General features: G+C 41.8%; 2 protein-coding genes across 3 annotated transcripts; one reads left to right on the forward strand and one right to left on the reverse strand.

The window, feature by feature from the left end:
* Positions 1 to 9674: 9674 nt before the first annotated feature.
* Positions 9675 to 23843, reverse strand: RAP2C (RAP2C, member of RAS oncogene family). Of its 2 annotated transcripts, XM_047844192.1 has the most exons (4): positions 23549 to 23843; positions 23267 to 23427; positions 20541 to 20851; positions 9675 to 12159 (listed from the first exon to the last, which is right to left on the reverse strand). In XM_047844192.1, the coding sequence occupies exons 2-3, from the start codon at positions 23339 to 23341 to the stop codon at positions 20573 to 20575; spliced, it is 354 nt and encodes a 117-aa protein (XP_047700148.1). In that variant the 5' UTR covers positions 23342 to 23427; positions 23549 to 23843; the 3' UTR covers positions 9675 to 12159; positions 20541 to 20572. The 2 variants fall into 2 exon arrangements, with proteins under 2 accessions (XP_047700148.1, XP_047700147.1); XM_047844191.1 differs by having other exon boundaries at positions 23267 to 23843.
* LOC125157068 (atherin-like) lies at positions 23538 to 41377 on the forward strand. The gene is made up of 3 exons (XM_047843297.1): positions 23538 to 23618; positions 23764 to 25058; positions 40464 to 41377. Exons 1-2 carry the CDS (start codon positions 23538 to 23540, stop codon positions 24529 to 24531), a joined length of 849 nt encoding a protein of 282 aa, XP_047699253.1. The 3' UTR covers positions 24532 to 25058; positions 40464 to 41377.
* The last annotated feature ends 30712 nt before the right edge of the window (positions 41378 to 72089 follow it).

Genomic DNA, 72089 nt, shown 5'->3' on the forward strand with positions numbered 1-72089 from the left:
ATAAAGTAAATACATATATAAAAAATATATAATTATATTATATTATTATATTATATTATAATTATATTATATCATTATAATATCATTATAATATTTTATATATATATATATATATATATATACACACACACACACACACACACACACATATACATACATCTTCTTAAAAGCATCAAAAAGTTAGTAAGATAGTAAGGAATTATCAGGCCCAAATCTAAGTGAAGGCAGTAACCCAAACAAGTAAGCTGAGCACTGAAGCTAAGTTTTGGTTAATAGCATTTGCCAAACAAGTCCAACTTGAGATTTGCCTTGTGTGTGTGTATGATTTCTCCAGATAGAAGGACAGACTATAAGGCTTAGGGCTCTGCCAAGATAGGGAGTCTAGTTAGGAGTACTTGCCCCCAGAAACCTAGTGTCCCAAAGGGTTACATCCTCAGTGTAATGGTGAACCACAAATGAACACCTATCCTCAGAATATGTATGCAAAGTTGCTTTGCCTATCACACCCAGTTGTTAAGGAAGATGTGGTTTATACATACAATGGAATACTATTTGACAATGAGAAAGAATGAAATCATGCCAGTTGCAACAACATGTATGGAAATGGAAGGTATTATGCTAAGTGAAATAAGTCAGAGAAAGATATCATATGTCTTTCACTCATATGTGGAGCTTGAGAAAACTTAACAGAAGACCATGGGGGAAGGGAAGGAGAAAAGAAATAGTTACAAAGAGGGAGGGAAGCAAACCATAAGAGACTCTTAAATACAAAGAACAATCTGAGGGTTGATGGGCACGTCCATACAGTGTAATATTACTCAGCCTGAACTAAGACAATATGTAAACATTTGTTTCTATTATAGAGTGTATACAAAGCCTAATAAGAAAATCTTTGTATGTTTGTTTCTTTTTTTAAAATTAAGAACACAGGGGTGCCTGGGTGGCCCAGTGGGCAAAGCGTTCAACTTCAGCTCAGGTCATGATCTGGTGGTCTGTCAGTTCAGGCCCCGTGTCAGACTCTGTGCTGACAGCTGACAGCAGGGGCTTCGGATTCTGTGTCTCCCTCTCTGCCCCTACCCCACTCATGTGCTGTCTCTGTCTCTCAAAATTAAATAAGCATAAAAAACTTAAAAAAATAAAATTAAGAATACATTTGGAAAATGCAAGGAAGAATTACAGGAAAGTCACATCCTTCATTAGCAGAATGTTTGTTTTGTCCCTGTCCAAAATAGCACCTTGACTCCATCCATAATACCTGCTATTATGTGCTATCCCAACTCAGTCTAATCGGCAAGCAAGGAAGATAAGCAGCCTAGTATGATTTAGAAGAAATAAATCCATCTTGTTAAAAAAAAAAAGAAATGTATCTTTATCCAAGGCCACAAATAATTTTCAAAGGACCATGAGCAGCTAAGAGCCAAAAATAAGCACACACACAATGAAACAAGATACCATGAGTGAGAAACAGGCAAGAGGAATAGAGTCATGAAAACTTTAGATATTGGGATTATCAGATACAAGTTATAAAATAACTCCATTTAATATGTTTAAAGAAAGAAAATACAAATGTTAAAATATCTTCCTACAACAAGAAACTATTAAAAATAGCTAACAAATATGAAAAAGAACCACACAGAACTTCTAGAAATCAAAATAAGAGTAATGATTAAAATTTTAAAAATCAACTTATGATGTTAACAACAGACTAAAAACATATTAGCTTTGTAGGAGAGACAGAATGATAGTTGACTTTTCAATAGTAATGAGAGAACCCAGAAGACTCTGGAATGGTATGTTTGATTACATTTAGTAGAGTATACAATTCTCAAATCACTATGTTGTACACCTGAAATTAATATAACATTTGTATGTTACCTATACTTCAATTAAAAAAAAAAGATTTTCTGGGGCACCTGGGTGGCTCAGTCAGTTAAGTATCTGACATCTGCCTAGGTCTTTATCTTGTGGTTCATGAGTTCGAGCCCCACGTCGGGCTCTGTGCTGACAGCTCAGAGCCTGGAGCCTGCTTTGGATTCTGCGTCTCCCTCTCTCTCTGCTCCTCTCCACCCCCCTCTCAAAACTAAACATTAAAAAAATTTAAAAAAAAGATTTTCCTTCTCAGGGGAGCTGACGAATAGTCATCTTGGTTTTTTTTCTATTATTGTTATTTAGTTTTATATTTCTTTTTATTTTCTTCTGGGTTTTACATTGGTATATGTTATGAGGTGAAGCTATAAGTGACTGCCCAATCGTTATCTAATTACTCGGCAGCATTTGTTGTATAATTTTTCACTTCCTCTTGTATTTCTACTTATTTTTTATTTAAAAACTTTTTTACTGTTTTTACTTATTTTTGAAGGAGAGAGACAAAGCATGAGCGGGGGAGGGGCAGAGAGAGAGGGAGACACAGAATCCGGAACAGGCTCCAGGCTCTGAGCTGTCAGCACAGGGCCCGACTCGGGGCTTGAACTCACGGACCGCGAGATCATGACCTGAGCCGAAGTCGGACGCTCAACCGACTGAGCCATCCAGGCGCCCCTCCTCATGTATTTTTAAACACTTTCCTATAAATATTAAGTTATATGGACAAGGGATCTTTTTGGGCGGTGGTCCTTGTATTTCACTGATCTGTTTATTCTTATGGTTGTATTGAACTGTTTTAAGTACTATAGCTTTGTAGTATATTTTCACGAATGCTAATGTCAAGGCTTCTGCTTCCCATTACTCTTTTTTTGTTCCAAATAATGTTAAAATAACAAGGAACAGCAAATTGGTTTCCTGAAGTACATTGATTGATTTGACCTTGAGGCCATGTGATTTAACTTTCATAGATCAGCAAGGAGATAGGTTACAAGGTGATTAGCATGTCTTCACAGAGTATGACAGAATCAGAATAAAACATTCTATCCAATCTACCTGTTGTAGAATACCCAGAAGAACATGAGATTTGGGGGAAAGAGACATGGCCTTTCCTTCCTTGTGCTAACTTTTAGGATCTTGTGAAAGTTATGACAGAAACAGACCTGCTGTAGTGAAGGGTGTCCGTGACCCTGAAAGTGGAGAGGCCCGATGCCTGTTCTGTAAGTCAAAGAAGGCCTTTTAGGAGTAGTTGCCTTGTCTTGTCTATGACATATTTCTACAATGTCATTCATTGGGTCTCCTAATTAGACACATTTAGAGAACAGTACACAATAGGATGAAATCCTGAGCTACACAGCACAGATGTGTTCTATAGAATGACTGTCCTCTACAGGGTGAGTAAGCTCTACACTTGATTTGTTAACACTGCTCTGTATTATTTTCGAGTAGCAAATAAACAAACACATCAGAACCCGAATTCTTTGCCAAAGGCATTGGATATATTTGTTTCTAGTGCCTCCATGGAAACCTTAATAGGAAGCCGAAGCCTTTAACTCGGCATACATCAATGAAAGATACATGGCTGCTGATGTGGGCACCCACATAAAAGATGGGAAAGTACCCATCCACTCCATAACAGACTAAGAAGCGTCTTGATTGGGGGGAGTGAGGTGGATGTTTACTCATACAATCTGCAAGGGTTGCAGGGATCACAAAGCTTGAGTCTGGTTAAAACCACACTTCAGGCTGATGGAAGAAAACAAGTCCTTATCCTCCTGTTTCAATCCCCACTTTCAGGCACAGAGCCAGAGGCAGAGAGGACTAGAAATTTGACTTGGCTGACCTTTCTGCATTGGGAGTGGATTTGATATTGATGGAAGTCGGAGGCTGACATCACCCTGCTTAAATAGAAACAGTGGTTGGATCTGCTTTAAGAGTGTCACTCCAGGAATGGGCACAAGACGTAGGCCTGGCCTCAGAGATAATCCTGGACACTGCCCCCTGTACGTCCCCACCTGTATATCCTCCGGCATGTGCCATTCCACAGTCCCCGGCTGAAATCACATCCCCCGTGGCCCGCAATCCCAACTACCCAACAACCTCTTCCTGCCCCTGACACATCTTTACTGATCATCTGCTTTGGGAGAGGTACTGAGGTAACTAGGAAATGAGCCATAATCCTTTCCTTTTTAGAGCTCACCTCCTAGAACAGGAAGACAAGCAAGCAGTTTCAATGCACCAGTAGGAGATCTGCAGTGAAGAAGAGGGAAGGAATTTCAGATGGAAGAAAGAATGAGCAAAAGCGTGGGAGCGTCCGCCAGAAAGCACAAAGCCATTAGATATCCAAGGGAAAGATGGAGGGAAACAAGGATGAACCAGCAGGCAGGGGCCAGGCCAAGCTGCGAAGTCTGGACTAAATGTGATGGTGATTAGGAGCCATTGCAGAGCTTCAGGCTGGGGGCGAATCCGGATTATATGTGCATTTGTTAAAGATGGCTCTGGCTGCTTCATAAAGGAATGGTTAGGTGGGTCCAGAGTGGGGCAGGGGAACCTCCATGCAAACTAGATCATGTAGGACTGTCCAATTGGACAGCTTTTATTTCCCCCTCTTCATCATAACCAATAATCATATTAAGTCCTGCCAGTTCAACCACCAAAACTCAATCACTCAGCGTTTATTGAACCCTTGTATGCATCGAATGCTGTGCTTGGGGAAAAAGAATCCACTTCTATCAGGAGCTGATTGCCTTGGTGGGGAGAGAGATACGTAAATAGATAATTTTGAAATAATTATCTTGATAATTGCGAAGTGTTCACTGGGTGCTATCTGAGAGAGAGAGAGAGAGAGAGAGAGAGAGAGAGACTGAGAGAGAGAGGATGAATCTCTGCCTGAGGGCAATGAGAGAGAAATCAGGGATCCAGGGAGATGACATATGAGTTATATCTTGCAGGACGAGTGAGAATTTCCTGGAGGAAGGAGGCTGGGGAGAGGGTATCACACACGTGATGGAAACAGCTCCTGCAAGGGCATGGAGATGTCACTGAATAGGGCCTGTTCAGGAACCAGCAGGAGTTTTGGGGTCACTGGGACTGGAGCTTATGAAGAGAGGCACAGAAAAAGATGAGGTTGCAGAGGTGGCCCTTGTTTAATGCACTGGGTGCTGGAGCATCAGGAGAGTTTAAACTAAAGAATATGATCCGATCATTTTTACGACTTGGGTCCATGTATTGGACCACTTTATCCCCATCATTTCATTCTCTCAGGCTTTGCCCTATTGAGGTGCTTGCTCTTTCTCATTCCTATAGGATTACAGTGGTCTCCTGACAGGCCTTCTGGCCCCGGGGAAATTCCCTCCAATTTCCCTTCCATTTTGGGATCTTTCTAAAACACCTGTGGGTTCCTGCCATGCTCCTGCTTCATCCTGCCCCGCGGCTGCCTGGAAAAATCCTCACACCCTCAGTGTGACAGTCAAGCAAATTCCTGCTTTCCAGGCCTCATCTCCCAACCCTCCTTCCCGCTCTGATTCCCGCCGGCCCCTTTGGCTATCCTTGCTGTCACAAGGTCCCCGGGCCTGCCAGGCGCTTTCAGGGCTACTCGCCTCTGCTCACTGCCCTCCTTCGGAGTCTACCTGAAACGTCCCTACTGCAAGTTTCTCCTCAGTCTCCAAGAACCAACTCACAAGGCAAGTTCCTCCGACCTTCCCTTGACCCTTACAGGGAAACAAATCCCTTCACTTCTCTGGGCTCCCTGGCATCTTGCCCGTGCTGATACTAGAGCATATATCGCCTCGTGTCATAATTATTGCTTGCGAGGCTGTCTCCCAGGCTAGAATGCAAGCTGCACCGGGAGTTAAGGCCATGGCACATTCCTCTTATAAACTCAGCTCACAGGGAAGTGCCTGGTACATACATAGAAGCTCAGTTACATGAAGTTAAATGAAGGCGCTGCTCTTGTCCCTTTTTTGTCTGTAGTCGTTATCCTCACCAAGCGACTATTTATCGTCAAAGGGAAATCACTGTTTTGGGCCAGATTCCCATTCCTAATGCATTGCAACTATTCTTTTTAGCCACCTGAAGAGCTAAAAGCCTGTCGCTCGGATTCCTCTTAGGTTAGACAGCAAAGGCTGCAATCTCCACACGCCTGCCATACACTCGGCTTGCAGCGAAGCAGTGTGGTAAAGCCTCACGTTGGCCATTGACATGCCCACCGCTCTTGGGGCGCCTGGGTGGCTCAGTCGGTTAAGTGTCCGACTTCGGCTCAGGTCATGACCTCACAGTTCGTGGGTTTCAGCCCTGTGTGAGGGGGCTCAGAGCCTGGAGCCTGTTTTGGTTCTGTGTCTCCCTCTCTCTCTCTCTCTCTCTCTCTCTCTCGGCCCCTCCCCCACTCACACCCTGCTCCCTCCCCCCTCTCTCAAAAATGCATGTTAAAAAAATTTTGAAATGTCCACCGCTCCTATTTTCTTCTGTATATCTTGAGGCCTGAGCAAAAGACCAAAAGTACTTGCAGAGGTATCTTGGAGCATGGCATAATGTGTATTTCAGCTGGGATTCTTCTAAGAACACCCATAGAGGTGTCCCCAAGAAGGGTCACAGGAACCAGAGAAAATTGTGTTCACCGGTATCAGGGCTTCTGGGGGCTCCCTCTCAAACGGGTGAAAAATGGACCTTCAGATTTGGATCACCTGAGAAGGTTCAGAACCCTCAGGGACCCTTATATTTCTCAACTGTAGATTTAAACTCCGTCTACTCTCAAGCCCCAACAAAAGTTCTGCATGGGCTTAAGTCCTTCCCTGCCTCCCATGTATGCCCCCACCAAAACTTTAAAGCCTACAGCAACTGGTAGAAGCTTCAAACTACTAAGTCCAGGGCATTCCCTGGGGCTTACAGCATGAAGTAAAAGTATCCAGAACTTCAGGAGCCAGTTCCTGGAGGGCTTCCTGGGACATCTGGGAGACTCTGGTTACATGGCAGACCGCACAGATCGTTGGTATTCAAGCACATACAGGGAGCTGATATTTTGAAGACAACCTTACATTGGTTTAAGGCCAACCTGAAAATGTCTCCCAACTATTGGTGTCAAAGGATTTGGAGACTGAGTCTGAGAGCTGGGGGAACCATAGTGAAAACATCTTACTTCCATTCGTTTAGCTACTCATAAAACTATCTTAAGAGTCATAGAAGAAAAGGGGAGGGGGCAGGGTAGTTACATGCAGTAGAAGTTAGTCCTTAGGTACAATGAGGGAATCAGGTCAACGGTTAAAGGAAAGGCTGGTGGGGGGTGACTGTACGAGTGTAGGTGGGGGATTACCTGAGGTTTTGCAGTGAGAATAGAAATTATTGCCTCATTGAAGGGGAAACACTGGGGAGGTTTTTGGGGGTCAGTATGAACATTTCTCTGACTTGCCTAAGAAATTGACTGGGACAGGCCTGGGTCAGCTTTGGAATCTGTAGAGGAAATTCAGGCATGGGCAGTAAATACCCATTTTGATTATATTTTTCTCTCTAGAGTCTTGTGGGACTTAGTGTTAGATTCAAGGCCCTTAAGTCCCTACTTACAATATGCCTGTATGGACCATCTCTCCATGGTGTCCATTTCTCTCGGAAGTGGTTTAGAAACAACTACTTCAATTATAAACAAAAACGGAAAGAAAAACAAGCAAATTACCTCAGTTCTGCAGAGAATGAAGGAAAACAGCGAGGAGAAAACCAACAGGAGATGGCAAGGTTAGGGCTTTCTAAGCGAACACCCATCTGCCGTACTGATTCCAAGACTATAATTTCATAAGATAGTTATTGAGCACCTATAATGCACTAGAGATAAGCACTGAGGATGAAGAGGGGACACGGGCAAAGCCATACCTTCAAGGAGCTCTCAGTCTGTAGAAGACTCATGAATTATAATACAATGGCATGACAATTGGGCTTGGGAGTAGAACAGCCTATAGAATAACGCCTATAAGCACAGCCGCGGGTCTCTGCTGATAAAGGATGTGTCTGGGATCAGCTGCACTTCTGGTCCTCCATTCAAACTGTTAAGTTTAGATAGAGAAAGGGTGCAGCTGAGCTCTGCAATGGATTCAGGATACAGCTGCTAAATCTAACGACAGTTCTTTTGGCATTGCTAACCGGGCGGGATTCTGCCTGGTGGCCAAAGGCTGCCAAATCCTGATTGAAGACATTGCCTTTCCAAAGAAAAATAGCCATAATGAAAATAGGTTATGTCTTACATAAACTCTTAGCAGTATAACAAACACATTACGTTTAAATACGACCCATAGTATTTTGTTACATGTGGACTGTCACACTGACTTGAAACAGTTACTTCTTGCTGTGTGTCTTGTTTCCATGAGTTTTATAATTTTAGTAGCACCAATTTGCCTCCACCCAATGATAAAGTGATTAAGGCAAAACTTTCCTGAGCCTTGGCTTCACCGACAACAAGATGGCGACAAGAAAATCCCAAACACCAGCTAGCAGTATGGGCAAATGAGATACATGTGAAATCTACGTGAAAGCAAGAGCTTATCCGAAAAACTGCCCCCACTTTGAACCCGAACAAGAAGTCTTAGAGCTTTGGATCTTGATCCTGAAGGAGTGTAAAGACTAGATGAATCTTGTCTGTAGGTAAGAGTTACATGAAGAGGGTAGAGAGGGGTGAGAGAGAAAAGTGCCCTGACGGTGACAAAGTACCTTTCGGATATCCAGCACTGATTTGGCTCATCAGCCTGGAACCCCCTACCTCTTACCCTAGGCCATCCTCTCACCTTCTCTGTTACTCACTTGGTTAAAAATGTTGACCTTTCTGGATGAAGGGATACTACATCAGTGGAAGAAAAAGGGGAGGGCCTGGAAATCATGAGCACCTTCGTTGTAGAAAAGGGTTTTTGGGACTTCAAGAACAGCATATGTGAGGTGTTTGGAGCCCGACTCCAGACCAATAATCCATGGTAATGAACGGTAAGATACTTTCTATGTATTATGACAAGGGTATATAAACCTGCCCATTTTTACACATTAAAAAAAAATCCAGTCCCTATATGTTTGGACAGAAAGAACTATCCAATTTCAAGGAAAAGATTACGGGCTAAAAAAACATTTACGTTAAAAATCTTAGTTCAACAATTTAAAAATATGGAGTTGGTCAGTGAATTAAAGTGACTGGCAAAACCTTTCACTGGATAAAACAAAGTGATAACTTTAAAAAGTTTATTTGAAAGAGAGAGAGAGAGAGAGAGAGAGCGAGCACACAAGCAGGGGAGGGGCAGAGAGAGGGAGAATCCCAAGCAGGCTCCACGTTTAGCATGGAACCCCATGTGGGGCTTGATCCCATGACCATGAGATCATGACCTGAGCTGAAACCAAGAGTTGGCTGCTTAACCAACTGAGCCACCCAGGCGCCCCCAAAGTGATAACTTGATTGTGTTCAATGTTCTTAATTCATTTGGTAGTTCAAAATTTAATTGTATTGCTTAATACAGTCTGAAATCTACACGTGGATAATTCCCAGCCAACAGATTTATAGTTGGGACACTTTCTCCAAATGGGACAAGATATGTATATTACTTTTTACACATTATTTCTACTTTATTTGTAAGTTATTCAATTGATTAAATGTTACATTTTAGGATATGTGTTGGTTTTCCCACATGTGCCAGAATGGTGACTAAGGACACAAGTGAACGTTTAACTTTTTAAATGTATACAATACACATAATCATTTTGATAAAAAGTAATGGCTTTCAGTTATGCGAAAGAGATTTACAAGTCAGCAAATCTAGAATTAGTAACACACCAAAAAATTCAAGAAACCAACCTCAGTAATACAGATGTCTATTTTATTAAAAAAGTTACAAACAGGTGGACTGCAGGGTCATCTTACAAAATGACAAGAATGAAATCTATTGGAAAAATTTTACTTTTACAAATCTTTATAGGTCATTGTTCAATGCTTGTACTTGTTACTTGAGATTTTTACCTTTCATTGATAAAGTTACAGTACGTTAGATCCATAATAGGTTACATGATTTTATTTGCAGAGCCCTACTGCAGTGATTTGAACAACTCCTAAACGGATGCCATAGTAAAGACGAGACATATATTGCATTTAATATTAATTTATTATCCTAATAAGCAACTTGACATGCAATCTATTGAGGAAGCTAAAATAACTTTTGGTCCCTTTTCTTAAAATGTGCTGAAGAAACCGCCTTTAAATCACTTTCCCCTGATTCCTGTGATCCTAAGTGAATTCAAGATAAATTTGTTGCTGAGGTCAATGCTGTGGGGGGAACTATCCATAGGAAAGAAATACTGGATATATAAAACAAAATCCATCTGCAGAAAATTTTAAATCATCATGAATTATTTGATTCCTTCAGAATTTCACACAGCTAATAACGATGAACCATGATCACTTAACCTACTCTGAACTGTTTGGTTTTAAGTTTGGTATTAAAGTGCAAACTTAAAATAGGTATTCATTTCAAGCAGTTTATAAATAAGGAACAATGTTTCAGTTGCTTCCACCCTTACAATCTCACCATAAAATTCAAAATCTAAGATCAAAAGTTCGCTTTGAGGGAATTTGATTAGGAATCAAATGCAACACGATTTTAAAAAAGGAAATCAAAGTTTAATCAATTTCTACGCAATAATTAATGGTCATGCTGACCAATAAATCACATGAATGTAGATATCACTTTATTGGAACATCACACACAATATAAATTTAAAATTGCCACACCCTTCCATAAACCATCACTGCATATATTAGAGCTTTCCTTGACAAAGTTATTGAGCTAGTATTATAGATCAAAAGTATAGTTTTGGTTTTTTGTTTTGTTTTTATTTAGAAGCATGTTCAAATGACTAAAGCTGGGCTCCTAAACTCGAGAACTTTGGTGCAGTAGGTGAGCTGCAGTTACTAACTTCTGCAAATTAAAAGCACACAACTACAACCAAATAAAAACCCAACAAGAAAATACTGTCAAACTTACAAAATTTTAAAGTCCTTGCTAGAAAAAGCGCTTGTGGTCAAGATGTTAAAACTGAACCAAAAGATTACTCTTAAGAAAGTTTCCTTTCTGTTTCTATACCTGTGTTACTGTTAAAATGTTCAAGTATTCAGACAAAATGTGCTGATTAGGTAAACAACATGGAAGGCAATGGCTATTAGAAGCACATTTGGAAAAAAAAAAAATCCAAAAAACAAACAAAAAGCCCAGAGACTTGGCGCTATCCTCTCCTGTTACACAGATTTTTGTCTCTACTACGAACATGCTTCTTGAGAAAGAACTAAAAAGCAACTGTGATAGTGCAAGAAAACTTTAACAAATATTGCTTTAAACTATTATTCAGAAAGACAAATATTAAGAACTAGAAAGCGTATATGATTTTATTTGAATTCAATTTTACATGTGCAGAAGTCTACTAGATGTCAATTACAAGCCTGACAGGCAAAGCTGAGCGATCTCTGTTTAGGTATACAATTAATTTACCATGGATACAATATCCCTTTTCAAAGGCATTGCTAAGTAGGTCATAACTAAATTTAGAACTTCACAGAAAGGAAAATGTTACTGCTGCAATTCGATGCTGTAAATGAGATTAACACATGTGAAAACCTAATGGAATCAAATGCTTAACTCTTCAGCTAGATGCTCTACAGTCAATTTCAAATATCAATTGTAACTTTCAGAACATGTTAATTACAAAAACACATCACAAACTGCACTTGAAGAAAAGGGATACTCCATCCATATAGGTAAAACGTGATCTTTAGTTTCTTTTTACAACACTGCCACACGTAAACCAAGTCTCAAAGTATTAACCAACCATTTAAAGGAGAAAGATTTTACAAATAGAATGAAGCACTGGTGCGAGGTAATATACAGAAGTAACCATTTGTTTAAGGCTCAATTTTTTTCTCCATTATAACTTTCTTTTAAAAGGCATTGAGTAGGTAATACTGAGTTTGAGTATTTAATAAATACAAGTTGAGAAACTGATTAAAGAAATCAATTAAAATATTAAAAATTAATTCTTGCATATTAGCCATCAATAAGAACTTAGAAAGCTACAAAAGGACTGATTGATAAAGAACAGATTTTAAACATATGGTAAACGTGCTAAGCATTCCTGTTGAAGGTCGATGGATCTTGAAGGCCAAAGACCTTATGCACTTAATTAGATGTATGGCAACATGCTGTAATAGAGACAGGTTTACCAAGGCTCAGTTCTGCAACCCAGGTTGTAAAGTTCTCCAAAGCAGCATCTGTGCAAATTTCCTCTGAGTTTTATCTGCAATTAAGATTAAAACGTTGTAAAAAGATAGAAATATAGATCACAGTTTAAAATGAGAACACTGACAACAGGTCTGTATACACATGGAACCGGTACCAGAATAAGTATCTGAAGGTGGAATTTCACTGTGTTCCCCATCAGTTTCAATTAAAAAGTGATTTTATGTGGTCAAAAAAAGCCACTGAGGGGCGCCTGGGTGGCTCCGTCGGATGAGAGGCCGACTTCAGCTCAGGTCATGATCTCGCGGTCCGTGAGTTTGAGCCCCGCGTCGGGCTCTGTGCTGACAGCTTGGAGCCTGGAGCCTATTTCAGATTCTGTGTCTCCCTCTCTCTGACCCTCCCCCGTTCATGCTCTGTCTCTCTCTGTCTCAAAAATAAATAAACGTTAAAAAAAAAATTTTTTTTTAAAAAGTCACTGAAAATTAGCAACAGACACTAATGACGCACTGGATATAGTCTAGTGTGTGTATGTAACTCTGGCTTATTTTTAAATAGGTTATTATACTTTATACAATATCCACAATGTTCTTACTGGTTTAAAAGATTTTACAGTATAAAAGTGGCAGATAGTACTTCTACTTGGAATCTGATTTCTTCATATTTGTCATGGGAAATGGCACTAGAATTAAATGCATATTAATTATGAGCAAACTTGACAGTATGCACAACTTTTCAAAGTTTAGGGTTTTTTAGAAATTTTAAAATAAGAAAATGCCATTCCATCACGGTCTAGCTATTGAGCACCTCCTAAGTGCCCTGACTTGGGTTAGATGCTAGGTGACAGCAGTTCAGCGGCTGCCATTCCGGCTGCCCTTTTTTCAGACATCCCTCCCCCCCCACCCCAGCCACAGGCATTTCTATGATCGGGGTTTCTCTGTCTCTACTCTTACAGTTGATATACTTCTGCCCTTCTAATTAATACCGAGGGAAAAGAAAATCTATCACTCAGACACCAAGTCCTTTAACTGTGTTGGATCATCAAATGGCTTCAAAGGGAGTAGAATTACATTAGTCTTTTAATGTAAAAAGTAAAAGTTGTTAAATAAAGCCAGAAACAAAGAGCAGAATAGGGACTATGAAAGAATGCTAAGTGAAACCAATTTAAGATCATCTAAAGGCTCTACCAATATTTATACCTGCGTAATTTTAATTTCATATGACACCTACACTTCTAGTAGTGTCCAAAGAGCCTGAGAGAACTCTTTATTAGCAGCTATACCATAAAAATGACTTTTAAAGAATGTCTCTCTGCTTATTGAAATTCTGCCACCTAAACACGTGAGGAAAAATAGAAACATTTGCCTCCTTTGAAATTATAATACATTTTTTTCCAATTAAAATTAAACCTTTTTTGCATCAAAGTAAATTGTTAATTAGGACACTGGTTACTGAACCTTGAGCGAGTCCAGTTTCCTCCTCATCAAAATAACCATAAAAATTCTTTCCTCAAGGACTGTGATAAGTGTCACATAAGGTGATATGTGACAGCACCTTACAAAGTATGCAAATGTCAGGTACCTCTCCTCATTTCTCGACTATGTTATAAATTCTAGAAGACCAGAATTATGTCTTTGATATCCAGACTAAAGACCTCTATATTTTGTAGCCTTGTTTGAATTTTTATACCTATTATGAACACAACAGCATTTCAATATATATACGCATTTCAATGGGAAGACTTTTCAGTAATTCAGACTAGACTTTTCTCAACTGATCTCCATTAATACCATTTGTTGTAATTTTTAATCTACATTTTTCAAAATAAATTATAAAGAGTTTGAGATTTTCAAATATGATTACGTCTCTTAAATAGTGAAAACTTGTAATATATGGTGTTTTAATAGCTCAGGCATTCTCTGAAATCAAATAGAGGACGTAGTAATTATTTGTTTCTAGCCAAAATAAACACTAAGAATACAAACTGGCTTATTAACTGTAATCGACATTAAATAAAAGGGGATACATACATCATTTCCCACCCTCTAAAAGCTTAACATTTGGTCCATCCACATTCTGCAGGATGACAATACTCCAGTGAAATCAAGAGACCTAGATAAATCTCAGGTGAGACTCAACAATATTAATATGAGGCACACCATTAAACAAAGTATTAATACCAGCTATTTTTCAGAAGAGTAATAAACTTTGATTCTTTGCAGTAATAAATCCTGAAGCAAAAGCTTGCATTAAGCAGAAAGGACAGTCTCCCTCAGATTAGAATTTCACAGAATGCGAAATATAAATGTTATTGCTCCACACTGTGACAGGAAAATTTTCAGTGTACTAACAACTCTCATTCATTTAAAAAACATTCCAGAAGCTTTAAAGGCAGCTGGTCAAACTCATACTTTTGAACTCCCAGGATATCACATCCAGACAAGTTGCAGAAGTAGAACTTGCTGCTTGTGAGACAGAACACAAGTGATCCTTGTCCTCAACTCTCGAGTTTCCAGCAAGACACCCAACAAATCTCAACTCTGGAAGTTTCTGCTCAAACTCTTGTTTAACTGGTTTCACTTTTTCACTTTCTTTCTAAATTAGATTTTGTTAAGGAAGAGTGCACGCACGCGCACGCACACACACACACAGTCTGAAACAACAGTCCAAACCTTTTGCTCAAGAAATTATGAAACAGGGTCTACCAAGCAGGGCAAATTGGTACCCGAGAGTACCAAACACAGAACTTAAAGAACAAAGATTGTTATTTCTGTCAGCCTGAAGAAAGGGGAGATTCTTGATTCCAGACCAGCACATCATTTCACGTGGCAGCAGAATGCCTGGGATATTAACAAAGACTCCTGAAACGCATAGCAGTCATAGAATGTCTTTTTAGCTTGGCTAGATTTACCATTTCTAAATACAATGGTATTTCCTAGCATTCTTTTTAGCAACTATCAATGTGCAACCATAATCAATTTTAATTTTTTTCCAGTTTTAGACATGTGATATTCTGGGGATTTAACTGAAGGAATTTTTTTAAGAAATGAATTTCCCATCACATTTTTTACTTGGCATTTCTATATCCAAGTTAAATATCAGTTATGTTAGCAAAACACTAGGTTAGAATTCTGTTGATAGATGTTATGTTTTTGTTAAATATCTTGTTTCTTTCTCTAATTTGCATAATACTCATGAAACTTGTTGGCGGGTAGAGAGGGGGACTAGGTCACTAGAAGTGTTCACCTGTCATCCATTAAACATAAAGAGCACAGGCTGGAACTATGGCATCGCATCTTTGAATGAAAGTGGAACCATGCTTTTAGGAGAATATGCACTCTAAAAGTTTATGGGAAACCAAGAGTAGAAAGGAAGGGATGAAATATTTTTCTTCTGTCCTAGACCTGAAGTCTCCTTAAGTTTAAATTAAAGAATTCAATTCTGAGATCTCAAGTAGTAGGACCTGTCCACTGCTAATAAGCAGAGTGTGAGCCTAATGATCTGATTCCTACTGCCAGCTTCGAATTAAACCAGGTAAGGTACTACTCCCCTCGACTCTAAACAGCTTTTTCTGAACCTGATGCTCTTACAACTGTGGCTAACCAAAAGAATTTGTGAGCATGTTTTTGGTAGGGTAAGTTTTTCCGACAGCTGACAGGACTTAAGTTTTTCTTGGTGATACTATCTTCTGGATTTTAGAATTCCACCCAGAAGTAATCCCACGAGGAGAATCTTTCCTGTAGTATGGCTAGAATACTTCCTTGGTGGCAATTCTCCAACTCTATGATGCAATTTTTGTTAATTCTACTGATGGTTCATTCTAAGCCAGAGAGGTAATGGAGTAAAACTGAATGGCTCATATGCATTTCATTCTGCAATAAAAGCCTAATCTTGAGGTTAAAAGGAAGCAATTAAAGAGGGAACAGATATACAAAGAGTCATTCTAATCACCAGACACCTCCACACCCAGAGCAGGTCTAACTAGGCATCTATTTCACACTGAACAGTCCCAGACCATGAACCTTTTGGCAGGGACAGGGGGTGGGGGGTGGTCTGGGAAAATTAGCAGAGGCAGAAAGGATGCTTTTACCCCAGGTCCACTGACTGCAGTTCCTTAGGGCACATACTACCCCCCAAAGCATGCTCCCTGCTCCATCCAGGGCCGGGCTCTATTTTGGCTCACCATGTGAGCTGGATGACAAATGAGCATTTCAAATAAGCTGTTTTCCTTACTCAAGGTGATATGCAAAATAGGGCAGGGGAAAAAAAAAAAAGGAAGTATCTAAACTGTAACTTCTGCAACAGAATTCCACCCCAGTGTTTTACTGATACGATTAATATTTAACTTGGATATGAAAATGCCAGCATTTGAAAGTACACGATGTAATTTAATTTTCATGATTTTCCCTTTGCCGTTTGCTAAATCCTCGACATATCATATCTAATTAAAAGCTGGGGGAAAAAAAGATTAGAAACAATTCTGATTCCACATATTTATTTTAAAAACCCTGAAAATGCTAATTAATCCCATTGTGTTTAGAAATGGTAAGGCCAGCTAGACTAAAATGACATTCATAGATAGTTCAGCCTTTCAGGAGCCTTTGTTAACATCCCGGGCATTCTGCTGCCACGTGAAATGATGTGCTGGTCTTGAATCAAGAATCTCGCTTTTTCTTCAGGCTGACATATATAATGAACTGAGGGTGACATAAATAATGATCTTTGTTCTCTCAGTTTGATTGCTGGTGTTTGGTACTCTTATGCACCATTTACTCTCTTTGGGAGAACCCATTCCATAATACCCAGAGAAAAATAGGATAAAATCTTGCAGGAGACCTTCAATCTGTAGTGAAGAACACCTTTTTTATTCTGGTTTTCTTTCTCTCTCCCTTTTTTTTTTATACCTTTCATCAATACTGGACTGAGATACAGAAATCCTTGAGAAATAATCTTTAAAAAAATTCTATTTGCCAAAAGGTTATTTACCAAACTGTCACATTTAAAGGATAACTTTATGGCATTTCCCACCTTCCTTTCAGGGAATCAACAGACTACTAATTTACAATATTATTTTGCCCCTTTTTGGCATTCCTTCTGTTTGGAAGTCACCTCTACCCCCACCCCCACCCCCTCCAATCCTACCCATTCTCTAAGACTTGAGTCAAATGCTACTTGTGCCCCAATCCCTCTAAATCGGTGGTTCTTAGCCAGGGGTGACTTTGCCCCCTAGGAGACATTAGGCAAGGTTTGGAGATATCCTTGCTTGTCACAACTAAGGGGCGGGGCGAATGCTACTGGCATCTAGTAGGTAGAGGCCAGGGATGCTGCTAAGCATCCCACAATGCATAGGGCAGTTCCCATAACAAAGAGCTCAGAATACTGAGAAATCTCCTCTAACTGACCATAGTCTCTCCTTTCCCTGAATGCCCACAGCGCTGTGATTTGCTTCTTTTATAGTATTATGGGATGATTAACAAAACACCCATCATTCTCTAGAACAGTAGAGCAAAAGAGCCGATTGTCAATTATTTACAGCAATATACAGAGGAGCTATGATGTAGTTAATAAAGACAAAACAGGGCTTCAACGCTGACGTGGGTTTCTATTACACTGCTCCTGCACAGTAAAGAAGTCTCCCAAGGCCCTTGATGGCAGGCTCCTGGGGTAAGGAAACCCACCACGAAAGCAGCACATAAAGAATCTGGGTATCCAAAGGCACTCTAAGACTCCTGCCAGCAGGAGGGTGAAAGGTGAGGAAACAATCCTGGGAGCCATGCAGATAAACAGGTGTTGGGCAAGAGACCCAAACTGAAGGTGACCCAAATTGAAAGGTGGTTAAGAAATAAACATGAGGAGGGGCGCCTGAGTGGCTCAGTCGGTTGAGCGTCCGACTTCAGCTCAGGTCATGATCTCGCGGCTTGTGAGTTTGAGCCCCGCGTCGGGCTCTGTGCTGACAGCTCAGAGCCTGGAACCTGCTTCGGATTCTGTGTCTCCCTCCCTCTCTACCCCTCCCCCGCTCAGGCTCTGTCTCTGTCTCAAAAATAAACAAACAAAAAAATAAATAAAAGAAAGAAAGAAATGTGAGGAATTCTCAGAAGCAATTTTTAGAGTATTACAATTTTCCCTTTCAATTAAGAGCAGCCAACTTACAACAATCACAGGAGTCCTCCTGACTTATCTGAATATTATCATTCCTCACCTGGACAAAAGGTACTCTTCTAAGTATTAAGGACAAACATTTCTCAAGTCACCTTTACTTGTCAAAGTTTGATCTTCCGTCTAGATCTGGGACTGACAGACGTCAGAGCTCCACAACTCAAGCTGCAGGACTCAGAATCCATCGCCTAGTTTTTAGATACATTAGTGAGCAAGCACAACCACAAAGTTTACAGGCCTCAGGTTACAGATGCCCATACACATCGATTCAACTTTACTTGATTTCAGGAAAGAAAATGCATATAGTGTGCTTTGTTCTAAAAGATCTTGCTCAGGGAACTTCCTCTGATATTTTCAGACACTCAGCTGATGAGATTTTTTTTCAATGCTCACACCTACAACTGTGTATTCTGCTTACAAAAATGAAAACCAAGCAAAAAAATCACACAGACAACTTGCCTATTATTATAAAAAACGAGCAATTTTTGGTGTATTTTCTTGTTTTTAGTACATTAACAAAAAACAAACACAGTTGGCTTGAGATATAAAGCAATTCAATTTAACCATTCCCGTAGGTAACCAAATGGATTCAAAGCCATTTAGATCGCAAGCTGCAAAATGGAATAAACCTAAAGAGAACAGGGAGTAAGAAAGATCTAAAAATCGCTCTGGAAATTATCCATCTGCCAATCGGAATTTTATTCAAAGTTTACTTCCTGTAGCTGTCTACATTAATGATGCAAAGAAAGCTGGGAACATTTTGTGGGAACCGGTTAATATTTTATAATGGTGACAACACTAAAATGTGTACACTTGTGTCATTTGGTCAGTAAAAAGTGTCAGAGGGAGAAACAGAGTGTAATGGTGAAGACGCAGTCACCACACAAAACTTGCTCAAACTTGAAATCGGCTTACAATTTAGGAAAGATTATGGAAACACGAACACAGGACTCAATCCCCTACATACGTCTGTTCCTGCTTCAAAAAACTATACCGCAAGTGTGATGCCACCAACCAAACATGTGCTGCAGGGAGTCTGAACGGCGACGCTGTAACAGAGGTGGCTGGGTAGAAGAAAATATATGTGTTCTCATCATATTCCGGTATGCTAAAAGGCTGGTGTGTGAAAGCATTTGGAATAAAGCACTGCTGTCATCCTTCATTTTCAAAGGTGACACTACCTGACAGAGGATCTTGTCTGAAAAGATAAATTAGGGACCGTTACTCTTTTCTCCAGGGAGCATATATAAGCCAGACCTTTGATTAGGAATCATCACTGCAATCTGCAATGCCTGCTGCCATTCGCAGCACTGCCTCCTAGACTTGAGGTCAGTCTTGGCTCCAAGCAATCAATTCCATTCCTGAGACTGTAAGGCCAGTCTGGCATTTGCTGTGGCTTCCCAGTCATCCAGGCTATTGGTTGTTTTATCTTATTATCTAAGTGTTACTGTCTAAGTGGGACTATCTACACAATGATAATCTAGGTTAAGAGATCGTGATGTGAATACAATAATCCCACTTAAAATGCTCAATAACTTTTACATAACCTTGCTTTTTCAAAAACTCATTTAACAAAACTTTTATGAAGTTATCCATGAAATGTTTGAAGGTTTTGTTATCGTTCCAATCAACTCCATCATTTACTAAACTAAATAAAAATGTTGCCTGGGCTTGGGTGCGTCTCTTCTAACACATTGCAGATGATTTTACCAGACTCTCATTTGGGCCATACGTTCATAATGAAGTCAAGATACATGTGGCACTGTAATTTGTTATTATCAGAGGTCACTTAAGTCCCTCAAGTGCAAGGTACAGATGAACTTGATTAAATAATCATCTTGTTATATCAAGCACTTGGGTGATTAGTAAATTGATGATTTCAATTACAGCAGCTCTCTAGCCTGGGACAGAAAAGTGTAGGAAACCTAAAACTAATCACGTTCTGAAATTATTATTGGATGTAAAATCACCAGAACAGGGGAAAGGTGTAGCATCCTTTAACTCACTCCACCCCAAAGGAATGTTATCAATGAAGCAGAGAACATTCAGTTTTAAAAAATAAATCTTAGTGATAGAAATACATGCAATTTCTTACCTTCATTTTGCTTATCTGTATCTGTTTTATTTTCTTCATTGAATGTTGACTATTTTGTGCTAAGGGAAATGTTATTTTAAAAGCAAAGAGATTGAAGGTAGCACAATGTGTATTAATATTAACCAGCTTTTTGTTACACTTGATCAAAAACAATACACTCTCTGGCTCATAAGCTTCCGTCAACAACTAACCTGCTCGGTATGGCCATGATTGAGGTTCTTTTTTACTGGACAACGCAAGTTGTACAACACTGATCTTGCTTCTCCGGCAGGGATGAATAGTTCATTTGCCTGACGATCTCAGCAAAAAGTTCATCCACCATTGATTTACTTTTTGCCGATGTTTCCATGAAAGGACAGCCCCATTCTTGAGCCAGAGCTCTGCCTTCGGAAGACATAACCTCTCTTTCTGGTTCCAGATCCACTTTGTTTCCTACTAGGATTAGTGGGACTTTTTCATATCTCTTCACTCTGACAATCTGATCTCTCATTGGCTTGATATCCTATTCAAATGATCACAAAAAGAAAAAAAGTCATGCAGTTTGCATAACCATAACAGAAGTTATTACAATATCACAAGATAATAACTCCTCGGGAAGTACAGAAAGTTTAATCCAAAATAAAACCATACACCTAAACCGAGAAAATGTTATTTTCTCCACTGAGGTAGGAACTAGATAATCTCCACAGACCTCAGCTGCTGGGTTGCTGTCTAGAATATAAAATGTAGGCTGCACACTAACTTTAGGACTCATTGAATCCCTTCTTTCCCCCAGTCTATGCAGATTTAAAAAGTTCCCAAATATGAGGAATCCATTTGTACAGAAGGATGTTTGGCTAGCTCCTTAATCCTCCCGGCTTGGCATCATTCCTGAAAACACCTGTTATACCAACACAGGACTGCAGCATCTATGCATTCCTAGCCATTTAGCAAGAGTGTTTGAGAGGAAGTGTTTCAGGTGGGAACAAAAACACTGGTGCCTAGAAGACCAATTCAAAACAGATTCATACACTTAAACATTTTAGGCCTTTATTCCAGTAAAATCAGACACCTTAAAATACACGAGAAACGAATGTAACAGTGAGCAGCAGCTCCTGGGAGAGACAAACGTACTGAGGAGTCTGGGCGGGAAGAAAAGTCATACTTTTATTTGCCTATGTTAGGTTTTACAGCTTGAATTTTCCTCCGACTGTCTCTAATTACAATTAACTAGGAAAGATAAGAGCCTCAGCAATTCGCAGGTAGCATCAATTTTTGGGGGGGTTATTGATTTACGGCAATTTCATAGATTTAATACTAATTGTACACTTTAAAAATTTTTTTCATAACTTAAAAGGATTGACTTAAATATTAAACGTGTTTCATTTGAATAGTTACAGTGAATTGAGTATTCACATGCAAGACGAAGGAAAAACAGACAACTGAAAATTTATGAAAACAATTATTTCATGTTTGCAACAATTTCATTTGCTCATGTTATCAATTCCGTCTTCCAGGTTAAGCTTTTTTCCCTGTGTCCTTATGGAAACCCAAGTTCAAATTAGAAACCGAATGTATGACATTTAGGCTTGCAAGAGTTTAAGTCTCTGCTGAAATAATGACAGTTTTTCACTCCCTATTTATGCCTATAAGAGAAGTAGATATAATGGAAATCATATGAAAAACCCTCCAAAAGGCTTCCAGCCTCAAGAGAGTCAGCTAATAGAATAACGAATCTCTAGAGGATCCTTTAGAAAGAAAATGCCTGTCAAATAGCACCTTTGGTACTTTCTGGGGAAAAATGCTTTTATGATACTATTACTGCTTTGGAATTCAAGCCTACATAAAAAGTACTTTAGTTTGGTCACAATACTTATTATCTGTGAGGAAAAATATCCTGAAGTTGCTATATGTGGTTACTGGAAAACTTCACTATAGTACTGCAATTTAAATACTAAGAAAAGTGGAATTAGCACATTGTATTCGCTAGAGCACTTAACGTCTCTTAAGTAAGCAACATTAAGCACATACCTTTAAATGCAGAAAAAAAATATCCATTTCCTAAATCAATGGAGGTCAATAGAATGGGTCAATATGAGGTTATTTATTTTCAAGGAATAAATAGCAACATTTACTGCATCTCTTAAAATAATGTTAAACTTTCAGTCGGTCTCCCAGTGAAGGACAGGGCAGATATTCGGAAGAAACTGGACCAGCTCCAGCTTGGCCACCCAGCCAGGGTTAGAAATCTGCACTTGTTCAGTGTTCCCAGATCCACATATTTTGTATAAATATAGTTAGTCCGTGTTATCAGAAACAACTCGATCAACTGCAGGAGCGTCACTGCAGATTTTTGTTGGTTATATTCTAGGTACCAGTCTTTTCAATTAGTAACTTTCCTTCACACCCGCAAAGTAAAATGCCTAGAAGGCAGGTCTTCGGTTCTTCATCTTGCACCACTAAGATTTATGAATCTGGTTGAGAAACTTGGGTGAGAACAGAGGAAAAGGTGGGGAAGGCAGCCACAGAGGAGTTACAAATACCGGCTCCAAATAATTTTCCTTCCAAAGTGCCCTATTTACCTGAGACCGTCTCTTAAACGTTGCTGTGTTAAGTACGTTAATCAATACTTGTTGAATTGAACCACCAATTTTGGAAGGTTCTACCCCAGGCTAAACACAAACAGCCCGACCTATTCCTTTCTCACTTTTCCTGCGACTCAGAAATAACTTTAGAATATTTGTTGACGGTTGTTACTTTAGACTCTCTATAGAAACAACCCGATACTTTTCCGTGCCAGAAGTAACCTCAAAAATGCGCCATGTCTAACTTTTCAGAAAGCAAAACATAGTCATTAACGCACTGCTCAAGCACACCAGAAGTAAATGTGGGATCACCACACCCCCTTGTAACAAATTACAAGACTCGGTCTGGTTACCTGGAAAGACTGTTGATTAACCAGGCTATAAACCAGGATGAAACCTTGGCCGTTTTTGATGTAGAGATCTCTCATGGAGGCAAACTGCTCAGTGCCCGCGGTGTCCAGAATTTCCAGCACGGAGGGGGAAGAGTCCACTTCGATCTCTTTGCGGTAGAAATCTTCAATGGTGGGGTCATATTTCTCAATGAAAGTCCCGGTGACAAACTGCACGGTGAGGGCAGATTTGCCAACCCCTCCGCTCCCTAACACCACTACCTTGTATTCCCTCATGAGTCTCACCTTCAGCAACTCCTACCAGAGGGAGGGAAAAGAACACCCCGCTAGCTGCGGCGGCTCGGGGAGGCGGAAGGTGGGCGGAAATCTGCGAACCGGGGAGGAGAGTGCGGAGAGGCAGAGGGCCCGACGGGGGAAGAAGAGGAAGTTAAAGGAGGGGGGGAGGGGAAAGAGCCAAGTGTCGGGTGGGTGGGGATGGGACGGTGATGCCCTTCCTATAGGAACTGCGGCCCAGGCAGGGGGCGTGGGGAGGAGGGCGAGCCCGGAGGGGCGGAGTGGGGAGACGCGCCGCGCCCCCGAGGGAAGCGGTGGGGGCCGCGGATGGGGAGGCCCCCGCGGCCACGGGCGGCCCGGCACCCCTCCCCCGCCCTTCACACAAAGGGGCCCAGGGACCCCGCTTCCTGCTCGCGCCGCCGGGCCGGCCCGGGCCTGTGGGCTCGGCTCCACTCGCTGCCGCCCGGGCGGGTCTCTGGGCCGCGCGGCTCCCGCGGGCGTCGTCCGGCCTGTGGAGGGAGAGGGGGCGCGTTACCCGCCGCCCCCCCGCCCCAGCTCCCGCCCGGACCCGGCCGCCTCCGCCAACGCCGTCGCTTACCCCGCAGTCCGCACCCGCCCGGCCGCCCCCCGGGAGGTTCCGTCACGCCGAGGCCATGGCCAGCGGCCGGCTCCTCCGTCTCACCGCCGCCCCAGCACCGCTGCTCGCGGAGGGGAAAGGGGCGGGGGCCGTCCGGCGGCGGCGGCGGCGGCCACTCCAGGCGAAGCCACCTCTTTTTTTTCCTCACCCACCCCCCACCCCCACCCCCCCAGCACACACCCGGAAGGGTTTCCCTGACACACTGGCTGAGGTGCCCCAGTTCCCCGAGACTGGCCGGGATCACTTCCGGTGGGGAAAGTCCCACCTCTCCGGGGCGAGCCGGGTGGCGCTGGGGCCGCGCCCTGCCGAGCGAGGCGGCCGGGGACGCTCCCGGGTCGGGGCCGCGGCCTTGGCATAGGGCCTCGCTGAGGAGCGCCGGCGGCCTCCCTCTCCCCGCCCGCTGCCGCCGCCGCCGTCCCACCCCGAACCCGCTGCAGCCCCTGCGCGTCTCCGCGGCCTGAGGACTCGAGCGGCTGGTTGGCCGGAGCTGGAGGGCCGGCGATCATCTAGCCGCCGGGAGAGCGCCAAACATCCCTGGACTAGAAGTGACGAGGAAAATAAAGCAGCCAAGAAAGTTTATTCTCTTTGCTGGTATTTCTTCCACTTGACGCTTGTCTGAGAAACGCGTGCGAACTCCCTCTAGACTTCGCTATTGCACGGCTTTCGTCGGTGATGGCTTTTACTTAGCCGTGCCTGACAAATCATTAAACACACACGGTACTTTTAGCATCCGGCAGATCTGCTCAACTCCACCAGCAAATGCCAGACTCACCCCTTTCCTCCGTATCACAAGGCTCAAAAACAACAGGACTAGAAATAGACTTTATCTGACAGTAACTCAGCTTTGCCCCCCTATTTGATTCCAACCGCTACACAGCAGGAAAGGTAAGCAACGCTCAGGGAACCGTTGATTGGAAATGTTTCAGGCCGACTAACTGCTTTGAATCTTTTCTTACACGCATGCACTGCAGTTTGCGTGGCTGGCTCTTCCACGCTGAAGTTTGTTGTAACGGTCATCCTTCATGGTCATTGAAACGCACAAGGGAAGGACTGGTGTTAGACACTAAGTTTCTATTTTTAGATAAAATTGTTACTTCTTTCCTATCTTTCCCTCTGCTGACTTTCTATTTGTAAACTTCGTGTCAGCTCCACAGAGCCCCGGGGCCAGAAGGCTAGGTTATATTACAGGCACGTCACTCCCTCTTTGATTCAAGCATGCACCCAGAAACCTGAGATACTCGGTGGCCAGTCGAGTTAAATTGATTCCAAATTCCCTGACTTGCAAGCCCCCACCAGCCAGACCCTGTACGAAGAGATTTATTACCAAATCCGAACTGGCAGACATTAGAAAGCAGGCAAATCACGGTAGTGTGAAGTTCCCGCTGGGTCTTTCGCGGAGGATTCCCCAATGTCACTTACAGTAGCCAAAGGACGGTTTAGTTCAATTTCTCCTCGGCTCAGGGCTGCTGCAATCTGTCCAGCGAAGTCCCCAGCTCTGGCTCCAGCTGGCCCGAGTCCCGCCTGATATCTGAGGCACTGCCCTCTGCTGGAAGAGGCTGGTTTAGGAGGTAGGAGTCCCCTCATAGGTCACTGCTCCTTCCACACGTGCCGTTGCCCGATTTGGAGCTCTGCTGCCCATCTCCCTGTCTTGCTGTCTCCAGACTGTCTGGTGGGACCCACAGCCCTGCACCAGCCCTGATTGTAACTGAGTCTGCAAATTCCTCTTCTGACCCAGCAATCGCTGTTGAGCAACAGCAGCAAGCCTCTGCTCTGTTACTAAACTGTCACAATAGGGAACTCTTTGAGGTTGTCCCACCTGTTGGCAACTCTCATGGCTCTGATTGTGTTGGCCAAAGTGTTTTGGAGAGAGTTCTTTGTTTTTCCATACAGTGGAACATGCTCCCCCCTTCACTACAGAGTCCCACGGGTCACTCTTATCAGCTACAGGGTTGACAAATGTCCCACTCCGTGTGAAGCTCCCTCCGAACTTTCTTGGGAAGGGGATTCATTACAGCAACACTTAGGAAAGCAAACAGTTGGAAGTAGCTTAAATGTCCTTCAGTAGACAATGCAAAAAGTAATTGTCTAGTGTGTGTGTGTGTGTCTGTGTGTGTGTGTGTATACATTCGCAAAATGGATACTATTCAGCTATTAAAAAGAAAAGATTTGTAAGTGCTGATATGAAAAGATGGTCAGGATATGTGATAAGGCTGAAAGCAAGACACTGAGCAAATATACAATTGCTCGCACCTACGTAAAATATGTGGGAGTGTGTGTGATATATAGTTACATAAACATTAAAACCTAAAGGAAGTCATGAACTATCCATGTGAGGTATTCTAAAAGGACTTCCATTTCTCCATCACATTTTAGCTTTTAAACAATGATCAGATGTTATTGGGGACAGGGGGAATAAATATAATTTTATAATATTTTTAAAGGAGAAAAAAAAGTTATTGATCATTACTTCCCCAAAAAACAAAATCCTGACTATCTAGGGGTCAGTGGACAGGTCGGCCCAAGTTAAACTCCCTCCTGCTGCCTGTTCTTTCCTCCCCAAACATCTCTATACTTAGAAAAGTATTTTCACATACATTATCTCATTAGACTCCAGTTGTTCGCCAGTTTACTTTTATTAGGCAATGAGAGTATAAAAACCAATTCCAAGGGCACAATTGAGTGCCAAGGGCTCTGAACTGAACACACAGGCAGTGAAACCGCAGCTTGCCCACCTCCTTCGCTGAGACACCTCAAGCAAGTGATTTCACCTGCCCAAGGGTCTAACTCCTCATCTGTAAAATGGTGCTAACCATTCAATGTGAGAATACAGTGAAGCAGTATAGGTAAAATGCTTAGCTCAGTTCATTGCTCGTGAGGAACACTGAATGAATGCTAGCTGTTTGGTTTTATTTAAAAGATTTAATAAAGTGTTATTTTTTTTAAGGCACTGAACATAAAGAGGAAAACAAAACTTTAAAAGCCCAAGTATCTCCCAGTGGCACAAAAATAATAAGTGAGTTACTCTTTCCAAAGATATTTGTCGTTAAGAGCTTCTTGAGTTTCAGGGGAAAATGTTATTTAGATGCTGGTATATCTGTCAATCCATCTTCTATATGTATTTTTAAAACATAAAAGTGATCTCAGTATACACACCGTTCCCCACCTTGCTTGTTTTCACTTACTGTATCTCGGTAATTGAAAGAATTGCAACAAAATGGTATTGCACTGAAAATTCTCTGGTGAGTATTGCTAAATTGTCCTTCAGAAAGATCATACCAATTTACATTCCTACCAACACAGTATGACCGTATGTGGTTTTTTATAACCTCATCCTAGGTATTACTAATTTTATAGCTGTTACTTGCTTCAGGGTATGCTCAGGACTAAGCAATGTAGGGTAGTATCATAGAAGGAATTCGGGCTTCAGACTCAAATCTTCCTAACGTCGTTTGCCAGCTAGATCTTCATTCCCTCATTTGTAAAGTTGGACATAATAGCAGTATCTAAGCTCATAAGGCTCCTTTGAAGAATAAATGAGACGATGCAGTCAAAGCACTTAGTCTTCTAAACACTAACTGCTTAATACATGTAAACTGCTCAGATAATAACTTTCCGCTCCCAAGGTTCAAGGATGGGGGAGGGCAATTTCTCCAGAGAGTATGCCCTTGAGATTTAGAACTTTTGCTTTAATTCCGAATCAGCCTCCACTCCAAAGTAACTATTGCTCAGGGAATCATTTGTAAGAACACAGCTGATTTTTAGCATTGTGAAGAAATCATAGGGTATAAACTGTATGCAGAACATGTAAGTTACAGGTACACAATCCTGTTTTATGCAATTAGCTTGGCACAAGTTTAAAGTGTGAACGTTTGCTTCGGGCACCGATTGTTCACTTCTGTTATCCCTCCCTTTCCAGTTTATACCTCTTTCGGTTGCAAACCCTGCAGCCATGAACTGTTCTGGATCGTTTTCCCTCACTTCCACCCTCCCAGTGAGCCCTTTCACCTTCCAGATCCTGGGAAGAAACCCAAGCCCCGTTCTATTCGTGTCCCAGACGCTTCCCTCTCTTTGGCTTGAAGTTGCCTTTGGATTAGCAGAACCCGCGTCAGTAGTGTCCTGGGTCATTGCCTCCGGAATCTTCGGCAGGGCATCGCCTCTTCTTATTTCAGTGCTTTAGGGAGGCCCCTTGATACATCTTGTTCTGGGTTCTTCCCAGCTCCTTCTAGCCTCTGAGATTCCAGTCTTCCTTTTCAAATCCTGCCTCCAGCTACACCAGCTGCTGGTTCTGCATACCAGTCTCCCCAGGTACACAGAAACAATTTTATAACTTTATTATCTCTTTCTCATTATAAAAAAAGTTCTTTGCAAAAAAACTCTTTTTAAAAAGGTGAAATACCACTACCCAAAGAAAATCACCATAAAATTTTAATTCCTTTCACTGTATTTTTCCCTGAGAGTGAAAACATATTTTTTAAACTAAGAATGTGGTCGTGTAATTTTGCATGCTGTATCTTCCACTTACTGAAACTTCACGTCGGCATAAAGAATTAAAAATACTCATGTACCCCTCAAAGTCTGGGTATGCCTTCTTCCCCATAGTGTCACCTCTCTTACAACCCCAACTATGGTTTAATCACATTCCAACCTTGCCCACCTGGAATACTTCACCCAACCAATGGGATTTCATGCGAAGGGCTACTTATGGCAGAAGTCACTTCTCCAGCCTGGCCAGGAAAACACTCCTATAGAGGCACAAAACTCTTCTTTTCCTGATGTGACAGCAGAGAAAGTTCTCTCTCTAGGAACTCAGGGGCCTGCTAAATAAGAGTGTAATACACTGATCTGAACTCCTTAATCCTTCTCCCTCTCTATTCCATCTTTCCTTTCAAATATAGTAGTGAGGAAAGTATTTTGTAATCTGTTAAGAACTAAATACATTTAAGGACTTAGTATTAATAATAAACATAATCTTTTTTGTTGTTTATATATGCATGTTTATTGGCAATTTAAATCTGATGTATAAATATACTTGCAACTTACAGGCACTTGAAGGTAACCTGGAGGATTGTAAAATACAGAAGGTGGGGCCCCACCCCCCAGTTTCTGATGCTGGGGTAGGGCAGATAATTTGCATTTCTAAGTTCCCCAATGCTGCTACTGCCGGTCCAGGGACCCCACCTTAAGCACTGCTGTTGTAAAAAAAGTGGTGGGACTTTATACTTGGGCCTTCCCTCCTCAATATTCAACGGTTTACCTATTCATTCATTCATTCAGTCAGTCAGTCAGTCATTAGATACACATTGATTACATTCCTACTCTGTGGCAAGCACTTTGCCAGATAATGGGAATAAAAAGATGGATAAGACACAGTGTCCTAAGGAGTTCATGGCCTTTCGAAGAACACATACAATGAAATCAATAGTTACTACAATGTGACAAGTGTCATGATACAGATATGGCCAGGGTGCTCTGGGAGACTCAGGAAGGGCATTAGGGAAGGTTGTGTTTTTGTTTTGTTTTTTCAGGAGGTGATTGGGCTGTAGGTGAGGAGGTCAGAAGGGTCGGGGGGGGGGGGGCAGTAGAGCCAGATAAAGCAAAGCCTTGTGTAGTAACCTGAGGGGTGTGACCTTTCCCCTGAAGGCTGTTGGAAGTCATGGAAGGTGATTTTACAAAGGTCAGGGAGTACTACACTGAGCGAAAGTAGGGGATTCGGCACCCAGGCCCAGGTTCAAATATTGGTCGTGATGCTTATATGACCCAGGGAAAGTTACTTAACCTTCTCTGAGCCTCCCTTTTGGCATGTGTAAAGGGGAAAATAATGTCTGCCTCATTTAGGTGTTGCAAAGACTAAGAAAATGTACCTAAACGCCTGGCATATGGTGTTTAATAAACGGTGATTACGGTCAGGTTTGAACTTTAGAAAGCTAAAGACAGGGAAGACGTACTTCTCAGATTATTGCAATTCATTCGAAACTACCAGGCTACTTCAAATATGAAGGCCGTATTTGATGTTGGGGCAAGTTGGATGATTTCATGGTATAATGATAGGGATTTATGGATGACAGACTCTATGACAGGCATTGTGATTTACACCACATCATTTTATTTAATTCTTGCAATAGCCTCAAGAGTTAAGTGCTATTATTATCATTCCCAATTTTATAATGAAGGGAGTAAGGCTCAGAGAAGTTAGGTAACTTCTACAAAGTTGCATAGCTTATTGGTGGCAGAGCTAGAATTCAAACTCAGGCCAGTCTGTCCCCAGAGCCTACAACATATTCACCACCTTGTTTCACAGCAATAAGTTCTGTTTCTCTGGAGTATAAAGTAGCGAATGGGTGGTAAGACAATGTTAAAGAATTCGGGCTTTATTCTCCTGTTTCTCTGACCTTGAGCAAGGCTGGTTGTTCCTACTGATTCCATGTCTTCTCTGAGAACATGCTTGCACGACCTGCCAGGGACCACCTGACCTTGGGTCTGTGGCACCTGCTGCTGATGCTGAGGTTGCCGCAATTACCTTCCCAAATGCCTTGGAGCATTTACAACAGGGAGCCTCTTTCTCTTCCAGGGGGACCATATTTAACTCCATGGGAGGAGGCGAGGGGTAAGCTTAATTATTTTTAATGCTATTATTACAAATAGCAGTTATTATTTATCGGGCACTCACTAGGTGTCAAGAATCTGGTGGAACACTTCAATCCTCGCAGCAAGTACTATTGTCATCATCCCTAGTTTAGAGGTGAGGAAACTAGGCGCAGGGAAGTTAAGTAACTTACATAAGCTCGCACAGCTGGTGGACGCAGAAGATTCAAGCAGAGAACTGGTACATTTATTTTAACAAACCTTATACTTTTCATGTCTTACTTTGCCCTTGTAACTACACCATCTACAAATACAAATGTAATCCTCTCAAATGCTTCTACCACCTACACGATTTATTACCACACAATAGTTCAAACCCTGGTTGTAATGATATGTATGCAAATATGCCAGTTTTCTCAAAATTATCGCATGCCATAGGAAGTCATCCTGTGGCCATTATCAGAGAGACAAGAGATGACAAGTGTCGGAGAGGATATGGAGAGAACAGAACCCTCGTGCACTGTCTGCAGGAATGCAAATTGGTGCAGCCACTATGGAACACAGTGTGGAGGTTCCTCAAGAACTTTAAAATAGAATTAGCAATTGATCCAGCAATCCCACTTCTGGGTTTATCTACAAAGGAAATTGAAGCTAAATAAGTCAGTCAGAGAAAGACAGATATCCTATGATTTCACTCATATGTGGAATTTAAGAAACACAACAGATGAACACAGGGGAAGGGAAGGAAAAATAAGATGAAAATAGACAGGGAGGGAAACCATAAGAGACTCTTAAATACAGAGAACAGACTGAGGGTTGCTGGAGGGGAGGTGGGTGGGGGGATGGGGCAAATGGGTGATGGACATTAAGGAGGGCACTTGTTGGGATGAGCAGTGGGTGTTGTATGTAAGTGATGAATCACTGGTTTCTACTTCTGAAGCCAAGACTACACTGTATGTTAACTAACTTGAATTTAAATAAATAAAAAAAGAAATTAAATCACTCTCTTGAAGACATATCTGCATCCCCGTGTTCACTGCAACATTATTTACAACAGCTGAGACATGGAAATATATATAAAATATTATTCAGCCTTTAAAAAAAGGAAATAGTGCCATTTGTGACAACATGGATGAAACCAGAAGACATTATGCTAAGTGAAATGAGTCAGACAAAGACCAATATGCTACGGTCTCACTTATACGTGGAATCTGAAAGAACAAGAAGAACCCAAACTCATAGAAACAGAGAGTAGGTTAGTGGTTGGCAGGGACAGGTCATTGAGGGAAATGGGTAAAGATAGTCAAAGGGTACAAATTTCCAGTTAGAAGATAAATAAGTTCTGGGGATGGTGACTACAGCTAACAATACTGTATTGTATCTTTGAAAGTTGTTAAGAGAGTAGGTCGTAAAAATCTTCACCACACGCACACACACACACACCCCTACACGTGTGTGCACACATACAAATAAGGGAACTATGCGAGGTGAAGGATGTATTAACTAACCATATTGTGGTAATCATTTCACAAAGTACACACATATGAAATCATCGCATTGTACACTTTAAACTTACACGATGTTATAGGTCAATTATGTCTCAGTAAAGCTAGGAAAAAAGTCATTCTTCCCCTCCTCCACTTACTATTTTATTCTTCTTGAGAAATGGCAATTTATAATAATTACATTGCAGGCTAAATTTCAGCTATATAGTATAAACCCTTAATCTGAAATTGAAGATTCTTTAAAAGTTGCCAAGTATGGGGGCACGTCGGTGGTTCAGTTGGTTGAGCGTTGGACTCTTAATTTCGGCTCAGGTGGTGATCCTAGGGTCTTGGGATGGAGGCCCACCCCAGCATGGAGCCTGCTTAAGATTCTCTCTTTCTCTCTGCACCTCTCCCCTGCACAGTCTCTCTCTCTCTTTCTAACAATAAAATACATCTTTAAAAAAGTTGCAAAGTATGGTTATGAGACCATTATAGACTCCAGTCCCATTTGACTCCCCTTCCAAGGAGAATTTGTGCAAGTGCTTCACAACTAACAGAAAGTGATATTCTGACCTACTTGGGCCTCCAAGTGCTCTCAGGAATCCCCCCAGCAGGTAACCAAAATTGAGGCTTAGAAAGAAATTGCCTGAAAATTGAATTCTCAGTAATTTAGAAGGGCTGGTGCCTGAATGCTTGAAACGGCTGATCTATAAATTTGAGAAATACTGGGGAGCCTGGCTGGCTCAGTTGATGGAGCCTGTGACTCTTGATCTTGGGGTCAAGAGTTCAAGCCCCACCCACTGTGTAGAGATTACTTAAAAATCAAATCTTTAAAAATGTGAGAAACACTGTGAAAAATTAATTTAAAGATAGATACTGTTTGCTAAAATAGCTCATTGTTATTGTCTGTTTCGAATTGGTGGCGATGCATTAAACCTTGTTAATTTTTTTTCTTATCTGGAGCAGCTAGCTGAATATGCTGAGTTCTGGCACTAGGTGGCAGCAAAAGATTAAACTAGAAACATCCCCCTTTTGTTTTCTCTATTTTCGAAATTTTGATAACAATAAAAATAAAGTCCATTTCCTGGATTTAAACAAAGAAGGCACAACACACATCCTTGTTGCTGTGACAGCCTCACTGAGTGAGAGGCTGGGTTGTTGCTGCTAAGTGGGCCCCTTAGAGAAACCACCAAGATTTGAGGAATTATAGGTCTTAGTTTGACCTCCAGCTTTTAATAGTCTGGACTCCGTTTTGTGTCACCTGGAAAGTTGAGGGATTAGAAGTTTGAAGGTGAGGGTACAGGGGTGAACCGACTCCTGTGAACCAGTTACTAAAAGTCTGGATAATAAATCATTTTAAAAAGAGAAATCTAATTTGCCTTTTTAAAAAATGTTTGTTTTTGAGAGCTAGAGAGAGAGAGAGTGAGAGAAAGAGACAGAGAGAGAGGGAGACAGGATCCGAAGCAGGCTCCACACTGACAGTGGAGAGCTTCATGCGTGCTGGAGCTCACAAATCTGTGAGATCATGACGTCAACCGAAGTTGGACGCTTAACTGACTGAGCCATCCAGGCGCCCCAAGAAATCTAATTTTCAAGCTGATGACAGCACTTGGGCTAATTAATTCAGTGAATGCTCTTCCCACGTGGACAAGATGAACAAATTTAACCCAGACGATCATTTTGAGAGCCAAGGGAGTTGGCTGATGGTAAGGGCATCTCAAACTTACTACGTCTGATATTCAGCATATCCGTGTGTGTGTGTGTGTGTGTGTGTGTGTGTGTGTGTGTGTTAAAGCAATCTCTACACCCAAGTGGGGCTCCAACTCATAACCTGGATATCGAGTCACATGCTCTACTGATTGAGCCAGCCAGGTGCCCCTCCTTGTTTTTTCTTTTGATCTCCAGAACTTCCCCCTTTTGTGTTTCCTATCACAGTCAATCACCACCACCAGTTATTAAAAATAGGACTTTGGGTATCATCCTATATATACACATACATATACATATATGATGAGGTAAGGGTCTGATTTCATTCTTTTGCATGTAGCTAACTAGTTGTTCTAGTACCATATGTTGAAAAGACTAAAAATGTGATTCTAATGGCCTGTTTGCTAGAAATGGTATGACATAGTCCATACTCCAATGGTTCCAAAGTATAGTTTCCAGAGCAGTAGCATTGGTATCACCTGCAAACTTGTTAGAAATGTAGTCTCAGATCTCATCAAAGACCTGCTGAATCAGAAACTCAGGGGTTGGGCCCAGGAATCTGTGTTTGAATTAAGCCCATCAGGGGATTCTGATGCAAGATCTAGTTTAGAACCGAGGCAAGTCAAATCAAGTGATGAAGCACATGTACTCAATGAGTATCTGTGTATGGATTATCTCCCTTTCCCTTTCACACTTGGTCAGGCCACCAAATTCTGTTGATTCTTCCTCATGAGTATTTCCTGCATGCATTTGCCACCACTTCTTCCTATTCTCAGCCTCATTATCTCAGCTCAGGTTCTCATCACCTCTCACTACAGCAGCCTCCTAATTCCCCTTTCTACCTTGCGCTTTCTCCCTTCCAGGTCAACCCAAGATTTCTAGAATGCTGTTCTCAAATACTACTTTGCATACATCAGTCAGTGCCCCACTCAGACAGGAAAGTGGTAATGCCTCATTGCTTCCAAGATGAAGTACATATTCAAGGATCTCCTTAATTTGGTTCCAAAGAGACTTTAAAACATTTTTCACTTATGAATTCTCAACAGGAACCACCCCCTACATAAATTATTCCTTAGACAGACCATGAGCATATTTGCCTCTGTACCTTCCTCTTTTCCAAATTCTCCCACCCCATACTCATCACCTCTCCCATTTAATGCCTACTCTCTCCCCTAGATTTGAGCTTAACTGTCTTGTCTTTGAGGATGCCACCCTTCACTGCTTCAGGGAAGGGAAGGCACCCCTCTTCTTTGCTCCCATAGAACACTATGCTTACACATTGTATTTTAATTGTCTGTTTGTCTGCTTTTTCATTAGTGTATAAACTCCCTGATGACAGGAACCTTGCTCATTAACTCAACAAATATTTCTTGACCAGTACTATGTGTCGGACCCTGTATCCCCATCATCTAGGGAGTATTTCATAACAAATTTTTTTTTTTTTTTTTTTTTTTAAATTTTTTTTTTCAATGTTTATTTATTTTTGGGACAGAGAGAGACAGAGCATGAACGGGGGAGGGCCAGAGAGAGAGGGAGACACAGAATCGGAAACAGGCTCCAGGCTCCGAGCCATCAGCCCAGAGCCCGACGCGGGGCTCGAACTCACGGACCGCGAGATCGTGACCTGGCTGAAGTCGGACGCTTAACCGACTGCGCCACCCAGGCGCCCCAAATTTTGATAGATTAAAGTGAGGTTTATCCTTTGTTTATGCTGGCCCCTTCAGCCACCTATTACACTGTAAACCATGTTTTGGGGGATGAATTTTTGGACACTTAGGGTGACACCTGAGGTCAAGTATGTGCTACAAAAAATATAAGAGCAACAGGCCTAATGACAAAGAAGAAGGTAAGGAAGGAAACTTGTACTCACCAATGACAGCATGCCAGGTACCTAACAGGAAATAAAGCCCTTTATTTTCTTCCTCTCTACAATTTATGTAAATTCGAAAACTGAAATTAAATATGTGCAAATAGGAGAATTCAGCTTGAAAAGTAAATCCTTTTTTGGCACATTTTGGGTGCCAGAACAGATGAACGTTAGGAAAATGTTGGGGTGCCTGGGTGGCTCAGTCGGTGAAGCGTTGGACTTTGGCTCAGGTCATGATCTCATGGTTTGTGGGTTCAAGCCCCAAGTTGGGCTGTGTGTTGACAGCGTGGAGCCTGTTTGGGATTCTGTATCTCCCTCTCTCTCTGCCCCTCCCCCACTCACACTCTGTCTCCCTCTCTCTCTCAAAAATAAATTTTTAAGAGAAAAAGGTTAGGAAATGTCTTTTAAGTGTGAACTGAGTCCCACTATTCATAATTTACAGGGACATGAATTATTTTCCCACTTCTTATCCTATTCTCCTCTAATTAATTAAGGGCCGTGGATCCTTTAGGGGCTTGCAAATCAATATAAACAACGAACCTTTTGCACAATGAATAGATCTGGTACACATATGCAGTGTTTAAATGTATGCAGATGTTCTTGTGATGAATAAAATATAGATTCACATACTTTTAGAAATAAATGTTTTGGGCGCCTGGGCGGCTCAGTCAGTTAAGCCTCCTACTCTTGGTTTTGGCACATGTCATGATGTCACCGTTGTGAGATCAGCCTCACGTCAGGCTCCATGCTGGGCGTGGAGCCTGGTTGGGATTTTCTCCCTCCCTCTCTCTCTGCCCTCCCCACTCACATGCTCTCACTCTCTCTCTCTCTCTCTCTCTCTCTCAAAAAAAAAAAAAGAAATTTTCGTTTCTTCTTATTACTAAAGCAATACATACATATTGTAGAAAACTATGAACTGTGGAAAGGAAGAACATAAAGTTTACCTAAAATCCTTCTACCCAGAGGTAGCTACAGTTGTGTATTTTTCAAGAAACTTTTCTTTTATAATAGATTGAGATTTGTAGAAAAATTGTGAGGATAGTGCAGAGAGTACCCGTATAGCCCCCACTTAGTTTCCCCTATTATTAACGTCTTACATTAGTATGGTACACTTGTTAAAATTAATGAATCAATATTGCTTCATTATGATTAATAGCAGTCTATATGTTTTTCACATTTCCTTAGTTTTTAGCTAATGTCCTTTATCTGCCCGAGATCTCATCTATTAGTTACCACATTACATTTGGTTGTCCTATTTTCTTAAGCTCCTCCTAGCTGTGACATGTTCTCACACCTTCTTTGTTTTTGTTGACATTGACAGGTTTTTAAAATGTTTATGTTTATTTATTTATTTATTGAGAGAGAGAGAGAGAGAGAGAGAGAGAGAGAGAGCAAGCCCGGGAGGGGCAGAGAGCGAGAGGGAGAGAAAAATTCCAAGCAGGCTCCACTCTGTCAGTGCAGAGACCAACCAGGGGCTCGAACTCAGAACCATGAGATCATGACCGAGCCAAAACCAAGAGTCAGCTGCTTAACTGACTGAGCCATCCAGGCACCCCGACATCGACAGTTTTGGGGAGTACTCGTCATGTATTTATAGAACGTCCCTCAGTGGGGTTTGCTTGATGTTTTTCTCATGATTAGACTGGGGTTATGGGATTTGGGGAGGAAGACCACAGAAGTAAAGGACCATTCTCATCACACCATATCAACCGTACTATATTTAAGATATACATATTTTCCCCACTACCCAAAACTAGAGCATCCCTATGAAGTTTTTCATAAGCTGAAATGGCTTAAAGCTAAGAGACAATTGCCATTCATTATATGGGGAAAAATTTGAGCATTCCCAGGTCCAAAAAATCACCTCTCTTAGGATTTTCTGGTACCTTAGTACACATCTTGCTAATGGAGGGACAAAATAAATCCAGATAGAGGACAGATGCTCCCAGACAATGGTTCAAAGCTTTGGTGGCTGGATGCTGACATGCTGAAGGTAGTCGCCAGGGAAGGGGCTGGGAGGCGCCACTCTCGCTGCTCCGGGAATGAGCCACCTCTACAAAAGCTCACCGCCAAACCAACACTCAACCCTCTCCTTGTGTTTCCTCTTTTTTCCTAAAAGCAAAAATCCGCTTTGGATTTCTATCGCTTAGCAAAAATGGGTATCAATGTATGTCTTTCATAAAAGGAAAGTGGTGTGATGCAAACTTTTGAAAAGCAGGACATACCTATATATATTGTTACACTGCACACAGTATTTTGTACCCTGTTTCTTTTTCATTCAAATGCCTATCGTGAGAGCCTTCCATACCATTAATAGCAGGGTAGGAGTATGTACAAGTTCATGTTAAAATTTGAATGATTTCTGAGGAGTATTTTGTCTCTGTGTCTTTTATTTTTAAAGCCTTTTTAAAAATTTGATTTGATTTTAGAGAGAAAGTGCAGGAGTTTGGGAGAGGAGTAGAAAGGGAGAGAGAGAGAGAGAGAGAGAGAGAGAGAGAGAATTCCAAGCAGGCTCCATACTCAGCACGGAGCCCAAAGCAAGGCTTGATCCCACCACCCTGGGATCATGACCCCAGCCAAAATCAAGAGTCAGTCCCTCAATGGACTGAGCCACCCGGGCGCCCCTCCATGTCTTTCTTTAAAAGATGGATTCCCTGGATCCAATTCCTACAGGAATTTGTTTACATTATAAAGGGAGCTCTAACTGAAGAGTCTGCTTCCTGTATCCTGGCATTGCACATCAAGGGCTCTTGGTTGAATTGGACTTTGTGAGCTATTTTCAGGCACTCATTGAATTTGCCTTGGGGTCAGCAAGATGAGAGCAGGTAAGAGAACCATATAGGGGATGGACTAGGTAGAGAATGAAGAAAAACAGGAGACTTAGACTTCTACCTAAAGGGGGAGAGTCCAATTCAGAGTCACTACCTGGGATAGTTTCAGAATGGAGAGTATCAGAAAGACTCTTTCTTACTAAACCACAGCATATTCCCATGAATTAAGAGACAAGGGGCGTGGCAGATTTGTGACAGTAGATAGTTGGGTCATTTAGAAGTGATATTTTTATGGAGTGGAAAGTGACCCCAAACAACTAGCTGATTTGTCCTTTAGTCAGCATTTTATTAAATATTAAAATTTAGTTCATCTGGTTGGACTTTTGCCTCCCATAATCATCACATAATCACATCACAAAATCACATCATTTAAAAACCAACACTGTGGTTGAACACAATCTCCTATTTTGGGTGTTACTGCTAATTGGACAATATTTACTTACTATTCTATATGGGCTAGAGGTAAACCAACTACATTATTAGTTTTAGATAACACAGATTGTGCTGATTTTTGCCTATGCACCCAGAAAAATACATTTGTAGTATCATGCTAGGAAGCGAGGGGCAGGGGGCTTAGACTGGGAGCATCATTACCAAAGTATAACGTATTTGCAGCAGTAAATCAGGGTTCAGAGGAGGCTATAGAAATAAGACTGCCAACCCATACGAGATGTCCAAATTCATCCAAATAATAAGCAACCAGGACATCTGAGTTTATTCATTCAAATGTGGTATGCTGGCTACAGCAGTAGACTGAGAAGTATATAACCCAGATTCATCACTTCCTGGCTTGGAGTTTCAATCTCTGAAGGTTCTCTTTAGCACTCCTAGTCTATGAATCTATGACTCTACTCAGTATGAGACACTATTCTGGGTTGTTTGTGGGAGTCAAGGTTGTATAAAACACTGTCCATGTTCTTAAAAATCAAAGTAAGGAGTTGAATGGTCCCATGAACACTTAGCAAACATTTGCCACCAGAAGTCAAGAAGGCCTCTAGTACAGAGATAGAGATAGGGCATATCAGGGAGAGTGACACATTTCCAACAACAAAACAAGGCTATGATGTTTGCGTTAGCTTCAACTCCAATTATTCTGCTCCAAATATCCCCTTAGACACTGCTAATATGAAGTGATGACATTAATTGAAAAACAAATACACCGGAACTTAGGCATGTGTGTAGCCTCTTTGAAATAATATCCTTGAAAGATTATTTGAAGATACTTGATAACTGCCTTCATAGCATGTGGCACATGTTCAAATTTACTCAGTTGGAATAGACTTTGGTCATTGGAGAGCAGACAATGTGTTTGGGAATGGCCACATGCCATTTAGAGCCAAGTCAAATGAATAAGACAAGTGATAGAGCTAGGCCATAAATTTTGAGTTAAAAATGAAGTGTGACAATTAAGAAATGAGATTGACTTTCTTGAGGACCCTGTAGTTGGCTCTGAAGGCAATTCTTATTCCTAGAGATAGTTTGAGCATCACAAGAACAAGTAGATGTCCTCCCAAGGGAAGCACTTTGAAAGACAACAGCACATGCCTAGCATACTTATGATTTCACTGTTTGTTTAGTTAGCAACATCAGCTATGTTATCAGCAGTTAAATATTATACCCAACTATTCCTTGTCATTACGTTTTTGTGACAAGTGATATCTTTCACTTCTGAAGGAAGACATTTTCAAGTAACACTTACTTTCAAGCGATTTTCATTTGCCCCTCACCGGCGCCTTGCATTATGCGCTAGACGTTGAGCTGGATAACTCCCGCAGCAACCCACTATGGAATAACCATCATTTCCCTCATTTTATAGATGAAAAAACCGAGGTCCAGAAAAGTTATGTGGCATCGTGATAGAAATCAGGATCTTCCTTCAAGTTTGCCAAGGATCATAAAAGAACCCTTTCTGTGGTGCGTTGAAGAAGTTCTTGTGCAGTGAGCAATGTACGAAACATTAGTACAATTTATTTTCTCTTTTCTTGGTATTGCAACACCGTTTGAACCAACCAGCCAGAGTGCACCGTTGCCTTCCATACTTGCCTGCCAGAGACTAATGTAATAAAACTGACATTTCATTTATTTGACACCTGTTTCTCAACAATAACCCTTCCGAATTTGCCAGTTAACCACACGAGCGTTTCCCCTCTTTTGTTATGTGGTTGGTTGGTTTGATTGAGCTTCAAGTTTTTTGACTCACAGCTCATATTCACCTTGGTTGCTGATAAAAGTTATTTTAAATAGTCTCCAGGCTTCTCAATTTTTTTTTTCACAGCCAAGGAAATAGTAACTATCCAACCCGAGGTAATTAATTATTCTGGACTGTTTTCTTATCTTTCACCTGGGGATAAAAATGTTTGCCTTACCTTTCCTCTCAGAATTGATGGACGGTCTGAATGCAGTAATGTCACTGAATGGACGTTGAAGAATTATAATGCATGGTATAAAATGCACAGTATTGTTTTTTTCACATCAATTATGTGATTGACTAACCACTAAGCCAATGTGTATTTTGATGTAATTAGATCTAGGTTCTGGGCTGGCTCCAGAGAAAGATTACTTTCTTTGTCTTAGCTCCAGAAAACAGAAGAGGGTCCTGCATCACCAAAGGCCAGGCTCTGAAAGATCTCCACTACTCACTGTCAAAAACATTTGATTATATTTCACAATGTATACAAATATCAAATCATTATGTTATACACCTGAAACAAATGTCATGTTACATGTCAATTATATCTCAATTAAAACAGGTCAAAAACTGCAAAGTACGGTTTTGAGTTGAGAAGCTTTCTTAAAATCTAGATTGTAGCTGTCTCACAAAAAGATATAGCATGCTGTACGAGGCTTGCTTTATGTTATATTGCAAGCTAATAGCAGTTGAAATTGGTAAAACAAAACATCAAAAATTCCCCGAAACTCCCAAACCCATTCAATTAGGTGGTTTACAGCAATGAACCAAATGGGGAGAACCAGGGGAGGGAGCAAAAGACCTCCCTGCAAGAAGCGGGAGGCCTTTCAGCCCTGATCCTTGCCCACTCTTTGAAGATAGGTGAGGCTCTGGTGAATTCTGACCATCAGTTTCTTTTTTTTTAATTTGTTTATTTTGAGAGAGAGAGAGAGAGAGAGAGAGAGAGAGAGAGGCAGAGAGAGGGGGAGAGAGAGAGAATCCTAAGTAGGGTCCGCACTGTCAGCTCAGAGCCTGATGTGGGACTCAAACCCATGAACTGTGAGATCATGACCTGAGCTGAAGTCAAGAGTGGGATGCTTAACCAACTGAAACAGCACCCCAATCAGTTTCTTTAATTAAAGTAAGTGAAGAGGTGAAGAGAATAATGCTTTGCTTATCTCATTGGGTTACCGTGAAGAGCCTTGCCAATGGTAAACAGCTATGCACAAAGTAAGGAATTAACAAATGTTTATTGAGTGCCTATTGTATACAGTGCACAGAAGAAACATCCCCTGCCCTCCAGAAACTGGAAGTCTACTAGAGAAAGAATAAATGTTTAAAAACAAGGAATTTGGAGGGAGACAGTTGTAAGTGCCAAAATAGAGGTAAACATCACTCTTATAAATAAATCAACTAGGTGGTGAGTGGGATTGATCAAGAAGACGATTAAAATGAGGAAATGATTGTTTTTAGGCACACTGCTTTAGCATCACGTTTGCTTTATACCTTGTACTTAAAGCGTTTTTCATTTGGCAAACATATTGAGCAACTACTATGTGCTGGTTCCCGTACTAAAGACTACAGATGTATAGGGAGTTACAAACGCGTGTGCCTGCTTTCACTGAACCTATACTTTAGAGAAGAGAAACAAAGACATGATGCAAAGACGTGATGAAAAGCTTTAGGTGTAATGGTGGACATGTAGACAGGTCCCAGTAGGCGTAGCACCAAGGAAGTATTGGGAGTGGGAGCAGAATCTGGGAAACTTCAAGGAGGAGGTGCCCCTCGAATCTTGAAGAAGAGGTCTCCTTCAAGTGGACAGGAGGCAAGGAGGGAAGGACACCTCTGGCAGAGGGAAGGGCATGAACACAAAAGCAGAGGTGCATAGAGCCTGGAGAGTAAAGGCCACTGTTAGTGGCTCTGAGTGTCACTACCGAAATGAGACGTGGGAGAGGAAGGGGCACAGACAAAAAGATGAGATAACTTTTATTTTTGTCACAACTTTGCCCAGATTCAGGCCCATAACCACTCTATATTTTCCCGTTTCATAAAATAGCTTTAAGTCCTACCCGCATAAAGTTGGAAGCATCTGTATTTGCAAGAAAGTTTTGTTTCCAAACTTGTTTTACTGGTATCTTCCACATAGACAAGGTGCTGAATGCCACAACAGGATTGGTTGATGCTTTACTATTTACTGTGTATTCATCTGAACTGGTTAAAGACTTTCTGTGTGAACTCCTTCTCTTCTTAGAAAAAACAACAGCCAAAAAAAAAAAAAATTCGATTAGCCATCCAGATTTCTGGGACCCCAGAGCAGTTGTTAGCTTCCTAAATGTTAGCACTATTCTGGAATATTTTTCACCTAAGGTCTACACCATCCATGTTTCCATTCCTTCCTCCCCTCCCCTCCGCCCCACTCCCTGGCTGCACTTGCAACATTGGTTACCATCTGGTGAGAATGGGTCCTTTTTATTTTGCTGTGAAATCTATTAGCTATTGTATTAGAGCTCACAGGAATGAATGCTTGGTGCTCCTAAGAAGCTGACATGTGATATATTTCCCTCTCAAAATTGGAGAGTCTTTATCTGCTGTTGACTACAGGCTATCTTGCATGAGCATCATTCCTGCCTTTTCAACAGGAGCTAGTCTAGTGCAATAGCCATTTGCCATAGGGAAACTCCATTACCTCTCCTTACCAGAAGGATAGATCCTGTCTGCTGTTTACACTGAAGATGGGAGAAATTTAATTAAATTCTTTCAAGTGCTAGATTTACTTACACTATCAATTTACTGCTAAGCCCACCATTCTCATTTTGGAGAAAGAGAATAGGACCATATGTCTCCAAGTTATCAACTGTCGGCACTTCCAGTAATAGTTTTCTGCTTAGAATCAAAAGAAAGATTTGGGTTTTTGAGTCCCCAAAGCCCTCTAGTGAGAACCTTATGGACTTCGTGATTTGGAACTGAATTTACTATACACTTTTGTTTCTTGGAATGAGTTTTGCAATAAATCCACTATCTTATTTGCAAAATGTCTTAGGGCAAAGTCTGGCAGCTTCTCCAAAGAGTAGCTCTCTTGCCCCATCACTGCCTGGTGAAAAACTATGCAACAGTCAGATCGAGCAGTAATAAATCATCCACATCTTTGGCCAAGTGACAAAATACTGGCCTGTGAGGTAAAGCTAAAGAAAGCAATGATAAGAGCACACATCCATTGACATGGAACCTATATAAATACTAAGGGAAACTTGGTTAAAATTTCTGATGCCAGAGATAAAGATTTCGTAATCCTATCTAGAAAATGATATTATGGGAAATCTTCTCCCCTCAAGTTTCAGTTTAGATGACTATTTAATTTAGAGATGGAACAGAGATACATGTGCATTTTCACATTTCTCAAATCTGTATCCAAAATGTCTGATATTTGGATCACAGCTGAGAAGAATTCTATCCCAAGTTAATGGGGCATGGGGCCTGTCTACAAGTAGCTTATAGTGCAGTTGGAAAGATGGGATGTCCACACATGGCATCGTGAAAGTCAAAGAAAGTTTGTGATGGGGGCGGTGCACCTGGGCGGCTCAGTCAGTAAAGCGGCCGACTCTTGGTTTCAGCTCAGGTCACGATCTCGCGGTTCGTGAGATCGAGCCCTGTGTCAGACTCTGTGCGGGCAGCATGGAGCCTGCTTGGACTGCTCTCTCTCCCGGTCTCTCTGCCCCTCCCCTGCTCAGGCATGCACGTGCTCTATTTCTCTCTCAAAATAAATAAACTTTATATTAAAAAGGAAGTTTGTGATGAAGGGTGAAATGTGTTTAACTTAGTGTAAATGTGCAGGGTACAGTCACATATCAGGAGCTATGGAAAGTTAGGAAGAGAAACAAGGATTAACAGTGGCTCACATCTTGGGGAAAATTTCATGAAGAATGTGCAGTTTATGCCATGTCTCAGAGGCTGGGCATGTTTTGCATGCACAGAGGGATGAAGAAGGAGTGACTATGGTAGGCAGAAGGCAAAGAAGAGGCCAGGCTGCCTAGGTTGGAGTATGTGAGAATGTTGGCCAGGCAGGGTAGACTCAGACTTGGCAATGCTAGCTTAAGAATTTGGTTTGGGTTCCACCGGCAAGAAAGTGCCATCAGGATCCATTGAGCAGTGTAGTGACACGATGCAAGTAGTGTTGTGGGAAAATTAGACCAAGATTTGTGGGATTACATATGGCTGTCCAGATGGCAAATGCACCAGTTGCAAAGATTCTTACTTGCCAGTACGGTGAGCAGGGAGCTGACTGTGGAAGGAAAGAGGCTGAAGGCTGGCATGAAACCAGGCCACAACGGAGGCTAGGATCAGCCAGGAAAAATTCAGATGGGGAGAACAGAGAATTTCAACTGGCAGCATGGAAGAATTGAAATGAAACATTCTGATCATTCAGATACAGTGTTTCCAAACGACTCAGGGGAGAAAGGACACTAAGGAGAACAGGAGCGTTGGCATAGTGAGGCCCCATTATTATCTGGCCACTGCTTCTCTCTACAGCTGTAACTTTTGTTTTTGAGAGAGAGGGAATGGGGTGGGGGAGGGGCAGAGAGAGAGAGAGAGAGAGAGAGAGAGAGAATCTCAAGCAGACTCCACATCCAGCACAAAACCTGATGTGGGGCTCGATCTCATGACTATGAGATTGTGACCTGAGCCTAAATCAAGAGTTGGAAGCTTAACCGACCGAGCCACCCAGGCACCCCTCCAACCTAATTCTGATGCATGTGCCATTGTATTGAACTGCCTGTGGCTTCCTGGAGTCAGAGTTTTCTCATCTCTCTAGGCCTGTGTCCAGAACACTCTTTCCCTCATTTTTCCTGAATGAAATTATTGTAGGCAGAATGGCCCCCAACAATATTCAAGTCCTAACCCCTGGAACTTGTAGCCATATAGTAAAAGGGACTATGCAGATGTAATTAAGGTTACATTCCCCAAGATATGGAAGGTAATCCTGGATTACCTAGGTGGGCCCAATCCAATCACATGAGCCCTTGAAAGCAGAGAACTTTCTCCAGCTGGAGTCACAGAGATGTGGCAAAAGAAGTCAGAGAGATTTCGAGTGGGAGACAAACTCAACTCAGTGTTGCTGGAAGGAGGCCACACGGAAACCACGAGAAGGAACGAGGGTGGCTTCTGGAAGCAAAGACTGGCCTCTGGCTGATAGCCAGCAAGGAAACAAGGACCTCAGTCCCACAACTATAAGGAGCTGAATTTAACCATCAACGTGAATGCTTGGAATTGCATTCATTTCCAGAGCCCCAGAAAGGAATGTGGTCACTGGCATCTTGGCATTGACCTTATGTAACTCAAAGCATAGGAAGCAGCCAAGTCACACTGTACCCAGACTTCTAGCCCACAGAGCTAGGAGATAATAAATGGAGGCTGCATGAAGACAATGTATTTGCTATAATTTGTTACAGTGGCCATAGGAAATGAATGTAGTGCCCTTTAACATTCAGCTCAAACATCCTACTTCTGGGAAGGCTTTCCTGAGCCCCTCTTCTGGGCTTGCATAGCGTCGTATATGTTTCTTTATAATGGCAGGGAAGACATTATATTGATGTCATCTGAGTGTGCAGCTGTCTCCTCCCCTAGATCATGAGAGCTTTGAAGGAAGGGACCATGTCTTATTCATTTTGATACCTGTAGCACTGTGTACTTAGCAAAGTACCTGGCAGCAGGTGCTCAGTAAATTATTGAGGGGAAAAGAGAAAGAAGATAGGAGAAGGAATAGGCGGATGAAGAGGCTGAGAGAGAGAAATGGAAAAAAGGAAATGGAATGGTATTTATGGAATGAATACAGCACGGGAATAAAAGGTGCAGCATAGGAAATATAGTCAATGATATAAGAGTGTTGTGTGGTGACAGATGGTAACTACACTTGCGGTGAGCACGGCATAACATATAGAGAAGTTGAATCGCTATTTGTACGCCTGGAACTAATGTCACATTGTGTGTAACTACACTCAAAAAATGGCCATAAACACATTTTAACAAAAAAGAAAAATGGAAAGGCAGTCAAGAATTGTGGACTCAGTAGAGCTTAGGAACAGTGTGTTGGCCACAGTGGCTGGAGATACAAATAAATACTAAAAGGAGACTTAAGTGTTATAAAGGAATATCAACAAGCTTAGAGGACTCTAGAAACACTTAAAAATTGTAGGCATGACACAGCAATCACTTACTTGACACATCTCCAAAGGCGAGGGAATTAAAGGCAAGAATGAACTATTGGGACCTCATGAAGATAAAAAGCTTCTGCACTGCAAAGGAAACAATCAACAAAACTAAAAGGCAACTGACGGAATGGGAAAAGATATTTGCAAATGACATATCGGACAAAGGGCTAGTATCCAAAATCTATAAAGAGCTCATCAAACTCCGCACCCGAAAAACAAATAATCCAGTGAAGAAATAGGCAGAAAACACGAGTAGACATTTCTCTAAAGAAGACACCCGGAGGGCCAACAGGCACACGAAAAGATGCTCAACGTCGCTCTTCATCAGGGAAATACAAATCAAAACCACACTGAGATACCACCTCACGCTGGTCACAGTGGCTAAAATTAGCAACTCAGGAAACAACAGATGCTGGCGAGGATGTGGAGAAACGGGAACCCTCTTGCACTGTTGGTGGGAATGCAAACTGGTGCAGCCGCTCTGGAAAACAGTGTGGAGGTTCCTCAAAAAATTAAAAATAGATCTACCCTATGACCCAGGAATAGCACTGCTAGGAATTTACCCAAGGGATACAGGAGTACTGATGCCTAGGGGCACTTGTACCCCAATGTTTATAGCAGCACTTTCAACAATAGCCAAATTATGGAAAGAGCATAAATGTCCATCAACTGATGAATGGATAAAGAAATTGTGGTTTATATACACAATGGAATACTACTTGGCAATGAGAAAGAATTAAATCTGGCCTTTTGTAGCAATGTGGATGGAACTGGAGAGTGTTATGCTAAGTAAAATAAGCCATACAGAGAAAGACAGATACCATATGTCTTCACTCATATGTGGAGCTTGAGAAACTTAACAGAAGACCATGGGGGAGGGGAAGGAAAAAAAAAGTTAGAGAGGGAGGGAGCCAAACCATAAGAGACTCTTAAAAACTGAGAATAAACTGAGGGTTAATGGGGGGTGGGAGGGAGGGGAGGGTGGGTGATGGGTATTGAGGAGGGCACCTGTTGGGATGAGCACTGGGTGTCGTATGCAAACCAATTTGACAATAAATTTCGTATTTAAAAAATTAAAAAAAGGAATAAAGGATATCACTGAATTTTAATCAAGGTACAGTTTTCATATCGCATCATCTTGCACATCACCCTGAATATAGAAAAAAATAGCCAAATTCTTCATTTTTTCTCCTATATTAAATCTTAACATCCTCAAAAAAAATTGTAGGCATGAATTTCTGCCCAAACATTACTAAGCCCCACATATGCAGCACACCTTCAAGTGCTTTTTAGTTCTTCATTCCTAAACAGGAATGGATGGCCAAAAGTCACCGGTCTTTGGAAAGAAAGCTTCAGCTTGAAAGACAGAGACCAACGCAAAGGGAAAAGGTACTGAAGCATTTTAGCGAGTGGAAGAAAATGTCTGTGAAACAATAATTTATATCCTCAAAGAAATAAGAGATCATACATCACTAAAACAAGAACATGATTATATAAAAGAAAGTTGATCAAGGAATAAGAAAGAGTTTTTGAAAGTTAATATGATACCAAAAAGCAAATGTAGTGAACAGGTTTGAAGATAAAATTGAGGAAATCACACAGAAAGTTGAACAAAAGAATTTCATTTCATTCATCAAAATTGCTTGAGCGCTTACTATGTGCCAGATACTGTTCTAGGCTCTTGGAATATATTATTACATTATCATCATCAACAGCAACAAAGTGACAAAAATCCCATCTTTATGTAGCTTACAAAATAAAAACAAGGTAGAAGAACAATCCAACCCATCCATCATCAAACTAATAAGAATTTCCAGAAAGAAAACAGAAAATGGTGGGAGAAAATTATCAATGAAATAATGCAAAATTCTTTCCCCAGCTCCCAAGGACACGAGTCTTCAGATTTAAAGGGCCCACCTAGAATCCAGCATGAGAACATTGTGAGATTCCAGAACACTAGGGATAGAGAGAAGAACCTGAGAACTTCCTGAGAGAAAAATAAAATAAGTCCATATCAAGTATCGGGCTTCTCAACAAGATTTTATGCAATGGAGTAATTAATGCCTTCAAAATTCTGAGCAAGTGATTATTTTCAACCAAGATTTCTTTCCTCAGCAAAGTCTCAAAAATGTTGGGTATAGGGGCGCCTGGGTGGCTATAGGGGTGCCTGGATGGCTCAGTTGGTTAAGCGTCTGACTCCAGCTCAGGTCATGATCTTGCAGTTCATGGGTTCAAGCCCTGCATTGGGCTCTGTGTCGACAGCTCAGAATCTGGAAGCTGGAGCCTGCTTCAGATGTTGTGTCTTCCTCTCTCTCTGCTCCTCCCCACTCATGTTCTGTCTCTCTGTCTCTCTCAAAAATATAGAAACATTAAAAACATTTTTTTTAAATGTTGCCTATAATGCATCCTTACTCAGGTGGTGACACTCAACCAAAGCAAGCATGTAAACCAAGAGAGAGATTCACAAAACAGTGTTCCTATCCAAGGGAGAGGTGAAAGGAATTTACAGGATGACAGCTTTTTGGCGAGCTCAGAGCACAACTGTCCAGGAGGGACACTTATAGGTGGAAAGGACCTCAAAACCCATACAAAAGTGACAAACCTGAGAGATAATCTGAAAGCTTTGCTCACGTGACCATAAGGACAATTGGACTGACAAGCATTTTTACAAGACCATTGGTAGGTATGGAAAGACTTGGCTCCAGGTTCAGATAACCTATGCAAAGGAGGGGAATGAATCAGGTAATCATTAACTACTGAAAGAACAGAAACTGTATACGGAAGGAAATGTAATCATACTATATATCTTGGCTCATCGGTTGATATTTGTGTAACCATAACGATGCAAACTTTAAAGTACGATATAACAATTGGTAGAATGGGGGGGGGGTTGTAAGGAAATTGAATCCTCATGGACCAGACCCCAACAGATAATTATAATGAATCAAAAGACAACAATGCATGCGTGCTATTTAACAATATGGAAGTAACTATCAGAAAAAAAAAAGTTAAAACTTGAAAGTGAGATAGGCCAAGTGGTGGGGAGGGGGGACAAAGAGACAGAGGTCTTGCTTTTTTTTTTTTTTTGGTAGTGTAACCATTTTAGACACAGTAATATACCATTGTAAATCAGCATATACTTCGATAAAAATTATGATTTATTTGACAAAGAATCAGTGGGGGTTAAACATAAGGACAACAGGTTATTTTCACCACCATTTTCTGAACACTCTGCCCACAGATCTCCTGTGGTTTCATCCTGGCTATAATCAGACAGGAAAAATCCAAAAAACTCTTTCGCACTGAGATCCTAGACACTTAAGGGGCTGTCTTTGAGGAGGAGTGTCCCGGGGGTTGGGGTATGCATTTTAAAAGAGGAGTTTAGGGACGCCTGGGTGGCGCAGTCGGTTAAGCGTCCGACTTCAGCCAGGTCATGATCTCGCGGTTTGTGAGTTCGAGCCCCGCGTCAGGCTCTGGCCTGATGGCTCAGAGCCTGGAGCCTGTTTCCTATTCTGTGTGTCTCCCTCTCTCTCTGCCCCCCCCCCCCCCCCCCCGTTCATGCTCTGTGTCTCTCTGTCCCAAAAATAAATAAAAAACGTTGAAAAAAAAATTAAAAAATAAATAAATAAATAAATAAATAAATAAAAGAGGAGTTTAGAGCAGGGCCATGCTAAGCAAGGAATAATTTCTAAATATGGAAAAACAGACATTAGCACAAGTTGTGACCAGGCCAGGGTCTGGTTACATGGGTGGGTGGAGAGGTGACGTACTTTGTAGCATGGAAACTTTCACTACATTCTCAAATAAAGTCATGTAATAAAACCAAACATTTGTATCACATTTATCAAATGCTTTCACCTAGGTCATTTTATCTGAATCCCAAGAGGTCAAGGTCATCCAGCTAATACACGAATAAGGATGGAGCAAGAACTAGGATCCAGAAGTGGCTGCCAGTGATCCCAGCCACTGAATCACTCCACCGAGTGCTTCCATGTGAATTTTCTGTGGCCCCCTCCCCACTGCCCTTAAAACACTCACTTGGCCACTATAGTGCTTAGTGCTGCACATGCCCCAGCTGTTCCAGAATTTCTGCACTAACCTGCCCTGGCCCCTGATTCTTTTCTTTCCACGCACCGAGCAAAGGTGGGCAAAGGAAAGACAGGGGCATCAGCAAAGAAAGGGGAGGAAGGGAGGTGAGGTTGAGTGGAGGAGCAGTGGGGTAAAATCAGGGCTCCTGTGCCCTTTCTGTTCGGTGACTGGAATTACAAACGTGTAGTGCTCTGTGCTCTCAATGTTCATCTCCTCAGATTCACAGAACCAAGCCCCTTCCGCTGCCTAACACTCAAGGCAGAAGACAGGCATTTAAGATCATGTGGACTAACAGAACACGTGAGGAGAGGCATGCTCCTGGCCCTTTGATCCACAAACAACCCGAAGTGCAAAGACGGCAGTCTTAAGAGGAAGTTTCTCAGTCTTCTCGGACTGACAGGGAACCACAAACCATGTGCATGGTCTGCCCTGTCAAGGCTTCTCTCGTTGCCTCCAACCAGACACCTAGCAAGTTGGATGCCATCCAGAGCAATGTCCCAATCGCTCCCTCAAGAAAACCGGCCACCCCAAGCCTAGAGCCTGAGGAGGTGCCCCGCTGTGGGAATATTAGGAGGGGCCACGCTCAGGAGGTGGAAGACATCAGTGATGGGAACTTAGCTCCAATGTTCTTGGAGCCGCAGCCTCTGGGAATGCCAACCCTCCCCCCCACCCCCCCACCCCCCGCCTTTTGGCCCAGTTAGGGGAATCTGAGTGGGTTAACCTTCGCCCAGCTAGTTTACATTTCCTCAGGCAGGCTTGCTGAGAGATGGATGGTGCGTGAGCGATGGGGATGCCCACACCGCATTCCTTCCTTCTCCTAATGGCTCCCCTTTCTCCGTGTTTCACTTCATGACTGCTCTAGGAGGCTGTGGGTCCCAAATTATCTCTTCAGTCCATCTAAGAAAAACAATGGGATTGCCAGAAACACATTCACATTGAGGTATTTGAGATTTAATGGGACGTTCCCTGCATGCTTTGCCTTGTAACAGAGGAGACAGGAGAGAGCAAATCTTTACAGAGAACTTCAGGCACTGACATACAGCCTATGGCTGCCTTCAAAGACGCATAGAAGTTTTGGGTTAGCACAGTCCCTGAAATCACCCTCACTTCACAGTGGAGGAAACTGAGGCCCGGGTAGGGAAAGGGACTTGCTCATAGTACTTAAAGAGTTAGCAGCAGAGAACTCAAGTCTTTGTATCTTGTGGTTCTATCATCCCCTAGGATATTTTCCTTCTCTGCATAGTCAAGATCGGTTCATCACCCACTATGACTGTGTTTTAGCTCCTAGGAAGAGAGGAAGAAAAAGTACAGGGTAAGCCATTTTCTTTGTTTTTTAAATTCAAGTATAATTAACATCCAGCATTACATTACTTTCAGGTATACAATATAGTGATTCAATAATTCTATACATTACTCAGTGCTCATCATGAGCACCCATCAGGTGCACTCTTGATCCCCTTCATCTCTTTTACCCATCCCCTCAGGTAACCACGGATTTGTTCTCTATATTTAACAGTCTGTTTTATTGTTTTTTCTGTTTTTTCTTTGTTTCTTTGTTTAATTTCTTAAATTCCACATTATGAGTGAAATCATATGGTATTTGTCTTTCTCTGACTGACTTATTTCACTTAGCATTATATCCATCCATGTGTTGCAAATGGCAATATTTCATTCTTTTTTATGGCTGGGTTTATATATATATATATATATATATATATATATATAGTGGGTGTGGGTTAAATGGGTGACAGGTATTAAGGAGGGCGGTTTTCGGGATGAGCACTGGATGTCATATGTAACACATGAATCACTGGGTTCTACTCCTGAAGCTAAGACTACACTATATCTTAACTAACTTGAATATAAATAAAAATAAAAAATAAAAATAAAAATGGAAATCACTCCTCTACTTAATAAATAAATAAATAAAGGGGCACCTGACTGGCTCAGTTGGTGAAGCATGTGACTCTTGATCATGGCATAAGTTCAAGGTCCATGTAAGGTGTAGAAATTCCTTAAAAATAAAATCTTGAAAAAATGTTTCAGGGATTTATGTTGAAATAAAGCAAGAGAATGGGCAGCGATAGGAAAGTGGCAGTTTCTAAAACATGCTAATTTGATTTCCCATGTAGAGGAAAGGCAGTTTTAGAGGGGAAGTGGGTTGCTGCTAGGCTAGGGAGGGTCTGAGTCAAAGCCAATGAAGGAGGAACAGTGTCTGAAAGTTGCCAATTTGGGTAAAGGGCAAGCCCAAAGTATGTTTATGTATTCTGGATTGGCTACCAATAAAATTTAGCAGAATGGGATACAGAGATACAATCCTGATCAGAATGTCCCTGGTAGAGTCATTTCTGTCTCTAAGCTGTGTCACTCTGGCCTCTTTACTCAGTTCCACTTGCCTGACTTGAGATGTTAGGTTAGTCTCCCTATCTCATGTTCTTTGAGAAGGGCATCTTCTCTAGATCGACACAGAAATCTGAGAAAGGGGAACTGAATATTTCTAGACTAGTTCAGGTCAGTGCTGTCATTCTCTGAGGTTGGCATACCAACTGCTGGGAGTCGATAACAAGGCATTGCAATACACTCACAACTAGACAGAGGCAGCTACTCCAGCTGCCATCAGTCCATTGAAATGAGGTGTAAAGCAAAGACAGGTACATGTTCAGGCAAGTGGTACATGTTCACCATCAAAAGGTCTAAGACAAAGGGGAAACCCGGCCCTATACAGGAGTTCTTGGAATAGAGGAGCCCAGTAGCAGACTGGTGCCAGGGAATAAAGAAGTCCAAGAAGCTGGCAACTACCTGTCCGTGGGGAGCAAAGCAAAGCTACTGAGTCTAGCTCTCTAACCCCAAAGTGGTGTGACAGGTCTGAGCATTCTGGGAATTCAAGGAATAAGGAGTCAGGATGGAGACCAGAACAGATGCAGAGTATTATGAGCTATGGTGTTCACATAAGGACAGAGGGAAGGTCAGTCAAGGAGCAGTATCTCAGGGTTTAAGCTTTATCATGAAATTCAAGAGAGAATGGAGGTTATGCCCGCATCTCTGCCTGATCCATGTTATGTCTATATCCTCTACTCCATACTCAAATTAGAAAATTGGGTATCATCCTTGACTCTTCTCTATTCATAATTACCAAATTCTATCTGTTCTATCTTCTGATGTTCTCTTAAAGCAATCCAATTATCTCCTGCCCTTCTGCCATTACTTAGTCCAACCTATCTCTCTCTCTCTCTCTCTTTCTCAGATTACCGCAATAGCTTTCTCATCAGCCCCCAATTCCACTTTTGCTGCCCTAAAATCCATCTGTTATGCATTGAGTTGAATACTCTTCACCAAAGAAAATTCATATGTTGAGGTCCTAAATCCCCATAGCTCAGAATGTGACTGTATTTGGATACAGGTTCTTTAAAGAGGTAATTAAGTTAAAATAAGGTCATTAAGGTGGGCCCTAACACAATTTAACTGGTGTCCTTCTAAGAAGAGGAAATTTGGACACAGGTAGGCACAGAGGGAAGACAATGTGAAGGCACAGGGAGAAGATGGCCATCAACAAACCAAGGAGAGAGGCTGCAGAAGAAACCACAACTTGATCTTGGACTTCTATCCTCCAGAACTGTCAGAAAATTAATTTTTGTTGTTTCTGCCACCCAGTCAGTGATACTTTGTTATGAAAGTCCTATCAAATTAATACACCATCATCCACACTGCCTTCAGAGTGACCTTTATTAAATGCAAAGTTGGTCATGTTAGTTTTCTGGTTAAATCTCTCAGTGAGCTCCTGCTTTCAGTCTAACAAAGAACAACCAAAAACCCTGGGTATATATGTGTGTAAGCATTGGAAGTTGCAAAAGCAATCATCATCAGAGAAGCCAAGATTTTAAGAGGGTTGAATCACTAAAGGAGAGTTATTTTTTCCTAGGGGACATTTGCAAATTCTGGGTGCATAGTAAGAGACTGAGAATCTGGGCTTTGGCTAGACAGAGGGCCCCTACTGGAGGACACAGGAAAAATAGACTTTGTGGTTATTAGGGGCAGATTTGAGGGGCCAAGACCCCAGTGAAAACAGAAATGGATTTAGTATTGTAGGTCAGGATTTACTTCTTTATTTAAGGCTGAATAATATTCCATTGTATGTATATACCATATTTTCTCTATCCATCCATCTATTGATAGATATTTAGGTGTTTCCAAATTGTGGCCATTGTGAATAACACCGTGATAAACATGGGGTGCGGATATCCCTTCAAGGTCTTGATTTCAATTCTTTTGGATAAATGCCAAAAAGTGAGATTGCTGGGTCATATGGTAGTTTGTTTTTAGTTTTTTTGAGGAACCTGTATACAGTCTTCCATAGCAGCTGCATCAATTTACATTCCCACCAATAGTGTACAAGGGCTCCAGTTTTTCTACATTCTCACCAACATTTTTATCTCTCTTTTAGAATAGCTATTTTATTTATTTTTTTAAATAATTTTTTAAAAATTTTTAAAAATGTTTTTATTTATTTTTGAGACAGAGAGAGACAGAGCATGAGCGGGGAAGGGGCAGAGAGAGAGGGAGACACAGAATCCGAAGCAGGCTCCAGGCTCTGAGCTGTCAGCACAGAGCCCAACGTGGGGCTCAAATCCACAGACTGTGAGATCGTGACCTGAGCTGAAGTCGGACGCTTAACCAACTGAGCCACCCAGGCGCACCTAGAATAGCCATTTTAATAGGTGTGAGGGGATATCTCATTGAGACTTTGGTTAGCATTTCCCTGATGATGAGTGATGTTGAGCATCTTTTCATATACTTGTTGGTCATTTGCATGTCTTATTCAAGAAATATCTACTCAGGTCCTTTGCCCATTTAAAATCAGGTTATTTCTTTTTGGTTTTGTTTTCTTTTGGTAATTAGTTGTAGGAGTTTCTTGTATATTTGGGATATTATCTCCTTATCAGATATATGGCTTGCAAACATTTTCTCCTATTCTGTAGGTTGCCTTTTCACTGTGTTGACTGTTTCCTTTGCTGTGCAGAAGCTCTTTGGTTGATGCTGTCCTACTTGTCTATTTTTGCTTTTGCTGCTTATGCGTTTGCTGTCATATCTGAGAAATCATTGCCAAGACCAATGTCAAGAAGTTTTTCCTCTATGTTATCTTCTAGGAGTTTTAGATTTACAGGTCTTATGTTTAAATTTTTAATGCATTTTGAGTTTATTGTTATGTCTGATGTAAGGGTCCAATTTCATTCTTTTGCATGTGAATATCCTATTTTCCCAAAACCATTTATTGAAGAGACTCTCCTTTCCCCATTGTGTATTCTTGGCACAGTTGTTGAAGATCAATTGACTGCACACATATAGGTAATATGGTTTTTTTAAGTAGGCTTCATACCCAGGGTGGAGACCAACACAGGGCTTGAATTCATGACCCTGAGACCAAGACCTGAGCTGATATCAAGAGTCAGATGCTTAACCAACTGAGCTACCCAGGCACCCCGGTAATATGTTTTGAAATTAGAAACTGATCCCTTCACAACTGCACCAAGAATCATAAAATACCTAGGAATAAACCTAACCAAAGCTGTAAAAGATCTGTATGCTGAGAACTATAGAAAGCTTATGAAGGAAATTGAACAAGATACAAAGAAAGGGAAAAACATTCCATGCTCATGGACTGGAAGAATAAATATTGTTAAAATGTCAATACTACCCAAAGCTATCTACACATTCAATGCAATTCCAATCAAAATTGCACCAGCATTCTTCTCGAAGCTAGAACAAGCAATCCTAAAATTTGTATGGAACCACAAAAGACCCCAAATAGCCAAAGTAATATTGAAGAAGACCAAAGCAGGAGGTATTACAATCCCAGACTTTAGCCTCTACTACAAAGCTGTAATCATCAAGACAGCATGGTATTGGCACAAAAACAGACACAGAGACCAATGGAATAGAATAGAGACTCCAGAATTGGACCCACAAAAGTATGGCCAACTAATCTTTGACAAAGCAGGAAAGAATATCCAATGGAAAAAAGACAGTCTCTTTAACAAATGGTGCTGGGAAAACTAGACAGCAACATGGAGAAGAATGAAACTAGACCACTTTCTTACACCATTCACAAAAATAAACTCAAAATGGATAAAGGACCTGAATGTGAGACAGGAAACCATCAAAACCCTAGAGGAGAAAGCAGGAAAAAAACCTCTCTGACCTCAGCCGCAGCAATCTCTTACTTGACACATCTCCAAAGGCAAGGGAATTAAAAGCAAAAATGAACTATCAGGACCTCATCAAGATAAAAAGCTTCTGCACTGCAAAGGAAACCATCAACAAAACTAAAAGGCAACCGACGGAATGGGAAAAGATATTTGCAAATGACATGTCAGACAAAAGGCTAGCATTCAAAATCTATAAAGAACTCACCAAACTCCACACCCAAAAAACAAATAATCCAGTGAAGAAATGGGCAGAAAACACGAATAGACACTTCTCTAAAGAAGACATCAAGATGGCCAACAGGCACACGAAAAGGTGCTCAACGTCACTCCTCATCAGGGAAATACAAATCAAAACCACACTGAGATACCACCTCATGCCAGTCAGAGTGGCTAAAATGAACAAATCAGGAGACTATAGATGCTGGAGAGGATGTGGAGAAACGGGAACCCTCTTGCACTGTTGGTGGGAAAGCAAACTGGTGCAGCCACTCTGGAAAACAGTGTGGAGGTTCCTCAGAAAATTAAAAATAGATCTACCCTATGACCCGGCAATAGCACTGCTAGGAATTTACTCAAGGGATCCAGGAGTGCTGATGCCTAGGGGCACTTGTACCCCAATGTTTATAGCAGCACTTTCAACAATAGCCAAATTATGGAAAGAGCCTAAATGTCCATCAACTGACGAATGGATAAAGAAATTGTGGTTTATATACACAATGGAATACTACTTGGCAATGAGAAAGAATGAAATCTGGCCTTTTGTAGCCATGTGGATGGAACTGGAGAGTGTGATGCTAAGTGAAATAAGTCATACAGAGGAAGACAGATACCATATGTTTCACTCCTATGTGGATCCTGAGAAACTTAACAGAAGACCATGGGGAAGGGGAGGGGAAGAAAAAAAAAGAGGTTAGAGAGGGAGGGAGCCAAACCATAAGAGACTCTTAAAAACTGAGAATAAACTGAGGGTTGATGGGCGGTGGGAGGGAGGGGAAGATGGGTAATGGGCATTGAGGAGGGCACCTGTTGAGATGAGCACTGGGTGTTGTATGGAAACCAATTTGACAATAATTGTCATATTAAAAAAATTAGGAAGTGTGATAACCCTAGCTTTATTCTTGCTCAAGATTGCTTTGGCTATTCAGGGTCTTTTGTGTTTCCATATGAATAGTAGGATTTTTTCTTTATTTCTGTAAAAAATGTCATTAGGATTTTCATAGGAATTGCATTGAATCTGTAATCAGTTTGGACAGTATGGACATTTAAATAATATTAAGTCATGTGATCCATGAACATGGGATGTCTTTCCATTTATTTGTGCCTTTTTAAATTTCTTTCATAATTTTTTTTTTTGTACTTTCCAGTGTATATGTTTTTCACTTCCTTGGTTAAGCTTATTCCTAAGTATTTTATTCCTTCTGATGCTACCATAAGCGGGATTGCTTTTTTAATTTCCTTCTTTTTTAAAAGTAGGCTCCATGCCCAATGTGAGGCTTGAACTCATGACCTTGAGATCAAGAGCTGCATGCTCTACTGACTAAGCCATCCAGGTGCCCCTTAATTTCTTTTTTGGATCGTTCCTTGTTAGTGTATACAAATGCAATTTATTTTCATATACTGACTTTGTACCTTGCAACTTTACTGAAATCATTTCTTAGTTCTAAGTGGGGTTTTTTTTGCTGGAGTTTTTAGAGTTTTATATACATAAGAACATGGCATCTAAAAACAGAGATAGTTTCATTTCTTTCTTTCTGATTTAGATGTCTTTTATTTCTTTTTCTTGTTTAATTGCTCTGGCCAGGACTTCCAGTACCATGTTGAACAGAAGTGGCAAGAGTTGGTGTCCTTTCCTTGTTTTCATCTTAGATAAAAGCTTTCAGTTTTTTACCACTGAGTATGATGTTTGCTGTGGGCTTGTCGTATATGGTGTTTATTATGTTAAGGTAAATTTCTTGTATGCCTAGTTTGTTGAGAGTTTTTTTTTTATCATGAAAGGGTGATGAATTTTTGCAACTATTGAGATGATCATACAATTTTTAAGTTTCATTCTGTTATTATGGTGTATTGGTGATTTGCATATATTAAGCCATCCTTTAATCTAGTGATTAAGAAGGTAAGTATAAAGTCTCAAAAAAACCCAAAAAACAAAGTGGTGTTTTGGGCAGTCTCACTGTGCTGAGTAGATAAGAATTAGAGTTTAAGATCTGCCAATGGTAAGGGCTTCATTGAACACACAAGATTATCAGCTGGAAGTTCTGCACAGTAATGCTTTAGAAGCAGGGGCAAAAGAGAAGTAGAAGGGCTTTACCAACATTGAACCTGGCCTTGATTCAACTTAGTCACTGATTCAGTAAAAGTGGTCTGCCCTTACTTGATCTACTTAAGAGAGAAAAGAGTAAATTCCCTCTGAGGGAAGGTAACATCATCTAGAGTCTATATATTTATTTATACTCAATTGGTTGACATTCATTCAAAATTTTCTAGGAATTATAAAGAGACAAGGGCATATGACTTAAAACCTAAAAAACAAAAACAAAAACCAGACAATAGATACAAACCCACAGGTGGTCCAGATATATAAAGAATAGGATACAAGGAATTTCTAATAACTATATGTTCAAAAAATAAAGGAAGAGATGGGAAAATATATGAAAAGAAAAATTCAATCCAGTCATTAGAATCCATAAAGAATCAAATTAATATTTGGCCCATGATTAGCAATATCAATAGAATGCAGCATAAGTGAAGTTTTGCTGGTTCTAGGCATATTCTTTAAGAACAATGGCAGTTTTTACTCTCTCTCTCTCTCTCTCTCTCTCTCTCTCTCTTAGAACACTCATTTTGGGGAGCCGAAATGAGAAGTTTGGCTCCCCTGCTGGACACATCATGTGGAGAGAAGAGTCTCTGAGATTTTATGTACAGGAAGAGAGGGATAGTCATCGCAGAGACCCAGTCGAGCATCTAGACGACTCCAGTTGCCATCTGACTATAACTGCATGAGAGACCCTGAGTAAGACCAGCAGAAGAACTTCCCAGTGGAGCCAGCTAATCCACAGAACAGTGAGAGAAAACAGATTGATGTTTTAGTCATTAAATTTTGGAGTAGTTTGTTAGGTGACAATAGATAATAGAAATACTCTCCTTCCTAATTGCCCCATAGCCCATACTATGAGGGAGGGTCATGGAGATCTGATATCTGACCATCCCTGAGCACACAAGGCTAGATTTCCTTGTTGGAAACCTGTTCAAATCTCTGTGAAAAAGACTTTGTTCCTGTATCATCCACACTTCTCTGTGAGCCAAGCCTCACACAGATACCATCCCAGAAGGTATTATTCCAGGTCTTCTCTTGAATTGTGTAAGAAAGACTTCAGTCCCAGATCTTGGCAATTCTAGTATCAATGGGCAGGTGGGGAAACCTCTCTGGCTGACTCATAATCAGTAACTCAGATAGGTGGTCTCCTCCCTCTACATGCTTGCCTGTCCAGAGGTTAATAATTGCTCAATAGTATTGCCTTTCAAGGGAACCATATCCACCCACCCACCACCACATACCCTTACAAGTCCTGGTTTCGCTCAAAAATATCTCCCATATGAATGCATGATATCATCCTGAGGTTTGCATCAGATCGAGTTCAGGGCACATCCCCTCTCCCCGGCATCACTCTGCTTCAGACTTAGAAGACATATTGCCTCTGGCTTTATTTACTTATTTTCATTTTGTTAACATTTCCACCTGAACAGGTCCTGTGAAAATGTTAATTTGCTGTCATAATAATTTTAAAGTACATTTTGGATGTAGCTGCTGAGCATATCATCCAAGAAGACCACTTGTATAAAGCAACCCACCTTATATTGTTTTATTTACAACGCACATCCTTGTGTTATAAATCTAGCCAACTCAGTTATCCATCCAGGCTACTGAAAGGGCAAGGTGGTGCAAATAATCTAAAACATAGGAGAAAAGGTCATTTATATTTGTTTTGGGACTGTATGATAGATTTTTCCAGCGGCAGCAGGTGTTCCTAACTATGATTGTGCTTAGGCTAATACTAGAATTAGCGTTCACACTCTGAGCATATACCTGTCAAGAACATGTTGGGTATCTGAGCAGGGAGAGCTGACCAAAGACTCAAGAAGGCGTCTGATGTAAAATTTGCCTGCCAAGTCTTGAATCCTCTTTTTGTAACTGATCTATCAGACTTTCTGTATGGAATGAGAGCTGTTCCTCAATTTGACAGGCTGCATACCAACCCTAAAGATGCCATCATTTCTGACATTCTCAAAATCTCTCTTTGTGATTCGCCTCCAAACTCTGTTCTCCTTTTCTTTCGTCATGAGAGAACCTGGGCTGCTGTATTAATGCCTCCATTGCAATGTCTGTCCCTGATGGATTTCTGTGGCCAGATGGGAGGCTTGATAGGGAGGCCGGGAAGAATGCGCTGGAATCAGCCATGATACTTCTTTATCCCGATTACTCCTAAATTCCCATCCCTGGCTCAGACCTCTCTCAAAATCTAGTGCTGTGTCAATCTGCCTATTATCTCCCCCTGAATGTCCCACAGGACCTTCTCCTGAACTTCTCTTCCTCACTCCCTTCCAAACCAACTTCTTCTATGTTTTTTGCATCGGTGGCAGGTACCACTATCCACTCTTCACACTTCTTTGTCTTTCCTCATCTTCTCCAATTCTTGCTTTTACCCCAGTTATCACTTCTGTCCACCTACCTCTCTCCACCCTCTCTTCCACTCAGACCAGGGCTCTATCACCTCTCGTCTGGTCTACTCAATCATTCCCATAACAGGCTTCCTTGCATGGAATGTTGCTCCCTGCCGCCATCCATCCTCCACAGAGCAAAGACAGGGAAGAGTTGTTCTTTTTTTTTTTTTTTAAATTCTTTTTCTTAACGTTTATTTATTATTGAGAGACAGAGAGAGACAGAGCATGAGCATGGGAGGGGCAGAGAGAGGAGGAGACACAGAATCTGAAGCAGGCTCTAGGCTCTGAGCTGTCAGCACAGATCCCGACACTGGGCTTGAACTCACAAACCGTGAGATCCTGACCCGAGCCGAACTCGGACGCTCAACCGACTGAGCCACCCAGGCGCCCCTCCTTTCTTTTTTTAAATGTTTATTTGTTTTTGAGAGAGAGAGCAAGCGGGGAAGAATCAGAGGGAGAGGTGGACAGAGGATCCAAAGCAGGCTCTGTGCTGACGGCAGAGAGCCCGACGCTGGGCTCAAACTCACGAACCGCGAGATCATGACCTGAGCCAAAGTCGCACGCTCAACCGATTGAGCCACCCGGGCACCCCAGAAGAGTTGTTCTAATATACATATCTCATCAAGTCACTCCTGTGCTTAATGCTTTCCCATTGCCCTTAGGGCAAGGTTTAAAGTTTGAACTCCTTGCCTCCTCCACAAAGGCCTTGCACAAATGTGACCCCTGCCAACCTTTCTAAGCTTTATGTCATGTGTCTCTTCCCTTTGGTCTCACCACCTCAGCTGTGCTCTATTTTTCTCAATCTCAGGCATGCCAGGCTTTCTAGTCTCTGGGCCTTCGTCGAGGTCCTTCTCTCAGCCTGGAGCACCCCTTCACTTTCCTCTTCGTCTGAGTCCTCTCCATTTCTTCAGATCTGGACCAAAATGCCACCGACTCAGGGCAATTTTTTCTGACACTCTTGGTGTTCATGTCTCCCTGTTTTATGCTCTCCTAACCCCCTGGACTTCTTTGTGGCTCTCCTCAGACTGTGGGTGCCACAAAGGGATAGGACATAGATGTTTTTTTCCCTGCTCAAGTTGTTAGTACAGTGGTTGGAACAGAATAGCAAGCAACTCAGTAAATACTTTCTGGCTGGTTGAATAGCCCCTACCTGGCCTCCCTTCCTCCAGGCTCTTTCCTTCCAACCTATCCTTTCTAGCACCCCTAGAGTGGTTTCCACGCCTGGGATCTGAGGCAAAGCTCCACTCAAGTCACATTTGAGCTAAAAAAGAATAATCAGTTTCCCCCTTGCTTACAGAATGAAGTCCAAATGCTTTTGTATGATATGACGTCAAGATCGTCTGTGATTTGATCCTAAACTTCCCGACCAACCTTATTTGTCTGCATTAGCTTCTGCTTACAAGAGTCTACATTCCAGTCAAATGAAATTGCATGCTCTTTCCTGCCCAGGTGTCTCGGTTTCTAGTCTCTGTGTCTTTGCTTGTGGAGATCCATCCATCTGGCAGGCCCTTACAGCATTTCTGCCTGGGTCCTGCTTCAAAGCTTTGTCCTCTGTGCGGTGTTTGCAGTTCCCCTCCCAGCCGGAAATGACCATTTGTTCCTGTGAACATCGCTGTCCTCTTCGCTTCTCTTGTGGCACTGATCTACTAGATTGTAAACCGCGGGAGAGAAGGACCGGGCCATTTCTGCGTAGCTGACAGGACTCAAGTGACACGACAGGTGTGGGGCCTATTTGCAAGTCTACGCTCATTTCATAACCTTGTACTGGAAGTGTGGGCCAAGGACTAGCTGCCTAGGTGTCATCAGGGACTTGTCAGTAATTCACAATCGCAGGCCTACCACACTCACCAAATCAGAATCTGCATTTTAACAAGATCCCCAGGTGATCTACGTGCACATTAAAATTGAAGAAGTCGTGCACTGTCTTATTACACAAGGGAGCACACATCCTCAAAAAAAAGACAAACACCACATCTTGTAATTCAGTGCTCTCAGACCTGGTACCAATTTACAGACCGGCTGCACAGCGTGCGTCTCTGCTTCTGCATTACCAGCCCAATTCCATCTGGCTCTTAGTTCGGGACCCTCCCCTTCTCCAACAACATGGTTCAGAACCCCATCCTAGGTAAGGGAAGCCGTTTCTCCTATCAGAGATCTGTGAACGCGCAAAGCTGGCCCCAATCAGGGAGAGAAGCTGCCATTCTTTGCAGCTTGCCTTGATCAGAGCAGTCTCTGGCCAAGCTGTGAGTCAGGCCTTGTGTCCTCTGTTAATCATCAGTGAAAGGAATGCCATGGAGTGATGTCAAGTGAGTTTTAGAGCAAGCCACTCCTAGAAACATCTGGAGCTGGCAGAGGATCGTGGTTGTGAATACGGATGAGGGGAACAATCGAACGATTTGAATGAATAATGGTTTTAAGTGTCTCGTACAAAATGTATTTGTATTTGATCTAAAGAGGCAAACAACTAAGCAATGCTTTGGCTTCTTAGGTTTTAGAAAAGAGGTCGTGACTCCATTTAAAGGACTTTGTCCCCTGAACCTTCTCTCTCCCCAGATTGAACAGGAATAGCCTTCTCTTCTTCCCTAGGCCCTACTTAATTATCGCCACAGTCCAAGTGTTAGATCCAGCGCCCACCTTCCCTGCAGATGCTGACGGTCCCGTTGAGCAGATCCTCTCACTTTGCCTTGCGCTGCGGAGAAACGTGGTAATTGGCAAGGCCCTCAAGTTCAGGCAAAGCTCATACCGGGAAGCGGCAAAACCCGTCGATTTTGCCTTGGGCACGTATTTGCTGAGGAATGACTGTCCCTCAAGCCTCCTCACTCTCCTTTGAGCTGCCTGGCTTCTCATCAGAGCCACACCCAGACTGAGCCGGGAGTGGCTCCAGACTGGCTTCTGTCTGACACTGAGAAAGAGAGTTATAACTGTCCTTCTGTCGCCGAGACGACAGAAAAAGCAGGGCTTGCTGGCAAGTGTTGTTGCAGGCCCCTGACTGTGTGCACTTAATCAGAAGTGTCTGTTGTCAGATAAGGCTTTGCCAAGCAAAGAAACAACTGTTTTGCATCAGAAACCGAATGATGACAAACAGGCCACTGATGAAAGCTATCCTTCTCATGAGAAAGTTGCCCCTGGACAAAATGGTGAAATAGACTCATTTTCTCTTCAATGATTTCTTCTTTTGCTGGGAGTATCAGTCAAGGTTCTGTAAATAAACAGAACCAACAGGATACACACACACACACACACACACACACACACTCCATCTCTTTCTTGAGATATTTTACATATAGAAAATATAAACCCATTATATGTTTATGTACGTAATATAAATATAAAATATCTTGGGAGATATTTGAGGGAATTGGCTCACGTTTGTGGGGGCTGGCAAGTTCAAAATTTGTAGGGTAGGCCAGCTGGCTGAAAACTCAGGCGGGATTTCTACGTGGCAGACTTGAGGCAGATCTCCTTCTGTAGTAGACTAAGGCAATTTTGGCATTTCAACTTCATTTCGTATAGGCCATTTTTGGTCCATGTTTCACCCAAACAAACAAACAAACAAACTCCTAGAGTGGGCTACGGCCAGCTGGCCTTTCTGCTTATCCGAGGTCATTGGTCTGGAAATACGATGGGGTTCCCTGTCAAATTAGAAGCCGGGAAGGGTAGACGGGGCTATTTGATGCCGCCAGCATGCATAGCGGGAATCTCTGGTGCAGTGTTGAAAAAGCCAAACTCCTAGGAGAGGTCCATGGTAGGCAGTGACTCAAGAGTTATTCTAAGCTCTTCCTTTGCCTTTGAAGCCGCAATAGTTTGGCCCTCCCTGTTCTGTACCGCCCTGTCCTGCAAGGCTGGCCAACTCCTCTGAATTGGAAGAGTACTCACTGGTCTCTTCCTGCTGCTCACGGCTCTAGGGAGCCCAAGGGAAGATCCGATTGGGCCTGGATGTCCCCTTGCCTTGCCATGACCCTGAGACGCAACCAAAGATCTTCCGTTCATCTCACTTCTACTTTGTGCCACTCTGTGCTGGGCACGGGGCTTCAGAAAAGAATAAGACGTAATCTATGCCCTTGAGGAGCTCACCATGAGGAGCTCGTCAGTGATTTCAGGCAAGGGGTGTAAGAGGAGACCTGCCTTCCTCCCTGGGTGCTGATGTTCCCTCCCCTTTCTATCCTTTTCTCCAAAACCCAGTGACCCTTACATCCTCCCTCTCGGCCACAGGCCTTTGTTGGCGTTCTGGTTTCCCACGGTTCTGTACTGCGGTGTACTGGGAAGGCTTACCTTCTCCTTGCTCCCAAAATAGGTCTGCCCTACTCTACCATGTGTTCAGACCTTGTTGTTAGCTCATGGGTCATTGGCCATCACTCTGATAAAGTGGAGTGACAACATGGTATGAATAACTGATACTCTATCTAAATTCATTCATTCAACCAACAAATATGTGCCAAAAGCCTACCATGTACCAGGCCCTGTGCTAGGTGCTGGGTATAGAGAGGTAGGTCTGACATGGTTCCTGCCGACAATGAACTTATCATCTAGTTAAGGACACAGACCAACAAGTAAACACGGATAACTGCCACACAATGTGAGGCATGCAATAATAGCAGTGTGCTGTGAACAGTTGTGACAGATGGAAAGAGTAACTCTTCTTGGCCTAAGAGAATGGAGATCAAGGAGAGAGAAGAGGATGAGTTGCTTCTACAAAAATAAGTAGCAGTTCACCAAGTAAACAAGGCAAAGGAGACTTTCCAAATAGAGGAAACAGCAGGAGCAAAGACATAACAATGTGGTCATACACAGCCTGCTGGGAGAATGGAGATAAGTCAATCCAGTGTGGCTAGAAGTGATGCAGTGCATGCCAGGGATTGCACACGTATGAAGGCTATGATGTTTCAGGCAACAAACCTTGGGTTTACCGCTAAGAGCAACAGGGAACTACGGACATTTTTGTTTTCTGGTAATAGCTTTATTTTTATTTAAAAATTTTTTTCAATGTTTATTTATTTTTGAGAGACAGAGAGAGACAGAGCATGAGCAGGGGAGGGGCAGAGAGAGACAGGGAGACACAGAATCCGAAGCAAGCTCTAGGCTCTGAGCCATCAGCACAGAGCCTGACGCGGAGCTCGAACTCATGAATGGTGAGATCATGACCTGAGCCGAAGTCAGACACTTAACAGACTGAGCAGCAAAAGTCAGACACTTAACAGACTGAGCCACCCAGGTGCCCCATAGCTTTATTAAAATATAATTCATATCCCATGTAATTCACATATTTGAGTATACACTTTGGGGTTTTGGGCATATTCACAAGGTTGTGCAGCCATCACCACTATCTAATTCCAGAACATTTTCATCACCCTAATAAGAAATCCCATACTAATTAGGAGTAACTCCCCAGTCCCCCTATTCTCCAGCCATTGGTGACCACTGTTCTGCTTTTTGCATCTCTATATTTGCCTATTCTGGATACTTCATAGAAATGGCATCATACAATATGTGGTCTTTTGTGATTGACTCCTTTCATTTAGCATCATGCTTTTGAGGTTCATCTATGTTGGAGCAGCTATTAGTACCCCATTTCTTTTCATGGCCAAAGAACATTCCACTGTATGGATGTACCACATTTTACTTATCCATTTATCAATTGATGGACATTTGGCTTGTTTGTACTCTTTGGCTCTTATGAATAATGCTTCTGTGAACATTTGTGTGCAAGTTTTTGTATGGATATATGTTTTTAGTTCTTTTGTGTATATACCTATGGGTGGGATTTCTGGATGATATGGTAACTCTATGTTTAACCTTTAAGGAGCCACCAGACTGTTTTCCAAAGCGACTATACAATTTTACTTTCCTACCACCAATGGAGGAGGATTCAAATTTCTTTATATTTTTGCCAACACATATCATCTTTCTTTTTGATGATAGCCATCCTAATGAATGTGACATGGTATCTTGTCATTTTTCTTTGCATCTCCCTGATGACTAATGATGTTGAATATCTTTTCATGGACTTAGGAGCCACTAGTACACCTTTTTTGGAGAATTGTCATTCAGATCTTTGCCCAAATTTTTGTTGGATTGTCTTTTTATTATCAAATTATAAGATTTCTTTGTTCTGATACAAACCCTTATCAGATATGATTTCCAAAAATTATCTCCCACTCTGTGGGTTGTCTTTTCACTTCCTTGATGGAATCTTCTGAAGCATAAAAGTTTTTATTTGGGCAAAGACCAATTAATCACGTTTACATTTTATGGATAGTGCTTTGGCTGTCTATATCTAAGAACTCTACCCAACCTGAGGCCATTCAGCCATAGCCCTAAGGAAGAGTTTAAAACAGGGAAGTGAAATGTGAGGTTTTACAGGGTAAAAAGATCAGTGTAGCCATTGCATGGAGGAAGGCCTTTGTAGGACAAGTCTGAAAGCGGAGAGACTAGTTAAAAGGCTCTGGAAGTAACACAAGTGAAAGATGATGGAACTATGAATGGGTTGTTGAAAACCCAGTGAAAATGAAGAAAGTTGGATGAGTTTGACATCTATCTCAAGGCCATTTCCATTCTCATAACACCAGATCTAGGAGAGTGTAAGTAGAAAGGGAAAATAATATTTTAAAGAGATATTACTTTGGGGGCGCCTGGGTGGCTCGGTCGGTTAAGCGACAGACTTCGGCTCAGGTCCTGATCTCACGGTTTGTGAGTTCGAGCCCCGCATCGGGCTCTGTGCTGACGGCTCAGAGCCTGGAGCCTTTTTCGGATTCTGTGTCTCCTTTTCTCGCTGCCCCTCCCCCAACTTGTTCTCTGTCTCTCTCTGTCTCTCAAAAATAAATAAATGTAAAAAAAAATTTAAAGAGATATTACTTTGGAGCAGCTGCAAAGACTTGGTGTCTAATGGGAGAATTGGAGTATGTGGAGAGGAAGGGAGAGGAGCATTTGGGTCTGAAATGCTGGTAGGATGAAAGCACATGACACAGAAGGAGCAAAAAAGTGGGGACAGGTTGTGGGGATAAAGGAGAAGGAAGAACACTTTGGAAAAAATTAGTTTTGAAAAGCCATGGAGACATCCAAATAAAAATGCCCACTAGCAGTAGGAAATTTAGATCTGAAGCTCAGGAGCAAGGAAAGGCTACAAATGTAAGAAGACAAAAGACCTTTCACATTTAATATTTGGGTTTAAATGTGTTCAGTGCTCTGGAGACATCTTTGGTGTAACCGTTTTCAAAAACCATGTTTGGTCCTTTGTAATCTCTAATACTTATCTGCAACCCCAAGAAGAGTTTTTGTTGTTATTTGACATTTTTTGGTTTGTTTTTGTTGGGAGAGAGTTGAGTAGAGAATGGTCATGAGGGCAGGGACATAGAGAGACTAGGTAAAAGAGTGAGAGATTGGCACGAAATTGAGATCACAAAGGAAAGAAAGCACGTAAGGCCTACAAGAAGCTTCTTCCATAATCAGCCTCCTAAAATTGCGATGGGGTGCTGGGTCAGTGTAAAGTGTCATGTTAATGCTCCCCATCCACCACCTCCAATTTTTAGTGAAAGGATCACTTAGCTTTATACATACATGTATCTGACTGTGTCTCACTTGCTTTGTCTTTGTCTTTCGCTGTCTTAGTGTCTCTTAGGTTTTTTAAATTAATCTTTCCCACAGGGGAATTTTTTATTCTTCATCAGGTCAATATTTCATCTTTGGGCTGACCCGTGTTTCTCCAAAAGGCTGGCAGCTCCCTCTGAGAATGCAAAAGCCAGTTGCCCCAAGTAGCTCTGGACTGCCACTAGATGGCAGTGTCTGGGAATTTTGCTAAACTGTCCTAGCCATTCATGACTGCCTGATAGCTGAGTGGAGGGGAGTTTCACTTGGTTATTCCGCCTTGACTGTGCCGCAACCAGTTGCTAACAAAAGGCATTAGACCTTGCAGGATCCCTTTGTCCACCACCAAAGGAAATTCGTGTTTGTAAAACACATCTGGAAAAGCCTGCTCTGTAAGTGGGTGATTTCCCCCCATCACAATTCTCACCCAAATTCCTAGCCATATAACCTTCCCCTGGATATCGTGTTATTCCATCTTTAGCTGTTGTTTGGTTTGGTTTTTAAGGTAGATTCATTTCTCCCTCCCTCCCCAGCCTGGTTAGCAATCCTGGTCGATCCTTTTGCCTCGCTTTCAACATGGGCTTGTAGAATCACATGCTGTCAAGGCCTGAAGGGTTCCTTATACTTCATTGCAGATGGGGTGTCTGAAGCACATAAAAGAGCAGAAACTTGTTCAAGGTCATATAAAGAATTTGGGGCAGAGTATATGGGTCAGAGGCTGTTGATATATTTGTAATAATCAACAAAACAACCAGAAGATCATTTTGACCCACCGGTTGTGCTAGCATGGCTAGATGCCTGGGGAAGGGGAAGGTGGCAAGGGATACATGATACCTGTTCTCCAGGCACTTAGAGTCTAGTTGGAGAGACAGACTTACCCACAATAAAAAAGAAATAATGCTTTCTAAGACTAGGTGGTGTAAGAGCGGTGCTGATGTGTGTGAGTGGCTCAAGGATTCAGAGAAGAGAGAGCTCTAGGGAGAAAGGGGTCCACCATGGATGAGGGTGGAGGGGTAGAGAATTGGGTGAAGCTTGGAAATGGGAAATCCAACAATTCCAACTATTCACGAGTCAAGGCCTATGTCTAAAGTAGAGGGTGATGGTCAAAGAGAGGTAGAGATAAGGTTAGACTGGTAGACTGGCACTAGACTGTTCAAGCTCTTAAATGTCAGGCTAATTTCCTACTAATGCTGAACAGGAATTTGCAAATACTTTCACTCTTCAGATTTTCTGTTTTCAGTGGAAACTTTCCACTAAGTTTGATTCCCCCAGAAGATGTCTCTTTACTTTGCCCAACTTTCCCCCATTAGTCTCAGCCACTGAGAGATGAAGCTGAATTGAGAAGTGAAGCTGGTGCTTATTTCCACTGCCTCTGTTTCTTAGCAACATAACCAAGAGAGAGCTGAACAATCTCCAGCTCTAAATCCCATTTACTTTGTTTTCATCTCCTACCCAGTCAGAGGAGTCCAGGTACCCTCTGCATCCCACAGATCAGATGTCACAAGAGGACTTCCAGGAGGGTTGGAGAGCTCTTGACAGCTAAGCAACATCTATAGGTAAGTATGACTTCATACAAGCTCCAAAAGAGGTCTCCAAACAGAAGGGCTCTTTAAAAGCAGCCGAAACATGGGAGCAATCTGAGAGTCCTTTCAAATTGCCAAGAGCTCATCAGTGCCCACACAGTCTGACTGGCAATATTACAAAGCTAGACTAGCCTGCTCTTTCCCCTTCTGAACTCCTGCTTCATATTCCCAAATGGCTTGAGGTCTGTTTTTCTACCAGGAACCTTCCATCCAGTTTTACTCCTGCCATTTGCTGCCTCCTGTTTCCCCCCTGGAATGCTATGCCTTAAATCTTGGCTTCTACTTGGTCCAGGGCCTGGCACATAGTAGGTGCTCAAAAATGACATTCTCTTCCTTCAGAAGAGCCCTGGAGATTATCTAGGCTTTAGACTCTGTGGAGTCACTTCAGGAGCCACTGAGGTACAAGTCTTTGGAGAGCAGGCAGGCTGCAGGCCCTCAGGCCTGATTCAACAAAAGGAATTCTATTTGTATATGTTAATTTATAGTTTGGACTTCTGTATCAGATTTTGTTTTGGAGGGAGAAAGGAATGTTCTCACTGATACAATGTCTTCATTTTCTAGATGAGATCAGTGAGGCCCAGAGCCACTTTAAGTGGAATCAGGAAAACAATCTCACTTTCAATAGCAACAAAAATAATAAAATACTTATGAACAAATTTAACAAAGGAAGTTGGAAAGACTTGTACACTGAGAAAGATAAAACACTGAGAAAAAATTAAAGAAGACATCGATAAATGAAAAGACATCCTATGCGTTCATGGATTCAATGACTTTATATTGCTAAAGTGTCCATACTACCTTAAGTGATCTATGTATTCAATGCAATCTGTATCAAAACTTCAATGGCATTTTTTTTTACACAAATAGGTAAGAATCCTAAAATTCATGTGGAAA

This window comes from Prionailurus viverrinus, chromosome X, assembly GCF_022837055.1.
Source record: "Prionailurus viverrinus isolate Anna chromosome X, UM_Priviv_1.0, whole genome shotgun sequence".
Classification (NCBI taxonomy): domain Eukaryota; kingdom Metazoa; phylum Chordata; class Mammalia; order Carnivora; family Felidae; genus Prionailurus; species Prionailurus viverrinus.

Coding starts and splice junctions, on each gene's coding strand:
- LOC125157068 (XM_047843297.1), top strand. CDS start 23,538: ATGAGTCTCACCTTCAGCAACTCCTACCAGAGGGAGGGAAAAGAACAC. Junction 23,619..23,763: donor GCGGCTCGGGGAGGCGGAAG/GTGGGCGGAAAT, acceptor CCCTTCCTATAG/GAACTGCGGCCCAGGCAGGG.
- RAP2C (XM_047844191.1), bottom strand. CDS start 23,539: ATGAGGGAATACAAGGTAGTGGTGTTAGGGAGCGGAGGGGTTGGCAAA. Junction 20,852..23,266: donor TTAATCAACAGTCTTTCCAG/GTAACCAGACCG, acceptor TCATTTGAATAG/GATATCAAGCCAATGAGAGA.